The 72,089-nt window shown below is 42.8% G+C and overlaps 1 protein-coding gene and 1 pseudogene across 1 annotated transcript; both read left to right on the forward strand.

The window, feature by feature from the left end:
• The first annotated feature begins 32,048 nt into the window (after window positions 1–32,048).
• Window positions 32,049–36,027, forward strand: LOC147420022 (uncharacterized; annotated as a pseudogene).
• Window positions 36,028–43,793: 7,766 nt separating this feature from the next.
• Window positions 43,794–44,748, forward strand: LOC147420023 (uncharacterized). The gene has a single exon (XM_086505044.1). The coding sequence runs from the start codon at window positions 43,915–43,917 to the stop codon at window positions 44,653–44,655; it is 741 nt and encodes a 246-aa protein (XP_086361170.1). The 5' UTR covers window positions 43,794–43,914; the 3' UTR covers window positions 44,656–44,748.
• The last annotated feature ends 27,341 nt before the right edge of the window (window positions 44,749–72,089 follow it).

Consider the following 72,089-nt stretch of genomic DNA (forward strand, 5'->3'; position numbering starts at 1 on the left):
GAAAGCTTCAAGCTTCTCACGAGACAATTCCTTTGTGAAAAGATCTGCAAGGTTGTCCTGTGTTGGCACATAAGCCAAGCTGATCTCTCCTTCTGAGAGCCTCTCGATCCCTGACATAGTGGTAATGCACCTCAATGTGCTTTGTGCGAGCATGAAAAACTAGGTTTCTCGCAACTGCCAATGTGCTCTGACTGTCAGTGTAGATAGTGTTGGCAGTGTCCTATCCAACACACAAATCAGCCATAAGGCGTCTGAGCCATACACACTCAACCATAGCTGTGAAGACTGCCCTGTACTCAGCCTCACAACTCAAAGTGGCCACAGTAGGTTGCTTCTTGCTCAACCATGATATACATGAACTGCCAAGCATGAAACAAAAACCACTTGTGGACACTCGCGTGTCAAAACAACCAGCCCAATCTGCGTTCGAAAAAGCATGTAAGTCTGGCGGCAATGATCCCCCCTTGGGATAAAACAAGCCAAGATGTAAAGTGCCAGTAAGGTAGCGGAAAATCCTCTTGACAGCCTGCCAATGCTTAGACCCTGGGCTATGCATAAATCTGATGACCTGTGAGACTGCAAACTGAATATCCGGCCTCGTGTTGCATACATAAATGCGGCAGCCAACAACAGTTTGATAAAGAGTGACATCAGCAGGATCACCAGCATCATGTAGACTCAACTTCAAACCTGTTTCCATGGGAGTGGCAATAGGTTTGTAATCCTCAAGTCCAAACTTACATAGCAATGTCTCTATGTAACTTTTCTGACACAAAGCAATACCACCATCACACTGCTTAAACTGTAAACCCAAATAATGATGCAACAGCCCCAAATCTTTCATCTTGAAAGTAGCATTCAAATCAGCCTTAAATTCAGCAATATGTCTCTCATTTGGTCCAGTGATCAGCAGATCATCAACATAAAGAACCACAATGAGAAGTACATCACTCTCACGCTTTATATACAATGTGCTTTTTGTTGGACTGTTATGAAAGCCTTGTTTGACCAAATGAGTGTCAGCTTTCTCATACCAAGCACGAGGAGATTGCTTCAACCCATACAAAGCCTTGTTACCTTTGCACACTTTGTCCTCTTGTCCTTTTATGACACAACCGTGAGGCTGCGTTACATAAACTTCCTGAAATATGTCACCATTCAAGAAAGCAGTAACAATGTCTGATTGATGTACATCCCAACCAAAATGAGCTGCCAATGCACATAGAAAACGCACAGTAGTCATACGACAAGTGGGAGAAAAAGTCTCTTCATAATCTATGCTTTTTGTTGTGCATAACCCTTTGCAACAAGTCGAGCCTTATGGCGATCGATCTCACCATCCGGCTTGCGTTTCAACTTGTAAACCCACTTCGTACCAATGGCCTTTTTGCCAGGAGGCAAATCACATAAAGTCCATGTGTCATTATCTATAAGTGCATCATATTCTGATTGCATGGCAGCCATCCAATTTTCTGAATTCTGTGCTTCATCAAAAGATAGAGGCTCCTCAACATCATGTAAACTAGACACAGCCAAAGCATAACAATCTGATGCATAAGATGCATGGCGAGAGCCTGAACGAGTACGACTAGACAAAGGTGCATCCAATTTACTGCCATGCAAAGTGTGCACCAGCCATTTTGGCATACCTCTAGCCTGCTCATTTTCAGCGCTTTCCTCATGAAGTAGATCATGTACATCTGCATCAGTAATAGGCTGATCTAAAACATTTTCAGAAACCCCCATAGGCTGTACATTTGCCTCATTGGAACTTACATTTGTATTTCCACCACTGAAAAGAGGCAACAAAGTGTCATAGATGTCTTGTGAGTTTACATTACTGTCTCTAGTACATGACAGCAAGGGCTGAACAGAATCTTCCACAAACACTACATTCCGTGAAACTAGAATACGTTTTGTTTGCGGATGATACAACCTATATCCTTTGCTTTCAGCACTATAACCAACAAAAATACATTTGACAGCCTTATCATCCAATTTTCTGTGCTGCACTTGTGGCACCAAAGCATATGCCAAACAACCAAAAACACGCATGTGCTCAATAGAAGGTTTTCTATCATGCCATGCTTCATATGGAGTAATAGACTGCAAAGATTTTGTAGGATACCTCTTAAGTACATAAGTGGCACGCATAATGGCCTCAAGCCAAAAAGAATGCGGCAAAGCTTGACTTTTGACCATCCATCGTGCCATTTCCGTCAGTGACCTGTTTTTCCTCTCAGCAACACCATTTTGCTGAGGTGTATAAGGCACTGTACATTGGTGTTTTATCCCACAACTAGCCAGAAATGCATTAAATTCATGAGACATATACTCCCCCCCTCGATCGGAATGGAGGGTGCCCATAGTACATTTCGAGACATTTTCAGCCATAGCCAAAAATTGTTTGAAGCACATAAAAACTTCGGACTTCTCTTTAAGCGGAAATACCCATGCATGCCTGGAGTAATCATCAATGAAAGTCACGAAGTACGGGTAATTGCCCGAGGACGGAGTTTGCATGGGCCCACAAACATCACTATGCACAAGCTGCAACCTGCATGTGGCCTGAACTGAACCATCCTTTGGAAATTTAGAACACTACATCTTACCCAAAATACAGCCTTCACAAACATGTTTGACAGGTGCTTCAAGAGGTGGCAAAGAAGCAACCATATTAGATTTCTGCAAACGCAGCAAACTGGGAAAATTCAGATGACCAAAACGTGCATGCCAAAGTTTTTCATCTAAAATAGCCCTTGAATCTGCAACAGCATTTGCAAAATTTTGTCCACACTTGTCATACAAAGTGAGCTTATATAGCCCACGGCACAAAAGGCCAGATGCAACAATTTCATCACCAAAACTGAGATCATGAACTGTACATTTGTCATCCACAAATTTGACTACATGTCCAAGTCTAGCAAGTGCGGATACAGACAAGAGATTCTTCTTGATCCTAGGTACATAAAGTGCATCAACAAGTGTGAAGGAACTGCCATTAGCAGTAGTGAGCACAATCTTTCCAACTCCCTGAACTGGATAAGAGGCGTTGTTGGCACAAGTGACTGAATTCCCATGAGGGACAAACTCGAGAGAGGTAAACAATTAACGATGTGAGGTAATGTGCTTTGTAGCACCACTGTCAAAATACCACACATGTGAATCTGCAGCAACTGACAAGCATGCATCATGGACAACAAGATTGTAAGTGCACTCTGCGCTAAAAGCCCATTCTGCATCAACATCACCAACACAGTCTCCTTTCACAGAAGACTCAACAATGGTTGCATTTGTAGTGGAACTAGCATTTGCAGTGGAACCGCACTCTTTCTTCTTAGCCTCTTTGGCATTCAACTTAGGACACAACTTGATCAAGTGATCATTGGCTTTATAATAATGGCAACGCATCTTCTTTTTGCCATTATCACTAGAATTTCCAGACGAATTTCTGCCAGCAGAAGCATTAAGAATAGAATTTTGGCCACTCGCAGCAGAACCATAAGAAGTGGCTGCATTGTTGTTACCACCCTTTCTTTGAGAAGCAATAAAAGCCTGTTCAATTGCACGCTGCCTAGTCCTGTTTTTTCTAGAAAGTGACTCTTGCAACAGCAATGTGCATAATGCATCAAACTTGACAACTTCAGGATTTCCTTGGGTCATTAGTCTCCAAGTACTAGCAAAAGTCTGGTAGGAATCTGGTAAGGCATCAAGAACAGTCTGCACAAGGGAACTGTCTGAAATGACTTCACCTGTAGAAATAAGCTGCTCATTGATATCCTTGACACTAGCAAGGAAAGTGTCCATATCATCTTCCTCATGCATAATCTTCGACTCCAGATCTTTACAAAACAAAGCAATTTTAGCCTCATTGCAGCTTGCATAAAGACCTGCTAAAATATCCCAAGCCTGTTTTGCAGATTTTGCTTCAATGCATGAGCCTGCGCATCCTTAACATCCCAACGAGCTTGTTCTGCCATAGGAAAAACAACTCTAACAGCTGCAATCCTTGCAGCAAGACCTGCAACATCCTCAACATCGCCTAAATCCTCAGAATCAGGACGTACATCAATGCCCTGCACAATGTTCTAGACACCCTTTGACAGAAGAACATGTTGCATCATATAAGCCCACATAGGGTAGTTGTCCCCATCCAACCTTTCCTGAGCAGCAAACATCTTGAACACATCTGCATTGTTGTTGTCAGCCATGGTAAATGCTGCACCTGATGTGAAAACTGCCCAAAAATAGGAGAAACGGAGCGGGAACAACCTGTGCTATATAGCACAAACCGTACAAGACTAGAAGGCACCTGTTATGCAGAAAACGGCACTGACAGAGATTCTGCACAAAATGAAGAAATAGCCTGTGCAGTACTGCCTGTAGTGGAAACGGAGGCCGAAATGAGCCCAAATCAAAATTTTGAGACACCCTTTCTCTTTGAGCTTTCCCAAAATATTTGTCGACCTGCGAAAGCTCGCCAAAGCTCACTGAAATCAGAGAAAGTGAGCGGGCGTGTGTTGGAGCAGCTGGCAGCTAAGCCCGGGAGGACGTGACCTGCTCTGATACCAATTGTTGGAATTAGGGTTGCAAAGAAACACACACAGCTTGGAGAAGACGAAGGAAGCTCAAGGCACACAATAGAGAGTGTGTTACTTAGTGTGCAATGGAAAGATAGATAGCCCTAGAGTGATGGGCGTATATACAATGCACGGGGGAAAAAAGCTCCTAAAGAGGGAAAAAATTGCCCCGGCGGTCCTAGTGTGTTCACACACATCACTACCACATGTATATGGTAACACAACTTTTGTAAAGGCACATTGGATTTGCATACCAAACTGGTCAAAACTGGGTAAAAACTAAAGTTTGTACTGACTTTCGAAAACATGAGTGTAAATTGGGAAAAAAATAGTCCAAACTCAATGAAATTTGATTCATAGGCTTATATTGATGTGATAGACATGTGCACATGCTCACTTGACCAAAAAGATGCAAAAATTTACCAAAAGTAAATAATCACGATTATTTACATCTGCCCCATTTTTCAACTTTTTGACCAAGTTAGCATACCACTAGTTTTACCACGTTGTAATAAGCTCACAAACTAAATTTGTTGAGATTTGGATAATTGGATTGAAAATTGTGACCAAATTTACAAAGTTAGTCTGCGGACACAAAACTGATGACCATACAACCAAACTTGATGAAACTTGTCTAGAGACCTTAAGTTGAGGTGCTTAACAGATTTGTGTCAAGATTGGGACAAAAACTTGCAAAAAACTAGCTGGAGTAAATAATCGCGATTATTTACATCTGCTTCAAAAATTGACAATCTTGCATAGTTGAGCATACCACAAGGTCAAGCATATCAAGTAGACCACACAAATCAATTTTGGTGAAATTTGGATCACAAAAGTGAGACTTAAGCCAGATTCTTGAAATCAGAATTTGCGAATACGAAACAGTTGATAAACTTGAACAGATTTTGTCCAAACTTGTTGAAACTTGTTCAAGAATCTTAAGTGATTGTATACTTGGCAAACCAAGCCAAAAAGTGCAAAAATTTGACAAAAGTAAATAATCGTGATTATTTACTACTGCTACAGAGAGATACCATAATTTACTTTTGAACTTGTACAGTGTTAGACCATCATAATACAAAGCCACCGGGCAATTTTGGGTTCATTCTGATCCAAATTGGTACATTCACTGAGTTTCCAGGTTGCAGATTAATCCTTTCATTTTTGCCAAAGTCGAGTCTGAAATCTCAATTGCTGACTAAATTAGCTTGAATTGAAGTGATACACATAGATCAATCATAATAGTCAATCATAATAGTTAGCAAAAATTACACAGTCTTTGTGAAAGAATAGCTGACTTGATCAAAATTGATACAGGAATCATGTTGCAGACAAGGAATCGGCAGCTCGACAGAAGTTGCAATCAAGTCGAGTTTTCTGGAAGAAATTGACAACAAGTCAATCCGACGATAAGCACTCTATCCAGGGCTTCACAAGTCTTTATGAACCGTAGATCTGGTCGTGTACTAGGAAATCAAGGCATATTTAGAGAAACCTCCATTAGAGTATCCACCGAAGAAAGTGTGAACCAAGGCAATTCCTTGCACACTATCCATGAAGAAGTCTCAGACTCTTTTTTCAATTCAACATCTAAAAGGTCTTCCTACTTGACTCACTCAAAAACCGGAACGACAATGCGCTATAAGCATACACTCACTTTTTATAAGACTAATCGCCATGGAGCTCATGTTTACCTGGATCCTAATGAAGAGTATGATATTCGCATTGATCCATGGTATTGAGTTCAAAGAAGAGATCAGGGCAAACAAACAAGGAAAAATGTATATGGATAGTAATGAAACTCAATATTTACAATTCAAAAACCCTGACGTGATAGACAAATGGGGGCTAGAAGTAAACACCATAATTCGAGACATGGCCGCAAAAGAAGGACCACCAACTTTAGAATTCTAGGGATACGATCAAGTTGTTTGAAGCCTTTGAAACGGCTTAGTACAGATAATCCTAGGATCAGAGTCTATTGTTGGGAGGATAGAAATGTAAAAGATCTTCTGTGGACTTGGCATGCCAAATCAGGATAACTAAGGCCTATCAGGATCATCTATATCTTCAAGATTAAAGATAAGGGATCAATAGATCTACCAACCTATCTGTTTAGAGATTGTTATAACAACAACTTTGCTATGATGACTCTTGAGGAGGTGGAACAAACCAAATATCAAGGGTATTCAATAAGGGATTGTATATTGGGCCAAGGACCAGGAACTATTCCAAGAGATGAACACCGTGAGAGATCTTTTGAGAGTAATTTTAAGAAACCAGAAACCACCTCATCACGCAGAAAACCGGGTGACAGTAAGGCTAGTCCAAGGCTACATGAGTCACTATTTCCAACAGACTGGTTTGAAGGACTCGGAACAAGACCAATTGCCAGGAGACCGAGAGTTGAACCCAATAGATGGGTTAGACCAGTAGATTTTCAAAAGTGGGTCAAAAAATACAGTGGATGAGGGGATCCATACGACCCCTTAGCAAGCTTTAAGCAAGTGCTAAGAGCGGAATGCATATTTGATTTCCATACTGAATTCGAGGGGTTTGGAATGACATTAGAAGGAAAAGCATTGACATGGTTCCAAAACATTCCACCAAGGTCAATATGGACTTGAGCACATTAGCCCAAGGATTTGTAACTACTTGTTCCAAAACGGGGATCAAACACAATACGTTAGCTGAAATCTCTAGCTTTAAACAAAAACAAGGTGAGTCTGTTAGAGATTGTGCAACTTGAATGAAACAATATATTGTCAGATGCCCAAAGCTAGAGATACCTGCAGAGGAACGACTAGCATCATTGTTTCTAGAGGGATTGCTAAACAAAGAACTTCATGCTATACTATATAGCAAGAAGCATACAATCCTAGAAGAGTGTGTGCCAGATTCTACTGACTTAGGAGACAATTGTGATATTTTCAATGAAGAAGATGTCCCTAAGGATAACCAAAGTGAGAAAATAGCATCCATTAAACCAGCACAAGTGGGAACGGCTGCTGCAACACCAGTTTTAGCCATAGAAGACATGCTCAAAAGGATGAATGACATGATGAATCACATGCCAAAAGCACCTATGAGAGGACTAGGGCAAGGGATACCTCAACAGGGATAACCAATCAGACCGTATAAATGGTGTGCAATAAAGGGTAAATGGACCAACCATGAGACCAATGATGCTACTACCGACCAAAGTATGATGTGAATGTTCAATACGTGCCCATGAGGCTATAAGGACAACCCATGTACACATACCAGTATAACATGGTACATCTCCCAAGTAAGAGGGTAATGTTTTCAAGGTCAATGGTTTAGACATTCCTGAAGCTTCAGATCCGCAATCCCCATACAGGGATTGTATATCCATGTCCATATCAGGAGATAGGTTGTCTAACCAAACTTCCTCTATAGGAGCTGACTTTAGAGTTAGGCTTCCATCATTGATCTCTCTAACTATTTCCCATAAGTGTCCTGGCCAGTCTTCCTCTACAAATGGAATTCCGTCTAGGGCATCTTCGCTGTCCGGCACTATAAGTTCTCGCTCTTTTGTTTCAATGTGGGGTTCTACCACCACTTTGGATTTTTCTTGATTGTCTCTTACCACAAGCTCCTCAGATTTGCCATACTTTCGAGCTTGAGTTTTTGTTTTTCCAGCATTTCTTGTGTGATTCTTACCAAATAATGATACGCTTCAAGATTAGCTGCTTCCATGTCTCGAGAGGGATAGTTTTTCCATTTGTTTTCCATGTTTTGGCCTGATAATAGGCTTCCAAGGCTGCATTAATAGGCTCAAAAATTTTATCAATCAAAATTAATCCTCTAGAATTCACGGTTGTTTCTTTGATTTCATTTCCAGTTTCTTTCACCTTTTCGTGGAATAACTTTTTTACTTTCTCCTCGATTTCAGTCCGTTGTTTCTGTTTTCTCAATTCATACCTTTTGCATCTGCTTCTTTTGGTCTTCTAAGAGGAAATTTTTGTATTTTTTGAATCATCAGAGGAGTTATGTTTCTTTTTCTTAGCTTGAGCTCTAGTGATTACCTTGATTGGAACAATTGGTTCACTCTTAGATGAGCTACTAGGTATCACTTGGACTACGTTTACTACTGTTTTACCCTTGTTTAAAGGATTTTTTGGACAATCTTCCGGGAAATGTCCTCCCTTTTTGCAACATTGTATGCAATAAGCTTCAATTGGCTTGAGGTTTTTGTCAGGCTTCGGGCATTCATTTTTCCAATGATCATCTGCACCACAGTTATGATAGTTTCCCGTTCTTGGCTTAATCATGGGTCTTACCATAGGAGGTCTAACACCTTGATTAGCTACATAATACATTGGTGCAAGCTCTCGTGGAGTATAAGTCACAGGTTTTTCCATTCGTGGTGGATGTGAATTATACCAATCTCCTTCTACCATTACTGTAGATGGACTATGCTCAGCATAGGGTGTAACATGCACTAGTGCTTGTTTATCTATGACTTCTTTTGAAAACATGTACTTTACACACACTGCATTATGTCCCAGATATGGAGGTTGTTGACCCAACATGGGTTGAGGTCTTTCCATACCCATCGATGGTCTTTCAGCTGAACGAAAATGAATCCATAGTGTGTAAGACCACTCAAGTAAAAAGAGCGGAACAAACCCTAGAAGTAGACAATATTCATTCAATCATGTCTACACCCATCCAATGCACTCTTACTTGGGAGAACTGTTAAAAATCAGACCATATTTATGGAATAATCTACAGAAAACCCTAGAGAAGGTGGGGATAATGGGACTAATCACAAAAAATTTGGGAAAATTGAAATACAAAATGGATAACATAGAGATTCGATCTGTTCCAATGAACAAAGTTGGAGAATACTACAAAGGGGAAGAAGGAAACACCACCCTTCTAGTGAAATATAATGACATAGAAACCATGGCAATACTGGATAGTGGGATAGGTATATCCATATCCACAAACGCAATATGGGAATCTTGGGGACAACCATCCATTAGAGAAAATTGAATGAAATTGCAATTGACTGGTGGACACATTTAAAGACCCTTAGGACTGCTTGAAAAAGTGATAGTTAATTCCTGTGGGATTGAATATCAACATACTTTTGACATAGTAAACTTTGGGAAGAAACTCAATTACAAAATCATATTGGAAATAACTTTCATGCGACAGGTACAACTCATCCAAGATTGGGGAAACAAGGGTTAATCTAAAAGATCACACTTATAGAGATGTCATGAAAATGCCCATACAAGAGTTTGATTCAGTCTTTTTGGCTGAAACTAAGCTTCCATCTTGGTTGAACAAAGACACTCCTATTTGGATGTGTGGAGCTTCAGAAAACGGAAGCTTAAAAAGAGAAGAATGTATCTTAGAAAGGGATTTCACAGATGAAGCATACCCTTTCCAGAGCATTTGTTTGAGCCATTTGAGTGGACTCAAATTTTAGCGACAATGGATGTATGTGTGAATACGTGTATGCCTACTCAATTTTGCAATGAGGACGGCTATGATATAATTCCCATACAAATGATCTCAACCCTCCACATTGAAGATGAAATTTAGGAACCAAAGGAATTGATGAAAGCTCAACAAGTCTTTTCAGACCTCTACTATGATGCATTCATATGAGTTAGAAGAATATTCAGCTACCTCAGATAATTTTGGGTGGGAAAAAGAACATGAGAGAGCTAAGCTACTCATGAAAGGAGGCGAGGAAAAGTTTTTTGATTTTCCTAACCAGAAATTGAGAAGACAAAAATGGTATAGACAAAAAAGAGACACCAGAAAGCTAGACCTATGCCATCATTCTCCAGTACAACACAGTTCCTGATGCAGATAGATGTACATGATTGTTTCAAGGACAAAATCACTGGTAGATATCCTTCAAAAGAAAATCCAAAAATTTCGAAAACATCAAGAAAAATGAGGAAGGATACTCAAGAGAAAAAAGAACAAGACAATGAGTCAACAATGACACGAGTTGAGCGAAAAAAGAAGTATGAAGAGTTAAAAAAGGATCTAAAGGAGATATATACGACCAAAATGGAAACCACAGAAGAGGATGGTAAAGATGTAATGAGTGTTCCATCCCATTACAAGAAATATACTCTCCAAGATTAAAAAATCATAGTTGAATAACCTGTTAAACAGGGCGAATCCTAAGAAGGGCCTGAAAACACAAAAAAGATAGATATGGCTGAACCAGGAGAATGAACTAGGAGAAGAGCCTAGACCTGCCTACATTGCAAATGACCTTACAGAAGAAGAAGAAGAAGAAGATCTTTTTCTAAACTTAATGAAAGAATACCGAGATGTCTTTGCTTGGTCTTACAACGATCTCAAGGGTGTTGATCCAAAAATCTGTCAACATACCATACCCATGGGGGATATTTCTAGGCGAGCAATTTTTGGTGAGTGCTTTTTAGGAATCAGGTGAGCAGATTCCTAAAAATATTCCCTCTTTCTACTTGTCGACTCTTTCGTCTTTTTCATATCTCTATCTCTCTCTCTCAGAGAGAGAGAGAGAGAGAGAGAGAGAGAGGTATTAGGGAGGTTGAGACATAGACAAAGAGAGAGAGAGAGAGAGAGAGAGAGAGAGAGAGAGAGAGAGCGAGAGAGAGAGAGGTATTAGGGAGGTTGAGACATAGACAAAGATATGGAAGCTAAAAAAATTGTTTCAAAAACAATAGAGACAAGGGTACTTAAAACAAGAACACCCATTAATAATAGAAAGTTACATTTTATTGCACTTGCATTACATAGGCAAGAAGCATTCATCTTCTGGAAGGCCCGGTTTTAGGAGTAGATGTGCTGCCTTCGAGTGGCAAATGAAGATTCGCCACGTTCCCTAGCTGCTGCATCATTTCCTCCTCATCCTCCTCTGTGATGAGCCCAATCTTCTTCCAGCAAGAGAAAGCAAATTTTCCGTTCTCGTTCAAGCTGAGTAAGCTCCACATATTGAGTTCCTTGCGGCATTGATAGAGGCGATACACATTGATTGTTTCCTTTAGAGCCTCCCTAAACCAGTCGGCTCCATACAAGACCTCTCTGTTGGGAATGGCTTCCATGGCATCCCATGTAGACTTGATTTTATTCTCAAGATCGTCGAACATCGTGAAAAGTAAGAGAGGTGTGCTACGGAAGCTAGTGGATGCTTTCACAAAAATAATTCAAGCTATGGCAATTTATAGCCACTGTGGATATATTATATTACTTTATACACGATCTGACACATAAACAACCAGTTCTCAAATATGAAAAAAAAAACTGCAAATGAATGTACCAAGATGTGGCTATCATAAGATAAAATTAGAAACTAGTACAATTGTCCATTTTGTGAAGTATACTATGAAAAAGTGAGAATTGACAAATGCTATGCATCCATGCCTGGATAGGTCCGGCTTCGGCTCAGTTCCTTGAAGATATCAGCATCTGCCAAGATTGGTTGATGGATAAACATGTTCTCATTTTGGCTTAACCCTAGCACACACAGATAAATAAAATACAAATGTTTACATGCAAGATATGGTTTTTTCTTTGACACCCGTTCCATGAAGTCTGGACATGTGCATGATAGCTGGTTGCTAATACAAACTTTGTACATCCCGACATTAACATCTTCACTTTTGGTCTCTACTTTGAAGACCTCATTAACACCATCTGCTGAACATATCTCTTCTACGACCTTCGCTCTCAGGGCTAGTGCTAAATTGATCTTGTGAGAAGCATCCTCAGAAATGGAAGTTCGATATCGTACACGCACACCATCTCGCATTGTGGCTCTTGCACTGCCTTCAGGAGTGGATGTATCTTTTGACTTGAAAGGAGAGTTGGTCATATTTTGTGCAGGAGAAACCGGCGTTACATTAGATATTCCTTCTTTGCTAAGCTCCACTTGATACCCCCCTTCATGCAATATTTGGACCTCATCCTCTGATAGGTTGGTTCCCACATGCACGGGCCAAGTGTGTGGTGGATGCTGAGGCTGCGGCTCAATGTTCTGGTCTACTATATGGCAATGCAAGACATGATCCATACAAAACCAAAACCATTGACACACCACACCATTTGGATGTTTTCGATATCCTTCAAAAGATGGGACTGGTATACCAAGGCTAGAACATGCTATACCGCATCCACACCTGCGTCCTCCTCTTGGCGTGCCGCTACATGTGACCCTACTACCTTGTGAAGTTCAGCCTATGGGCCACATTGCCTGATTGAACTTGCACTCAACTACATACTACCCACCAGAACCTATACTTCGTTTTGGGGTTTGTGATATCCCTTCTTCTGCAAAGTTGACCTTACGTGGTCTTCCACACTTCTTGTGATCTTTGGTGACCGAGTTGTACTCAGGCCTATGCAATGCATCATCTTACACATTGATAACCTCATTTGTCTTGCATATTTGCCTTGATGTCTTCTTATCTCCTATCAATAAAGTTGGTTGTTTATACACTGGAGTGCCCTCAGTAGCCGCATTCACTGCTCTTATCACTTGGCTGCGACGTTTTTCATGGCGTTCCGTAAGATTTTGTATTGATGGACCCTTCCCAATGTGTTTTCCATGGCTGTATGAAATGGCCTTTGTGCTCTGTAAGATGGAATTCGCAAGGTCGGTTGTACATGCATCATACAATGAAATGCGAATATCGAAACCCTCCCCTGCTAGCCAGCTGCCATGCTTGCTCTCAGCAAGGTTAGTGCATGGAGTGTTTGGTCATCAGAGCTACTTTCTACGCATGTCATAATGCCACCCCAATGTGAAATACGAATTTCCCACCAACTAAGCCATGAATCCATGTATGGAATGTTACGGTCTATGCAATGACCATTATGCCACCATTGGCGTATCAGATGAGCCTCTACTTTTGTAGACTCTTTTGTTGGTGCTTGCCTCCACTTCTCACACATTTCTTTGTGTGCGTGTTGAGAAGCTTGCACCACATACTTCATTGTGTGTTGATTCAAGCTTTGCTTCCAATGGAAAAGACAAGAATGCTCTCGACTGCTCATTGTATTGGTCTTGTCACCATCATTGAAAACAATTCAATTTGCATTCCAATTTGCTTGAGCTTCATCCGCCATGAATCCAAAGAAATTATCTTTGTCACACCCACACGATATCATTACATCATTGAGGCACTCCCAAAACAAACATTGTGTTTCCATGTCTTCATGTTTCATTTCACAAGTTGCAATAGTCAAAAGGTCTTGCATGCTGCAAACAAATTGTTTTAGAGAGAGTCAAAGGCAATCCACAAAGCTCTTAAGGTGCACCATGTACCTTGAATCATAGACATGACATGCCATAGTCACCCATTCATTAACATGTCTGGTGTGATCAAACTAAATCCACGCACGTCGAAGATCGCCATCCCGATCTTGTCTCATTTGGTTCACTAGGTTCACACCGGATACTGGACCAATTGTGGACATTTTGAAGACATAACATTTCTCCCCCTCCGTACCTTGACCAAGAAATCGGCTGCCATGAGAAAACTCATATGTGCAGTCTCGCTTCAGCTTTAGGAGTGCATCAATGCCAAAAGATTCTTTGTCAACGCCTCTATGTAAAATAGATACTGACCTCCGAAACCTAACAATGTTAAAAGTGTTTAGATTAAAAAAAAAAATTAGCATAGAGTTTTGCATCGAAATAAGAATCTAGGAAATGCTCATACCAATTATCTTGCACCAATGGCCCCAACTCCTCAGCGATTGCAAATAGCTGTTTCTTGCCTAAAATTCCTTCGTTGGTGTTTTTGCAAAGAAGTGTTGTACTTATAATTTCTTTTGTCAAACACATTCGAACCTTCCTGGCTCCTGCATGTGGGTCAATAGTCAAAATCCTTTGCACCATCACCTTGGTGTTGTTCGTTAGGTTTTAGATGTGCCGCCGCGCACATCGTTCCGATGTGTGCCACGATGAATCATGACTCTAGTGGCAGTCTCATCGGATGGCATGACATAGTATACTACACAATCACATGTTGCAATACAGAAAGCAATTGCCTTACAAAAGTGGCATGTAAGGCTCTTATCTCCAATCTTACAATATTGTCCAGGTGCAGTTGCCTTTTGTATGTACCCATTGAAATGACTTGTATTGGAAATATGATAATTAACCAAACGGACACATTGTTCATTCATGCGCTTGATAGATCCTATGCAATGACTAAGGCGCACTACACCTGGAAAAACAATATTGGACGTTTGTGGCTTCGACCACAAATGAGGATCATACTTATGCTCCATTCAATCCATATGGTGCAACTTTCCCATGGTAGGTGGAAATTCTAGAATGAGATCACCATTGTAAGACCTTGGAATCTCTATAACTTGTTCCACTTGTTGTATTTGCATTAAAATCTTTGTCAATGTGCCCTTCTTTTCGGCCTGTAAGAGTTTTTGTCTTGTACTCCTTTTGAAGCTATTTGAGAGAAAAAATCGAGGGAGGGTACATAGATCTATTAACTCCTTTTGATCGAATTGCACCTTTGATGGACTATCCACAATGGCAATGGGAGTCATGCTAGGTGGGCCTGCATATTGTGTTTGATGGGATACGTTGACTTTGTATTTATGTGAAAGCTGTTCATCCAGTACATAGATGAATTCACCCAATTTGTTGAGCGTCCTCTCAAGAGGCAAATTCATTTCAATATCACCAACTTCAATGACTGCTTCTAAAGTTGTAAATTGCATTGGAGAAATTAATTCTAAAAGAAATGATTCAGATATTATAACTTTACCATTGTAAAAAGGATAAGAAAACTCTTTACCCTGGAAAAATAAAGAGCAAGCCATAATAATATGCTAAGCAAATAATTCAACACAAGATCACATTGTATAAACTAACAAATTGTTTATATACTCACGTCTAATAATATAGCCGTTATAAATTTAAAATTAAAATTATTTATTATTTTGAAAAATTATGTAAAAAAATAAAAAATATTTAATAAAAAATATTTTTTTGTGACTGTGTGATCACGTGAATTTAGTTATTATTATTTTTTTCAATGTTTATGTGTAACGGAGATGTGTGAGTAGTCGGATGTACTAACGATAGGGGGGCAAGAAGCTGTAAGTCGAAGTCGAAGGGTTGGGGAGTCAGGTAATGGGGACATTTAGGAGATAGTACACCCCGCCCCCTCCCCCGCCATTCGGGCGGCGAGGAAGGGGGGGGGGGGGGGGGGGTGTGCGTTACCGCTACTATCGGGGGCGGAGGCGGGGTAAGGGGGGGGCAGGGCGAGGTGGGGTTTGTATGCAGGGCCGCTACTTGGGGCGGGGGCAGGGGTGCTACCGGCAGGGCGGACACGGGCGCAGGCGGGGTAGGGGGGCGGAGGCGGGCGGCCGGGGCGTTGGCCATGGGAGAGAAGGGGCACTAACGCAAGGGGGGGCGGAGGCGGGGGGGCGGGGCATTGGCCATGGGCAGATTACACAAACACAATCGCACACGTGGCATTCCATGTGGACACGCAGGGCCACACAGGCCCCCGCGTGTCCACGTGGACATGCCATGTGTACCATTGTTAGCCGATTGTACACGTGGCATGCCACATGGCCACGCACACTACCATGCAGAGAGCGTGCAGGCCACATGACCTACCACGTGTACTTTCGGTGCTCGACAGTACACGTGGCACGCCATGTGTACTATCGCCCAACGGCAGTACACGTGGCAGGCCCCACGTGGCCTGCGTGCTGCCTGCATGGTAGTGCGCATGGCCACGTGGCCTGCCACATGTATCGTCGGCCACCGAAGGTACACTTGAGAAGTCCACGTGGACCCGCGACGGCCTCCGTGGCCACTGCGTGGCCACGTGGGCTGCCACGTGTGTGTGTCCACACACATACACGTTGCAAAAAAGCGTGTGTGTGTGTGAACACACACACACAAACGCACACACATGCGCCCACGTATCGCGTTTGTGTGCACACACACACAAACACACACACACGCAGGCATGGCGTGTGTGTGTCAGCGTGTGTATGTGTACACCACACACACACAAACGCCAGCGCGTGTGTGTGTGCACACACACGCGCACATCCACAGATATGCACAAACACACACACACATGCCAACACACACACACACCTTCACCCTCCTCTCTCTCACACACACACAAGGACAAAATAATTAAATTAAAATATTGAAATTAGTAAATAAAAATGAAAGCTTTATAAAGAGCATTGACTTCCTCTTTTCACTTTCTTCATCTCTATTTTCTTCTATTGCATAGATCTCTCTCTCTCTCTCTCTCTCTCTCTCTCTCTCTCTCTCTCTCTCTCTATCAAGTTTTCTTCTGCTCACTTATCTTTCTCAAACTCTTACCTACAATTTCTCATAAATCATACCTATATGTATCTTCTTTAATTCTTTAGCGCAAGCATGAGAACAAGAAATCAATGCAAAAATACTGGTGCCATGGATGAGGTTGATGTTACTACGTCGCAAGAAGTACCTCCGCGATGCACACAGGATATCGAACAATCTCAAGCCTTGAGTTCTTTAGATCGCATAGTGTCCATCGTAATTGGAGTGTATGGAACAACACAATCAAGTGCCGGACCTAGCCATCGTGTGGAAACATGTACCACAATTGAAGATGTAAGAGATGAAGCGTTTGGAAATGTGGTCAACAAGCACATTTCATTGGGCTGGGTGGATTCTCATAGAGCACCATATGATGGCAAACTTCCACGCTTGCCTCTATGTCGACTTCTTTCAAACCCCGCCATCCACACGCATGATCACCATGTGGCCAATTTGCAACTCTCCATTGCAAACAAAAGCTACCAACCAACCATGGCAAGATTTATTGTTAGTGAACGGATTCCTGGGGAGGATCACAAACAACATTCTCGTCGTGGTCACACTTCGAGGGATCTTGCAATGTCATATGATTTGGATGAAGAGCTTAGTCACATGGTCGAGAGGTACTTTGTGGTTTGAAAATGTAATCTCCAATTGGAGGCATGGATGCAGTGGATGAACGAGAGCGACATCCCAATTGAGAAGGCACCAAAGGTGGAGTGCGTTCTAGTTGATTTTCAGCCCTATGAGACAACGGAGTTTCTATTGGTTTTGGGAATGATCAATAGGTAAGCCCAACTTTTTTTTTGTGAATTTGCGTGTTCCTAAGTGGAGTAACTATCTAGTTACTTACTTATCGAGACGAACATTTCTTGAGGATATGAGTAAACGCCGTCAAAGAGCAATTGAAACTAAAGCAAGAGACTATGCTCTTCTTGGAAACCAATTGTATCGGAGAGGTAAGGATCAACTTTTGTGTCTTTGTGCAAATGAAGATGAATATATTCCAATTATAAAACAAGTACATGCTGGATTAGCTGGAGGTCACTTTTCTAGTGAGATCACCGCAAGAGCAATCTTAATGGCAGGCATATGGTGGCCAACAATTTTTGCAGATGCCAAAGAATATGTTCGGAGATGTGATGCTTGTCAACGAGCAAAACTGCCAACAAGAGTAGATAGCATGTCCTTAGCACCAATGATGGGAGTTAGAGCTTTCGCAAAATGGGGTATAGACTTTGTTAGGCCAATACAGCCACCTACTTATAGAACCCAAGCTCATATATCATTGTAGCTACGGACTATTTGACTAAGTGGGCCGAGGCTAAAGCAACTCAAACGAATGATACCAGAACCACTGTCACATTCTTATATGAGTATGTATTCACAAGATATGGACTGCCAATAGAAATTGTCAGTGATAGGGGAATTCATTTCCTCAATGAGGTAATTGAGTATATGCTTGATGAATTTATGGTCATCCATATCAAATTAGCTCCCTATCACCGACAAGAAAACAAACAAGCTGAGCATACAAATAAAATTCTTAGCTCAGTATTGACTAAAGTGGCTAGTCCAAGAAGGGCATACTGAGAAATGAATCTCCATGCTGCTCTATGGGCTTATCGAGTTTCATTCAAAATAGCTTTAAATGCTACACCCTTTAACCTTGTTTATAATCTTAATGCCATATTGCCAATATAATTTTTATTGCCGACATTAAGGGTAGCTAAGGATCTTGAGTGGACTGGACATGAATTGTCAGAGAGACTTGAAGATTTAGAGAAGCTAGATGAGCAAAGGCTAATTGATGTAGATCACATCTATGCACAAAAGCGGAAACAAAAACAGTTTTGTGATTTCCATCTAATTGCAAAAATCTTCAAAAAAGGGACTTACTTTTAGTCTATTCCCTTAAGCAACACATTCCCAAGTTTAAGAAAAAGAGAAACGGATTGTTTATCATTAAAGATGTATCTCCAAGTGGAGCAGTTAAGTTGTCCACCCTAGATGGTGAACCAATGGATAATTGGATTATTGGATGTCATTTAAAGAAGTACAATTTTCTACTAACAAATAAATTACTAGAAAGAATGTATGCAGCTAAGCAAAGGAAGATAAAACGACAGCAGATTATTGATGAACCCCAAGAAGAAGCTCGGCGTCGGGTACTCAAAAGGAAAGCTGCTCTCAAGAATCAACAAATACCTATTCCCATCAACACACTGGAAATAGATGACCGACAATGGGAATTGCAAAAAGACGCAGTGTCAACAAATGATGAATGGTTAGATGGAATGGACCCCGGGGGATTCACCATGGAAAACTTACTAAATCACGTAAGTGCAGGGGAGGGTTTTCTTTTTACAAGTTACATAAGCGTATAATTTAAGGGTAGGCTCCCAATAATTTATGTCCCAAGCTTAAAAATAAGGGAGGGGGGTATCCTACGTGTGTGTAGGGGGTGGGGAAGGGGAGGGGGGGGGGAGAAGTGAGAAAAGGGGAAATATGAGAGGAAATTTGTGTGTTTCAAAATCATGGCTTCCCAAAAGAGTCTGCCGTTGACCTTGTCAGTCAATAGCTACAAAGATACATGCAAGAACTAACATTGCTTTGTATCAATTTCTTGTTTTGTGATTATAGTTCATTTGATGGGGGATGAAAGCTATAAAGAGTTTGTCTAGATGCAAATTTACATGGAGAACCTAACACAACTTTATAACCATGTTTTTTGAGTAATTTAGATAGGTCAAAATTGGACCAGTAGCCAGAGTGTAGGTTGATCGGCCACATAGTTTGAAAGTCAAACTAAAATACATTGAGGGTACATCTAGTTATCAATAGAAGTGGTTCCTTAATATGTTGCTAGTCATTATGCTACACACTCTTTGACTAATTTTACTCAACTAGATCATGTGACACCTAAATTTCATATGTAAGATAGGGGTATGATAGTTTTCTTCATTGATTTGCGTATAAGCGTAAAAAGGGGGGTCATATTCCCTAATAGGAGTCGTATATAGGGGTTTTATCAAAGTTGTCCGCTCGCAAGTGGCGTCCCATTTTGTATATAGAGTGAATCCCCCAGGGAATGGACCTTCGCATCAAAGTACAACTCAATAACCATAGAACAAATTCATTGGTTGATATAGGAGCTAGAGTAAATGCAGTCAGTTATTCCACGTACAAGAAGGCAACAAGTCAGTCTCTAACAACAGGAATAACAACTATCAAAGGATGCAACAAGAACCCAACACCAACATTGGGAGTAGTCAACTTGAATGTGATAGTACATGGATGCTCATGTCCTCATCAGTTTGTATGCTTACCAGATGAACACATGAATGAGACAATGATTCTTGGAGTTCCATGGATGCGGACATACAAGGCAGTACCAGATTGGGATACCAATCATCTCAAGCTATCACCTAAAGGTGGACAACTCATTGTTCCAATTGCACCAAGCAAGGAGGAATGGAAAGGATCTTACCAGCAAAGCAAACCACAAAGCAATCAATCTTCTCCATCCTATCGATAAGTAAATTCTACAAGTAGCATGCAAGGAGTCACGCAAATTTGGGTACCAAAAACATAAACTTAAGGACAAGCCGATTCAAATATGGGTGCCCAAAACACCATAGACAATACCAAAGATGGTTCCAAGGTTCAAAACACAGAGACAAGCATCTCCGAGAAAGGATCCTAACACGAAATGGATTTGGAAGAAAAAAGAGCACTTATCTTCTCCGAAAACTAGGAAACCAATCAAGCAATGGAGAGTTAAGTCTCAGAAACCTCAACCACACCATTTTGACCAAGACAAACCAAGATATCAATGGCAGGTAAAAGCTCGACAACAGTCATTATTGATACCAAAATCAGCATGCTAAAGCATCTTGATGGCATAACCAAGCAAAGAGCACACAAGCTACAAGATTTTCTCTTTGGAAGACAACATCAGAAAGCCTCGACATCAGAAACCCTTGAGTTAATTATTCGAGACCCAACTCTTGCACATCATAATGGTTTGAATTGCATTGATCTTCAAAGCATGGTAGATCCAACCACGGCTATGCATAGACACAATTGTTCAACCCATGCACACAGTTGTCTCGGAGTACGCCATCTAAGAGGGGTGAAAGAGTACTAAGTAATTAAGGGCAATGTTTGAAGAGGGAGGAAAAAGTGTGATGCTAACGTGTGGATTTTTTTGAAAAACCTAATAATTCCCTTATAAATCATCAACAGGGGAAATTTAACTAATGATATCTCCTTGATGAATGTAAATAGTGTATATACTATCAAAAAATCATAAAAAATAGTCATTTTTTGTTATTTTTTATCATTTTTCTTGATATTGAGACTTAAAAATAGAGAACTCCAACAAAAAATAATAAAGTTGTGTTTTTCAATGGATTTTCTTTGATTTTTTCAATAAATAGGTCAAAAATTAATAATGAATAGCAAAGAAGCTCAGATGGAAAAACTGAAGACATGGTGGTGATCAGAAAGACAAGGTGGACAAGCACAAAAAATTTCAATCAAATCGATAGAGGGAAGCGGAAAGCCTAAATTAGGCGGTCAAACCTACTCTTACAGAATTCTTGTAGAATGAGCTACAAGAATCCGATTAGGGAAATTTTTGAGTCTAACATAGATTTCACGGCCTACTACAACTAACAAGGGAATTTGGGGAAAAATGGTTCGGGAAGTCCGAGTATAGATACCCAAGGTAGGCTAAAATCACCTCATTTCCACTTGTTGCCTTTGGAGTCGACAAAGCACGAAGTGATGCTGGCAAGACCAAACTTTATGAAATGCAATTTTTGGCTTGAAAATTGCATCATCACCTCACCTAACACTTGTAAACACCTATTACATGCTCAATTTCAAGTATGAGCCAAAATGATCAATTATAACTTGGCAAATTGCCAAAAAACGCAAAGAAGTCCTTGCAAGCCAAATTCTGAGTTATGAGCCACATTTTTTGATCCAAATTACCTCAAATCACATACATAGGGCCTACATCATGCCTAGAACCAAGTTGCAACAAAAAATGCTCATTTTGATAAAAAAAAGTTAATAATTGGTAATTATCTACTTTTTGGCCAAGATGGGAAAAATTTGTAACTTTGCCATCATAGGACCAAAGTACACCTAAGCCACTAACCAAGTTTGAACAAATTTGGAGCTCAAAATCTCAAAATTTCTTTACATCTATTGTTTGAGAGATCTAAAGCCTAAATCTGGCACCATTTTCATCCTGTGCATCCAAATGAGCCCATATTTCACTCAGAGTATCTAATTGATGTATACTTCAAGCCTATAATGTCAAATTTGCAAAAAGTTAAAAAAATTACTCAGCTTTAAATAATCGCGATTATTTACTTTTGTTGGAATTTTTTGTTTGGACTTCATAATTTTGATATGTACATGTTTTTATGCATCTATGTATGTTTGATTTGAAGAAAAATTGGACTCAATTTGTCAACATTTCAGAGTGAAAGGACATTTCAGAGAAGAATCTACCAAATTTGCTAACTTTGACACTCTATTCACTCAACAAGAGCCATGCAAGCTGCAGAGAAGGCCAAGAAGAAGCTCTCACAAAAGGAGAAGCTGCAAGAGCTACCACCATAGCAACTAGACCCTAGTTCAGTCAAAACTGCCAAAGCGACCTACCTGTCGAAAGAACAGCTTGAAGAGCATAACACAACAGTGTTCACAGGTTGATTCAAGAGCGAAGAAGGACATCAGGTAGAACTGCAACTTCTGCCAAAAGAAGTCTATGATGTCGCCGCAAAGCCTGAGACCAAAGAAGCCAACAGAAGGTTTAGCCTCAGAGAGTTTTACAAACAAGAGCCATGTGGAGTGGATTTCCAAAAAGCTTATGAGATCTTGTCCACAATCAAAGAAGATGTAACCGCCCAAATCTCTGACTAGCAAGGGAACAAAGTCGAAGTGGTGATTACAAAAGAGATAGTGGTAGAAGCTCTCAAACTGCCAACAAAAGGAATGACAATGAGGGCAAGAGATAGAAAGACAGCGGGAACCTTCACCAAGGAAACTGCCGCTGCGACATTTGTCGATCTCATCCAGAAATAGGTGGAAGAACCTGCAAGATTATACCACCAACACTTCCACTTCCTCACCAAGAGACCGCCAAGGTACACGATACCCAATCACGTCGTTGCCACCACATTTACACAAGTTCTCAAGTCGACAACCAGGCAACCAATCGACCACTCACAGTATGTGTTGTCCACATTGAAGGGGACAAAGAAAGAGGGTAAAATAACATATCTGGGAGCACCAGAGGTTCTCATAAGAATTGCCTACCATGCTATCGGCATGGCAGACAACTTTTCGCCTGCCCCAAATCAGAACACTTGGATTGTGTGTGCCCAACCTTCCCCTCGAGCCACAAGATCTACCAAGAGAACATACAAGTCTGATGAAGAATCTGCTGAGAGCTCGCCAGAACGGCATAGTAGTGAAAGCTCCGATAATGAGGAAAGAAGAGCACGTATCGAGGAAATGGAAAGAAAATCCGTGGTGGCAGCACATCAGGAGGAGCCGTAACAGAAACATGCTAGGTTTGAAAGAGAAAAACACTCCTACAAATGCAGCCACCAAGCTCAAGGCAAGGACCCGGCAGAGTGGGTACCCATCGAATTGAAAGGAACAAGAACAAAGCACCATGCCAAAAAACGGACCGAAGATCCCACAGAGTTATTGGGAAAAATGTATCAGGAGGCAAAAGCTTTGAAGCTGAAAGAAGCCCAAGACGCAAAATGGAAAGCTAAAGAGGTCGTGGAGCAGCAAAAACAAGCAGAGGAAGCAACTGCACAAGAGAAGCACAACGTGAACAAGGTGACATGTCTCCTCGACCTTCTTCACCTGCTCCAGAATAGCATGATCACCCCATGCCAAGGCCACCACCATCACCAGCAGATAAGGCCAGAGAAACTGAGCCCACAAAAGAAACATAGCCTAAACAAAGAGAAGCAGCCGAATCTGCACAACAGGCAGCCACTACACAAGAGCAACACAAGAACAAGAACCAGAGCCGGAAAGGGCAGCGAGTCCTGCACCAGAGGAGACCACAAAGTTTGAGAAAACACAGGAACATGGAACAGAGGAAACACCTTCCACCTCCACACAACACGAAACGGCCGAGGCATCCACAAAGCCTCAGGATGACAAAGCAAAAGAAGGCCAGCCACAACCTCAAGGGCAAGAACAACCAGTCACCACGACGCAGTTGAGAGAGACACAAGAGACTGCCGAGACATCTAGGCAGCTAACATGAAATGAACATTGGCAATCAAATGATGAGGTAATTCTACAAGTCAACGAATATGCAAAGCAAATGCAGGTTATGACGGAAAGACTCCGATCAGCAGCACTTAGCCACAACACAAGTGTTAAAGAACTAGATATGGTGATTGATGCTCTCTAAGGAGAGTTAGAAGACAGATTAAATGTCATCATCGATCTGCAAAAGCAGGAAATGAAAGCTGAAGCTGAACAACATCAACTAGCAAGAGATAAACAACAGAAGGAGATGGAGGAGTTAGGTGACCTACTTACGAAGTTGTCAGATGCTTGCAAAGCCAAAGATGAACAATTGACAGAAGTTACCAACAAACTTCTAACTACAACCCTGTTAGTTCAGAAGATTCAAGCGCAGTTTGATGTAGCGAACGCCTCCCTGTAATACTCAGAGTAGAGAATAAATCATCACGCAACGTTTTTGCGGCAAATACGAGAAAATCCCGCAGTAGCCTCGATCAAAGGGACATATGAAGTGTACAAAGCATTAGAGAAAAAGAACAAAGACCTCGAGCTGGAGCTAAAGCTGGAGCAGTCTCAACGCAGAGACCTGGCTTTGATGCGGGTGCAATGAGAAGAAGAGCTGCTAAAATAAATAGCCGAGCTTAAAAGAGTTAACTAGCTACTGAGAGATGGACGGCCAGAAACGCAAGAAGAAGCAAGAACATCAGAACAACCACAGATAGATATTCCCTCATTTTCTTTCGCTGAGATGGAGACACATCCAGTAGAAGGGCTAATTGGCGAGGAGGAATTCTAGGTACAATTAACGAAAACTGATACAATGCCAATGGTCCAGCTATCAAAAACTGAGGAAGATGCACTAAAAGAGAAAATTACTCAGGAGGTGGATGAGCATTGGATTGAGAGTTGAGAGTTCTTCACTCTATCAATGTTACTCAACTCACTCCCAATCAAATCAATGTGCGATGGCATCAGCAATCCCTGCCATATCCTTTGATAAAGGTGGAGTTGCTCCAAGTCAAAGAGAGGCTTTACAAAGATATGCAAGTAGAAGGCGTAGATAAAAGTGGAGGCTGAGCTAGTTGAACAAGAATCCAAGGTTCTGATTCTGTTCACAAGAGCATCTGTGGCACTTCAAAAGGATCCCACTTTTTGTCCAAGAGTAAGGACCTGACAAGCACATGAGGTAATAACAAAGAAGCGGCCAACCTCGTTGAACTACCCAAGATTGCTAGCTCCAGAAAAGGGACTGCCGACAGAAGAATACATGTATGGTGAAAACCCTAATGGGCGCCATGTCATTATTCAAAAGTCTTCCGGATCTATTATGTGTGATGCTATATAAAATCTACCGAATGCTGCTCAGCTGCATCGAAGTTTTCCATGAGCCTGAGCATGCAGGAACCCCGTGGATCGTCATTCCTCGAGGGTAAAAAAGGTTTATGCTACAATCTCAGTGGCCAAACTTCCGAAGAAGTCCTCTATGGATTCTATGCCCAATGTATGTTCTTACCTTCACACAATATGTTGGCGTTTGAGGAAGCATTCTACACAGGGTTCTTCACTTGGCGAACGAAGATTTTTGGGCCAGTGATCAGAAACCTAACTTCGAGATTTGTAGGCTACTCCATAGTGGAGCTTAAAAACAGAGTCACTATGTAGTTTTTGCAGGTGCCAAATAAAGAGAGAAAGATCAGATACAAAAAGTCTCTAAATGCGCTTAAAGACCGCCTCACCAACCGTCAACCTGAAGACTATTTCAATCCATAAAGCTATGTCAAGGGATGACACAGGTGAAGAGGGGTAAAATGTTAGCAGCAAGCTAACTCGGATACCATTTTTTGGAGCTTTGATTTAAAAAACACTTATTATTTTGATAAATCGAGAATATTGTAACTCCTATTTTTTGGATAAACCTTGTAATTGATGAGCCAGGTCTACAAGCTTCTAGATTGTATCAGCCTGTCATTAGTCATTTTTAGTTAGAGCTCCCGGATTATTAGTTTTGACCACCAAAAACCTTGGCTAATGTATAAAAGACAATTTTTGTAAGTTATTAAAATTTTTTTTGGAAAATGAAATACACAGCATGAGCTAAGAGTGCTCACTTCTCTCCTTCTTGCACTTCCTACTCCCTCCCCGGTTGTCCCATTGGAGTCGCGTTTGTTGCATTGCAACCGGAGGTAAGAGCTCTACGCATTGACATAAACACTTCAAGGTATTTTGTAGCTTTTGGTGTCACCGACCCGTGGTCTAATTTCAACATAAGTAGGAATTTACACTTCAAAATTAAAAAACTAAGCATAGGCCGGGTATTGGGGTATCATTGCTAAGCATTTAGGTGCATTCTGGTTTGAAAACGACTAGGTCAAAAACCCAATGCTGTTAATAATCGTGATTTTTTCACTTGACCTAAATTGGGATTTGAGACCATAAGCATGTGTGCTTAGGTATTATAAACTTGTCCTAGAAGTTTCGTTACGTTTGGATGTCATTTGATGCTGTAACGGATGTGATTTGTTTGCCGATGAGCGATTGGCTTTTGGTGATTTCAGTCACTTGACTGTAACTTCAGTTAGATACGAGTTGTTTGTTGTTTTGTGAGACATCAACAACCTCTTGCAACCTGTATGCACTAGTCGAGTTGGCTTCGTTCCATGGATTGACAATTCAATCGTGGTTCTCCCTAAATCTACAATAAGATAGGAGTGAGGTTAGACACCCATCCCACAGTGTAATAGAAACCACTGGTTCATGATGAACCCCTGGCATGTGACCTTGCGAAGAATCCATAGGTTGAAACTCAGACCTCATGGGCAAAGACTCTACTCCTTCTTCTCAGCTTCCACTCTTTGTTCCTTGCTACCTCTAGTGCATCTTCATATGTCCTAGGCTTCTTAAGCTCCACTCTCCAACGTATATTCTCCCAAATACCAACCAAGAACCTGTCCTTCTTTATCATGTCAAGAGGAGGTACCTGTGGTGCTAAGACCTTGCACATCTGTTCCCATGCCATTGAAAACTTACGTATGTACGCATCTACTGGCTCACCTTCCCTTTGCACCAAACCATGTACTTCTTGCCACACTTTGTCAGGATCTTCTGTCTTCACAAACTCCACTTCCAATCCATGCCTTAGATTATCCCAACTTAATCTCACTGGTGGATCAGCCACATGTAACTCCTCTTCAAATGCTTTGGACCAAACTCCTGCTTCACTCTTCAAAAAAATTTGGAGAAGACGTAACATTTGTGCCGGATCATGAATCTGATTGCTAATGCAGGCAACCTCCATCTTTTCCAAAAAGTCTTCCACATGTTCATCACTTTTTCCATGAAATTCCGGATAAGAGAAAGCCATGGATACCCAAGTTTTGATGCTTTGTGAACCCCTTCTAACACAGGTGCAAGAACCCAAGACTTTTTACTGACTCATTCCCCAGAAACATCAATGGAGCTCATCTTTAGATAAGGACAAGCACATGCACATCAAATGAGTTTTCATAGTTAATCATCGGAATTACAATAGGCAAAGGGGATTTCCGTCTCTCTTGATCTTCTTGGCCCAAACATAAAGACTAAAGCTCATGTACCACTTTTCTACAAGCCCTTTGAATAGATCAATGTGCCTTATGATGGTCTCAATACTTTGTTGATTGATGACACACCACATAAGGGTTTACTTAATTCACTCGGCACTACTGTTTTCCCACCTTCATTTGAAGGACATCTTCACGATTTTTACCTAGAGGACATTTTGGTCCCATACTTGCAAGGAATGTACTTAAGCCCATTGAGCACATCGGAATTTGTACTTACAAATGTACTTAGTAATTCATTGTTTATACATTAAATTGATACTGTCTACATGTCTATGTGTTTCGAATATTTAGAGAGAGAGAGAGAGAGAGAGATGTGAGAAAACACTTGATATTACGATTAAACTAGTCAAAAAAATTACATTTTGTTGAATCCATTCAGGCTAGATTATATGGGCACGTTTTGAATACGGTGAGAAAGATCTCCACACAGAAAATACTTCTCCCTTTGTTGCATTACTCTTCGTCCGCCTGGCAAGAAATAAAAGTTTACGGAGTCAATGTCAGCAGTCTCCCCCATTATGTCATGCCGAAGTTGCAAAATTTTGCATTGCTGCCTTATTGTAATTACTGTCATAAGATTTAGGTCTTTGTCCACCACTTCCACGTCTATGACAACATTGTTTGCCAAACTTGCTGCCTCTTGATCCATAGACACATAGCAACCTTCAACAATGTGAGAATGCTTGTACCAAAAGGAGATTATTAATATCTGTGTCGCAAGCATATACTTGACAATGAAAGTGTCAAGAGCAATCTTGCAACATATGCCATTTGTTTCTTTCACATACCACCCTCGATCAAGAAGCTTATCACACAAGAGGGAATCAAATGATTTGCAGAGCAGCATAGTTTTAGCATAGGTAGCTAGAGTAGAGTGATATGCAGGTATAGGTACATGTGATTCACCGATCATTGTTAAAGTTATTATATGGTCGTCGACAAAACTGTCTTTTGCATCTAAAACTCTTGGAGTTGAAATAGATAGTGGATGTTGAATAATTGATGTGCAGTACCTTTGTAAATATTTTGAGGTATAATTTTCCACAACATTCTACAAAATTAGGTTAACTTGTGGTCAATACTTCAATTAATAATAGCACCAAGTTGGTTCAAACCATAGCACGGAAATACCTTAGACATAAATGGATTCAAAGCAAAAAAACTGTGTAGTATGTACTTTGCGTGGAGAAGACATCTCAAGCCACAGGAATTAGATCTGTTTGATTAGTCACTTCGATAGGTTGCCCTGTAGAGTTTATGATTTCCACAAAGCCTTCCATAGACGTGAAGTAATCTTTTTACACATCTATGAATAGTGAAAGTTATTTGTTATTAACAATATTAAGGTCATCATCCATAGCCCAAATAAACACTCAAGGTTATATCAACACTCACACTCTTATCTCTAAGTGAGTTCTTCGTATGGAGTTGATAGTCCATACCACTTGTTTGTCCAGTTCAATGCATACAGAGCTCTAAGGATTATTTGAATCGTATGGAAATGCCAGAGTTGTGACCTGAAGCATTTGACAGTGGACAAACCATCTCTCCAATGTGCCATGAGGGGTGTTTTTAATTCGGAGTGTCACAAACAACTGTGGATCTACAACATGTATTTCAGTATGGGTTTGTTGAGGGAGTTGGCTCGTTATTAAGCTACAACCAATAACAAGGATTTAATTAGAGACCAAATACAAAAGTAAAGGATCTTAAAGGTAGAGAAGGGCACTTACTTTAGGCATAAATAAACAATAGAGTCTGTAATTTGTGCATTGGGATCTTTCAAAATCCCAATATCAACAGAATCCACAGCTAATTGCCGAGTACCATCAGAAGGGGAATGGTTGCTAACAGTCCTTCTTTCATGGAATATAAAATATCGTTGTTTCTTTCATTTAAGTCTGTGGTAACTAGCCCATAATTTCTCCTCTATGCCTCTTCATCAGCAGCAACAATCTGTATCCTCTTTAATTTCTTTGCTTCCAAGTAACGTCTTTCTTCTAAAGTTCCTATACATATGTTTTTCATCTTAATTCCTTGATTAATCTTGAGCTTATCTTTTATTTAATTAATCTAAAAGCTACAAAAAGTTTGAGCTCTCGATAATGGTGGACAATAAGAAGCAGATTGATTTGTGAAGACTGCAAAGAAAAGTGCTTAGTATGATCACCTCAGGTTTTCATGTGATTCTGACAAAGTGGACACGAAAAGGTTTGGATGAGCTTAGTTGCAAAGGCATGAATTCCAATACTTGGATCAAGGCAAGTCTATGATCATTGCGGGCTCGCGTGCATACCACCAATGGTGGGTTGAGCATGCGACAAGCAAGAAGAAAATTTATGATTGGTTGGAGGCCAAGCATCGGATATTCAATGTGTTTGGCTTCCATAGCTTAATTGGATATAGAAGCTTTAGGATTTAGAGATATGGAGTTTAGGCTTTAGGCTTGAGAGAGATATATCAAGAGCTTAGGATAGTAGAGAGTTTGGAAGCTATGGAAGTTTAAGAAATATGGTTAGAAACAGATAGAGGTTAGAGCTATGGAAGCTTATGCATATGAAGACAGAAAGAGAGAGCACACCCCTGCTTTCTTTGTTTCTCCTTCTCCCTGCCTCCTCTCTTGCTTCTTCCTGCAGCTTCCTGAAAAACAGCAGATTATGAAAACTTCAATATGTACCAATAGATGCAGAACTGGCCTGCGGCGCATGAGATGCAAACATATATAGAATACGACTTTTTGACCCTCATCATGCAGTACGTGTAAGCTCTCACCCAATTTCCTTCTTACCACTGACCACATGGCCTCTTACTAACCAACTTGCCTTGCATGTTTTAAGAGGAATTTCCCATATAACCCTCCTTTGGTAGCATCAAATCCCTGCACTTGAGCTTGCACAAATTGATATTTTGGCATATGACATTGTGTCCCATCACTACACAATCAACATGTACACTTCAATGAAGTTTAATCACCATCTTTTAACCCTATTTCTCATCTTTAAAGCAGAGCGACATGACAATGCTATAGCAATAGGTGTTTTTGGATTGCCAAAAGAGTGTAGATAGGCATCCCAAGAATCACGACTGCTATTCGTCTACTCTAGAATGAAGCTTTGCTTGTGTAAATCATACCTCTTGAGATATGTTTGCAAGAAAACACAATGACATGCATGGTCAAGATTCAATTCCACGTGGCCTCCTCATTGAGCATAATTAGGTGAGCAAGCTAACGAGTCGACCCACAGCTTTCTTTTTGCATAGGGCTTTAGCTCCCCCGGGGCGGTCACTTTTTAGAATGTGTATGCTATCACGTGAGTTAACCGGAGAGGATTATTAAAAGATCAAAATGTATCAAATTGTATACATACAGAGGGGGGTGGGGGTTTTTAAAATAGGCACATAGTGTAAATATAGTATGTATATTGAGGTATTATTAATAACCTCTTGAACGCACGTGATATAGGAAGCTTTTGATAAGTGACCGCCCCGGGTAGCTCCTAAGCGTAGTGCTCTAGCTCGCAGGCTAATTGGTATTTTCTTGTCACTGATGCATAGTGTAGCGTTCACCAAAATGGATTAAAAGTACCCCTTATAGGCGTGATATACACATGTTTCTGTAAGTTCACAAGAATATAAAATCCCCTTTGTTGAATGCACATGCTATGCTACATATACTTTATTGAACTCCCTGGGATAGAGGGAGGAGGAAAAGCTACAGTAGAAAGGTGATGTGGCTTTCATTGGCACGACGCTGATTGGCAAGGGAAAATGCTGTTGAGAAACCAAATCTTCTCTGTTCCCTACCTTCCTAATCCCGGTTGAGAAAACAAGAAGAAGACAAAGAAATTCAAGACATACCTCCTAACTGTCCCCGCTGGCTCCATCAATGTGGTGTGCCAAGGTGAGAGATGAGAGTGGACTCAAGTCAGAGTCTCCTCTAGGATCCTTGGCATATTAATTAAGATTTGGTTACAATTGATGGGCTCATCCCAAGAAAATCATGCACGCACACCACAATATAAGGGTCAGCTCTCAAAAATAATTGATTGATTTCTAACTCAAATTGAGCAATTGACTATCCTCAAGACTATATACACATGCACATTTAAGAAGCTCGTTCATGGGATCGACGGTGCGGAACTGAGGCGCGATCGGCGAGACGATCTCGATCGTCCGCATGGCGGGGCGGGTCTCGGGGTAGGAGGTAAACCCAGGCGCCGAATGGCGGGACGACGTGGCGCCAAGCGGGTGACATGGCCTCTGGATGTGGGTAAGATGGCGACGGACGATCCACGTCAGCACGAATTACGACAGGGGGAAAATCCGACGGGATCACCCGCCATGATTTTGAAGTGGGGTGTGTCACCTCACCTCACCTCATGCAGTGAGGGGAGCCTGTAGGTCGTCTCGCCATTCTTGACCGGGTTGCTTTAACTTTGCACCTCGTAGTACAGCCTACGGGTCGTCCCGCCATTCTCAACCGGGTTGCGTTCAACATTGCCACCTCTGTTTTGGGCTTTGAGGGGGTGTTTCAAGGCGGCGTGCAGGTCTGTCCAGGGGGTTTGAAGGGCATCGCGGGAAAGGGGGATCTCTGTCCAGGATTGCGCAGAGATGGCGGGCAAGGCAAAGAAGGGAGGGAGGACAGGAATGAGGGGCGCCTACTCTACACCTCCGCCAAAGAAGCCTACTGGAAGGGCTGGGGGGGAGCCAAAAAGCCGCTTGCGATGAGAGCCACGCAGTCGAGGGCGGGGCCAACGCCGGTTGAGGAGGTCAAAGAGGTGGGGGGGGAGCTCCTTCTTGCAGTGTCTCAGCCCGATGTTGTTCCGGAGCCTTCGCCGGTCAAGACTACTACTGTGACCGGGGAAAGGAAGAAGAAAGCGGGGAAAGGACCAAACAATGACGATGTTCCTCCATTGGCGGTTGTAGAACCGGAGCCATGCAAGCCTGCTGCTGTTGTGACCAAGGAAGGGAAGAAGGGGGCTTTAAAGGCCCAATAGCCATAACAAGTAAGACAGTTCCCGGGTTTACATGTGAATGTCCGGGTTTATCTATGGACGTTTGGGTTTATTTGTTCCAACGTGTGCAGGGTTTGAAGATTGCAACGCCTAACGGACAAGATGCTCCTCTGTCGGTGGATGTACCTTGAGAGGCGTGCCAAGGTGCTGCTTCAAAGAAAGCTCCAAAGGTCCCAAAGGCCCCAAAGGAGATCCAACGCACAAAACAGGTAGGACTCTTCCTGTAGATGCCCGGGTTTATCTGTCATTGCCCGAAGATTTTTGTGGTTCAAGGGAAATTTGTGCCTGCCGTTAAGTGTTCACATGTGCAAGGTTTGAAGAGGGCAACACCTTTGAAGATTGATGCTCCTCTGTCGGCGGATGTACCTCGAGAGCCGTGCCAAGGTGTTGCTTCAAAGAAGGCTCCAAAGGCCCCAAAGATTGCAATGCCTTTGAAGATTGCAATGCCACTGGGCCAAGATGCTCCTTTGTCGGCGGATGTACCTCGAGAGCAAGGCCAAGGCTCTGTTTTGAAGAAGGCCTCAAAGGCCCCAAAGGTCCCAAAGGAGGCCCAACCAACAAAACATGTAAGATTTGTGCAGGGTCAAGATGCTCCTTTGTCATCGGATGTACCTCAGGAGCCATGCCAAGATCCTAGCATGAAGAAGGCCCTGGCCCCAAAGGCCCCAAAGGAGATCCAACCAACAAAACAGGTACGAGAAATGCCTGGGTTTATCTGTCAGTGCCCGAGTTTCGCTAGCTGTTAAGTGCTTAGGTGTTTAAGATGTGCAGGGTTTGAATCTGGTTAAATGATCAGGTGCGTTGAAGGCTCAAAAAAGCGGCCAGTCAAAGGAGGTGAGCAGCACAGTGCGCACCCGACCAGGGGCTCTAAAGGCTGCAAAGGAGGACCAACAAACTAAAATGGTAGGACTGTGCCCGGGTTTATCTGTCAGTGCCCGGGTTTACCTGTCAGTGCTCGGGTATTGTGCAATTTTTTTGAAAATTGTGTCGGCTGTAATGTGTGCAGGATATAATTGTTCTTGAAGGATCAAGTCCCTTGAAGGTTCAAAAGAGTGGTCAAGTAAAGAAGCTGAGTGGCACAACAGGCTCCAAGCCACCCAAGACACAGGTATGCAACAAACAGCCCTAGGCAGACTATTGCAATGAAAGTGTGCCTTGCAAGTGTTTTTGGTCCTTGCACCCGGGTTTATGTCTGAGTGCATTGTCATAGGTGAACAAGAGAAAGGCGAAGGCCGATGTGAAAGAGAAATAAGGTACAGTGGTCCCCGAGCAACAAAATGTGAAGAGGTTGAAGAGGATGAAAGAGGTGGAAGTCCGTGATCCCGTCAACCGGAAACTTGCTGTTGACGAGGTAAGCCCCTGAAGTGTTGTGCAAGAAGCCAATGAATTTTCTTTTTTTATCTTATGGTTTTCCTCTTCTTTGATAAAATGTTTAGGTCAAGGTGAAAGGGCACACGGGCAAGGGGCAGTTGGAGAAGGTGTTGGAGGTTAAGATTGTTGTAAAGAGGGATGGTGTGAAGAATAAGGCTAAAAAGCATGTGGAGACGGGGCAAGAGGATGAAGGGACGGCGGATAAGGCTCTTGCCCTTGTCGGCTCTTCAAAGCGGCCCAAGCTTCAAGTAAAGAGAGCAAAACAATCAGGGGCAAGCTGTACTACCTCCACAACTGTGGTAAGAAGTCCCTAGGTTTATCTGTCACGGCATGGTGTGCAACTTTCTCTCTCTCTCTCTAGTATTCTTGTTGCCCGGGTTTATCTGTCACGGCATGTTGTGCAACTCTCTCTTTATCTCTCTCTCTCTAGTATTCTTATTGCCCGGGTTTATCTATCACGGCATGGTGTGCAACTCTCTCTCTCTCTCTCTCTCTCTCTCTCTCTCTCTGTCTAGTATTGCCCGGGTTTACCTGTCACGGCATGGTGTGCAGCTCTCTCTTTCTCTCTCTCTCTCTCTCTCTCTCTCTCTCTCTCTCTCTCTCTCTCTCTCTCTCTCTCTCTCTCTCTCTCTCTCTCTCTCTCTCTCTCTCTCTCTCTCTCTAGTATTCTTATTGCCCGGGTTTACCTGTCACGGCATGGTGTGCAACTCTCTCTTTGTCTAGTATTCTTTATTGCCCGGGTTTATCTGTCACTGACTTGCTTTGCCTTTTGTATTGTATTGGATGTAGACGCCTTATGTTGAGGTTATCAATGGGGGTAAGTTGGTGAGGATTTGTCGGGCTGAACCACCATGTGCGAGTCAGAACACTCTCATGGAGAAGCGATCACGGATGATTCAACACTTAAAGAAAGTACATGGGCTGGATGTCTTCATCCCTCAAAGGCTCGGAGGGCGGCCTCGAGGGAGTGTCAACAACGACGTGCCCAAGTCAAGTATACGAGATCAGGTACGGGCCCAACAACGCTTTAAGGATGTGAGTCGAAAGTTTGCAGTAAATCGCAAGAGGATTGAGGAGAGAGCAAAGAATAGGGCAGTCCTCACTTGGGACGTTCTTCCGCGCAAGGCTCAAAAGGCCATGAAGAAAGATACTTTTATCATGCAGTTTGTGGCCACCACATGAAAACGATCGATCAAAGGGAAGAGGCAATGAAAAAGGAGATCAAGAGTCACGTGGAGGAAGGCTACGAATCTAGGGTAAGTTCTATGGTCATAGAAACCAACTTTACTATTTTAATCGGGTTTGTGTTTTTGTAAGTGCCCAAGTTTATTGTATGTCTGAGTTTACATTAATCTGTTTTAATGCAACGCCGGATCAAAGTGGGGACCTTGATTGTTCGTAGTGACGAGGATAAAAGCAGCGGGGGGAGTAGCGGAGGGAGTGATGACGATTCTAACCAGGATGGCAGTGGGGATGATGATCCCGATTATGGTAGCGAGGGGGATGCCGATGATGACGATGCTAGGAGTGACACAAGTGGTGGCGGTGATGACATAAGTGGTGTCGATGATGACGATGGTGGGGGTGACACAAGTGGTGGCGGTGATGACATAAGTGGTGGGAGTAACATCAGTGGTGGCGGTGATGACGATGGTGGGGGTGACATAAGTGGTGCCGGTGATGAAGGTGAGGATGATGGGACTGATGACGAGGATGACGGCGGTGGAAGTGGCAAAGGGGACAGTGAGGATGGCACCCAAGATGTTAGTAGTGATGAGGATGAGGCACAAGATATTTTATCTTCACCTGCTTGAGATTGTTTTGAGTGACTATGTCGTTTGTATGATTTTTTTTCACATACTTATCAGCTCTAACATGGAATGTGAACTTTTCATTCTCTCCTCGGCTTATGCTAGGTGGTTAAAACAATTTTGTGTTACAATTTTTTTGGGTTGACATGTTATCCACGTTTACATGTTCGGATGTTAAATTAAGTATGGGTTTATGGATTGCCTGGGTTGATATGTGTAACGGGTTTACTTTATCGGTTATCAAAATGCTGTTTGTATGAGCTTGCATCACATACTCATCAGCTTTAGCATGCAATGTTTTGGCTTTCCCTTCTCTCTCTTGGCTTAAGCTATGAAATTAAGTTGCTTCATAGTTTGAATAGTGTGCCTTGGGTAGACATCCATGGTATGTGTGAAAGATTGTGAAGTGCGTAGATTTTGTGGTTGTATTTGCAAGCTGTCATTCAAGTTGTATTTGCAAGTTGTCATTCAAGTTGTATTTGCAAGCTGTGTTGTTTGGTATCATGGAAAATTTCACCATATGGTTTGAAAGCCTCTCTCTCTCTCTCTCTCTCTCTCTCTCTCACACACACACACACACACACACACACACACACACAAAAACTCATCCAATGTTTTATGAGGCCTCATCGTGTTTTATGTTTTGGTGCGTTAGTCATGCATTTGGTTTTCCTTGGACAAGTTTCTACAAAACATTGACATTGCCATTGTGCCTAAGCTATTAGTAGTGGTAGTAGTATTAGTGCTCGTAGTGAAAATCCACAATGATGATGGTAGAAAGAGGAAAGGAAGATGCTGCCAAGAGTATAAGACAATCATACTAGAAGGACAAATCTCTTCTCCACTTGCATCACATACATTTCTACAACTAAACTATGTTGATAGTCTCTCTCTCTCTCTCTCTCTCTCTCTCTCTCTCTCTCTCTCTCTCTGTTTGAACCTAATTAGTCTAATATTAACATAAAAATTTATTATTGTATAACTTAAATCTAACTATATAGACACTGCAATCTCTATCAAAGTTGAGAAAAACTATACACCTAATGGTTGCACAAGAAATACAATCCTAAGAGGGCATCGAGAATGAACTGCCACATAAAGAGGTAGCCCATGGTCAATTAAAATAGGTATGGAATTAAGTGTATAAAGCAGAGGTATCGAAGATTATTTTAGGGAAGGTAATGAGTCAAAATTCTCCATCACAAGACAAGAAGTAGTGCCGATAGGTTGAGAAAAACCCAAAACAGGTATAAGGTTGATTGAAAGAAAAACAAAAAGCCTATCAAGTTGTACAAAGTAAGAATAGTCCACTCCTTTAACACCATAATAATAAGTTTAAAACTTGCCTTATTCAGGTGAAAAGAGATGGTAGGTGATTGAGAGGTCCAAGAATAGTACAAATAACCAAACATGGGATACAGATAAACCCGGGAAAAACAGCAAGACAAGAGGCAGATGTTACTGCTCAGTTTCAGGTGAAAAGATATGGTAGGTGATTGAGAGGTCCAAAAATAGTACAAATAACCAAACATGGGATACAGATAAACCCGGGCAAAACAGCAAGGCAAGAGGAAGATGTTTACTGCAGGGTTTTACAAAAGTACAATTTGATGAGCTGATGCCAATACTCCATGCATGGTTTCCCCATCATTGAACTTCAGATCAAACAAACGCTCATCGTCATTGTTTGGTCCGCATACCACGAATGTAACAAGGCATTCATAAGCATCAGACCCATGAAACAACAAGGCTTTTTGGCCTATCAATGCTCCTAGCTTTTCTTGAGCTCTTAGCAGTGGAGTCATAGGCAACAATGCATTGCAAGTGTGGCATGTATCGACCCCCTCGTCCACCAAGAAAGTCTTTGTGCAACAATGATGACAGTAAACCCGCCTTTGCGAAGCAAACCGAACTCTCTTACGGCCCCTTTGATGATTATGTCGCAAGGCACCCGTTTGTCTAGCAGGCCGTGTGGGCACCGTGATTTGCATATTTACTCCTTCTGGCCTAGGTTGTCCATGCCCAAGTCGAGTGGCAGTTACATGTGCCTGTACTTGTGTTACACTTCCCTTCTTTGGAAAATCGATCTCCATGGGTGCTCTTTGAGCAAAGAGGCCAACATATGCTGCTCGCACTTGCCCCACCAATGACAAGATATTTGAGTCACTATATGATGGAATGTCCTCTTCAATGTTGTGCAAGAGTGTTTTTAGCTCGTCAATGCATTGGGTCAAAACTTGTGTTGGAGGAGGCTCTACATCGATGGTAGTACCCTCAAACTGTTCAGGATCGTGCTCCATGACTAGTTCTTGGGCTGTGTCAATGATGGGTAGAATATGGCTAATATGAGAAAAGAAGTCCCTTAAGATGAGTCACATTCCATACAGATTCTTGCAGTTGCTAAACCAATCTGGGCAGTCATAATATGCCGACTGTATACTAACTTGATACCATGTCCCTGTGGATGACATGCTCAAGACCTTAAATAAGAGTGCAGCTTCATCGATAACTTGAATCGTCGATGGGTCATTTGCATATCTCCTTAAGATTTCTTCACCTCGTGCAAGTCTTGTGGTCTGCAGCCGATCATTTCCATAAATTTTGTGCTTTCCAGAGTCAACTACACAAAATATACAGTGATCAGCTTCAGAAGCAATCTAGACACAGATAAACCCAGGCAACCATATAAACCTATACCATACTATAAACCCAGGCACAAATGCAAGTCTTCATGCAAACGAATAATCCTACTAGGCAGTCATAGAAAAACCCATTGCCTTTGCTTTGATTAATATGAAAATAAAATATTATACCAATCTCTTGCTTCTGACGAAAGAACTCGATAGCATTTCCACCCATTCGTGTCCCGATGTTGGAGTCACCCACCAGGGCATGCAATAAATCCAAGGCTGATCGATTGATCCTTGCATCTAGAAGCGTGTATTTCACATACTACCATAGTCGCTCGACCAAATTGGTAGTGTCCACATGCCCAGGTGGAAATAAACGACCGTATTTTGGCCACATTCGTCGCCAGATGCATGTCTTTGAGGCCCAACCATTGCAGATATACCTTACAATATTAGGGTGGCCTTCACATTCTATCAACAACTGGGCATATCGAGCCTCGAAGTTGTCCTCTGTACCACATTGCATTAGATTTTCCATTGATGCATATAGGGTTTCACGCATCTCCTTAGGAGCCTGCAAAAAAAGTGGGCAGGCATATCAAGGAACATATACGAGATAATCTATAGTTCACCCATATCAGCCCAGGTCCACACAGATAAGCTCTCACACACAGAAAAAACAAGGCACTGACAGATAAACCCAGACAGTGACAGATAAACCCAAGCACTAACAGATAAACCTCTAACATGAAGATAAACCCACGTACACATATACAAAACCATATTACAAACCTGTGGAAGCAAGTGCTCCACCCATGCTTTCTTGGTATGGAACCAACATAGCAAGACAGTACATGCAACTTGTTGAGTTTTCCCATCTTTGTCCACCTCCCAACAAGATTGATCAACATGAACAACTTTATTGATGGCCAATAATGAAGTCATACACTTGTCAATCACCAATGCTCGAGGGCGAATGTTGTTCATTCTGTGGAACACAAGCCTTAGTGTCACTTGCAAAGCAATGCTTTCTTGAGATGTTCCTACATCATGTGTGCATAACATAAACCACAAGGGTAAACCAATTCCATTTTGATTTGGCAATACTGCTACATAGAGTGGTATCCCAAAAACATTTGTTTTGAATGTGGAGTCTATTGCCCAAGCATTGTTTGTTGAGAAACTCAAGCACATGCCGAGCATCCAATCATCCTGAATAATGAGTATGAATGGCCTTTCCATCTCATCGACGGCATCCGGGTTGTAGGGTTGATGATAGAGAACTTTGTTTTGCTCTTTTAATTTTAGATCCTCCTGGTACATTGAAGACCAGTCATCGCTTCCTAGCCTCCCTAAACAAAAGTAGTCAATTAAACTCAAGTCTTAAATGAATCTAACAGATAAATCCAAGCAAAATAATAAATAAACCCAGGCACTACCCCAAAATAAACCCAGGCACCATGATAGATAAGCCCATACAAACCTATGATTATCCCAGCAAGGAGAGATTCAGGGCTTTATTTACCTTTGGATCAAAGCTGATATGCCATCATTTGAATTTCCTTTGGTATCATGAAGAATCTATGTGACACTTGCTCTATCGGCAATGCCATATTGAAGTGAAATAGCTCCTTGGAGACACTCATCTTTGCGACATGGCGACATGTTCCAACGTCAAACAAATCTTCCATGCATCGTTTCGTCACAATAGGATGCACCGGCAAGTGATAAAGATCCTCATGTGATCCCTGCACATGACCTTTGTGCCCAACATGAGCCCTTATCCTTACGCTTTCCTTTATATCATAGACGCGTTGGATGAGGATAGTAAACGGGCATCCACACTTCTTTGATGTTCGCAGTCTTCGATGATCGTGGCCCTTTCTTCGTGCCTCCCCATTGTGATGACACACAAGTTGAATGAAGCCCCTCGACGACGATGATTGCCGCTCTACCAATCTAGCCTTGTGCTTGATGGCAATAGCGTTGATCACATTTTGAATATCATCCATCAGCGCTGTATGTTTCTCAACACTACCTTCATCCTTGCCGGGACTCTTTTGTCTGTCTTGTAAACCCGGGCACTTTTCTGTGGAAGTGGTGTCATGGCTCTCCAATTCCCCCAACCTGGGCAACGATGCACAAACACACAAGTCCAAAAACTCCTTCACATAAGCAAGTGGGATTCCATGCTGTCTAATACTTGTGCACCATGTACATGCAATGGATGCCATCCCCGGGGGATTCACTCTATATACAAAACAGGACGCCACCTGCGAGCGGACAACTTTGATAAAACCCCTATATACAAATCATATTAGGGAATATGACCCCCCTTTCTACACTTATACGACAATCATGAAGAAAACTATCATACCCCTATCTTACATATAAAATCAAGGTCTCACATGATCTAACTGAGTAAAACTAGTCAAAGACTGTGTAGCATAGTAACTGGCAACGTACTAAGAAACCACTTCTATTGATAACTAGATATACCCTCAATGTGTCTTAGTTTGACTTTCAAATTATGTATGTGATCAGCCTGTACTCTAGCTACTCATCCAATTCTGACCCATCTAATTACGTAAAAAACATGGTTATAAATTTGTTTAAGGTTCTTTGTGTAAATTTGCACCTATACAAACTCTTTATAGCTTTCATCCCTCAACAAATGAACTATAATCACAAAACAAGGAATTGATACAAAGCAATGTTATTTCTTGCATGTATCTTTGTAGCTAGCTATTAACTCACAAGTTTGAGTGCAGACTCTTTTGGGAAGCTATGATTTTGAAACACAAAAACTTCCTCTTATTTTTCCCTTTTCTCACTTATCCCCCCCTCCCCCCCCCCCCCCAAAAAAAAAAATAAAAAATGATACCCCCTCCCTTATTTTTAATCTTGGGAGATTAATTATTGGAGGCCTATCCGTAACTTATATGCTTATATAACTTGTAAAAAAAAACCCCTCCCTTGCACTTAGGTGGTGCGGTAAGTTTTCCATGGTGAATCCCACGGGATGCCATCGTTGCCCGCAAGCATAAATGGTCGTTTGAGTGGCATGCGGAAACAATGCTTTCCCAATCTTCTATACATGCAATCAACTTTCCATTCCCAATAACAAGACGCGAAGATACACCTTGGTCAACCATTACGTGGAGTGAATCCCTCATTCTTGCCCATTTTTTCAAGTCTAGCACACCTCGCTTGTCATGGGCTTTGAGAGCACTTATGGTAATCGTTTGGCCACTTTCGATAGAAGCTATCATAAGCCCGTATGTTTGTCTATCAAAAGCAAAGTACCTAGTTGATGCAAAAGCAAATGCATCCAAACACCCACTTTGATGCTCTTCAAAGAACTCTTCCACCTCATCCATATCACTTGAGTTTCCATCCGAAGCGCCAACCGCCCCCCCCTCGGACTCGTTCCAAGCACCATCAAGCTCCCTGAAGCTCTCATTGCCTTGTAGCTACAAGAGCAACCCATTCAGATCCCACCCCCAAGGCCCCCCAACCGTTGCCTTTCCACTGGCAGAGACGTGCATCTTCGTCAATACAAAACACCCGTCTGTGCCCCCTGTTCAGAAGCCCGGGTTTACCCCTACACCTGCTCTGTTGCATGACCTTCCCCAATTCAAATATGAAACTGACCCCCCACCCCACCTTGCATGAAGCAATCCCTTTCGGCGTCCTAACTGACCATCATTGTCCGCCCACGGAAAGCCGCTCCGGCCACCCACCTACCCCTTTATCCACGTGGCACCTTGTCACCCGAGGCCACGTCACCCGCCCGAGGCCACATCGTCCCGCCATTCGGCACCCGGGTTTACCTCCTACCCCCAGCCCGGCCCATGAACGAGCTTCTTAAATGTACATGTGTATATAGTCCAGAGGATTGACTATTGGTGTTTCTTGTTTAGAGTTCCTCCCTTGTGGTCCAACCTCCAACCTCACCCACGACACGTGTGTTCATGAGATGTATTTTAAATCTCTCTGCACATCCATTTCAACATGAATGAAATGACCCCTTTTCATTCATAAACTTCTAACATTTTTTAATGATTCCATTTTTAACTTCTCTTGTAAGTGTAATTATGTAACTCTTTGAAATTACAAAAAACCCTCTCAATGAACTCTAGTGCTAGACTTGCACAACTTTGAGGTGGACCTCTCAGATTTCTTCCCGGTCATTGATGATAATTAGCCACATTCTTGAAGGGATCAATTCAAGTGACAACATCTTCAATCGACAGATTTAAGAAAGATTTTGGATGGCCTTCTTGTCTATGAGAGTGGATTGTGATTGGTTTGTGTGCAAGCCTAAGTCATTCGTGATTGGTGCATGTGATTAACTTACAATCGTATATATGAAACAAGGCGTCCACAGGACGGGGTCCACAGGACGAGTGGCACTGTTGATCTGTGTGTGTGTGTGTGCGCGCGCGCGCGTCGAGGAGTCTTGCTACTGTGCCTGCTAGAAATGCTCCGCTGCCATATCCCGCGCTCTAGGAGCAACAAGACGAGAGAGAGAGAGAGAGAGAGAGAGAGAGAGAGAGAGAGAGAGAGAGAGAGAGAGAGACTCATCAACTCTTAAAAAGGAGATTACTATTATTGATCCAAAATCCAGGGCCACACTTTTTGTAGTAAAAATCAAATCGTTGCATTGGCAACTGCCTCTGGCAGTGCCAACAACACATAGCGTGTGAGCTAGTGGCACTTGTAGGTTTTCAAGTGTACATTCTATACAGGAAAGCATTCTCGTATTGTGGGGACGTAGGGTTAGTGGCATGAGATTAAACGATAAAACGTCTCTTTTAATTGAGAACAAGAACAAAAGTTAAAATGGCCTTCATAAGTAGCCACATAGTCAATACCCATGCTACAAAATAGGGAAAAATATGTCAATTATCTCTCACATGTGGTCTACATGAACATAAGACGATCGGCAAGCTGGTCCACAATTCTAATGTCGTGTGAAATTGGCACTGCCGACAATGCTTTTGGATCAAATGATGGTTGCCGACGCCACTACATAACATCAAATCCGATCTCCGTCCACGCTTTTCTTTCAATGCCAAGTTCCCAAAAAAGTGAGGTCAGACACGGCATCGCCCAACTTCCAAGCATACAAGAAGTAGCTGCTGCGCCACGCGCAGCACTCCCCCGCCCCCCCTCTCCTCTCTGATCTCTCTTTCTCTCTCTCTCTCTCTCTCTTCGCAGCGCTGATCTGCCGCAGCGCGGAATCGCGCCGTCAACAATGGCTGTTGCGTTGAGAAGCACAGAAAATGGGGGGACGGAGCCACCCATCCGGCTTGTGTGGGCAGATGGCAACGCGCGCGACATCGCAGAGGCCATCACAGCTTCGGAGGCGCTAATGATCAGCGAGAATGGTATAGCAGGCAAGCAGCTGCAGGAGGGCAGCGCGAATTGGCTGATTTGCGACTCTGCGGCGCTGCGAGTGGGCAAGAGGGCGTGTCCAATGCATCCGGAGGAGCAGCTGGAGCGAGGACGTCTCTACTTCGTGCTGCCGATGGCGGCCTTTCAGCAGCGATTGACGTGGTCGTACATCGCCTGCCTTGCGGCCATCGCTGCTACGGCTGCTGCGGACGGGGGCGCTGCCGCAGTTGCCAACGCCACCTTAGCGCAACGCAGCTTCGCCCGTGTCCCTCTTCTCAAATCCTACCTTGCCTTCCTCCTCAGCCGGCCCCGCCGCCGCTACAGAGCTTTCCTCGCGAGGCTGAGGCGGAAGCATATAGTCGATGATGCCCACCTTACAGCTGATGAGCGGCATGATGTGGTCACCTCCCGCTCTCAGCAGCTTTATTCACATGGTAGCTTCATCAGCCGCTGCAGCGCAATACGGGCATCCCGCAATGTTTGCCACAGTGGAGAGACCCATTGCAAATATGTCGAGCAGCTCATCCTCCGCAGCACCTCTTGGAGACCTCCTCTCCTTACCATCCATGAGAGTTTTTCCAACTTGTGTCGATCTTTGTAAAGTGTAGTGACATAATAGAATTAAGGGAAAATTACCAAAATACCCCTCTAATTTCAGTAAATTCTCAAAATACCCTCGATATTTTGTCATAAATTTCCAAAGTGCCCTTCAAAATTCCCAAAATACCCTTGGTTGTGAGAGTAAATTTCTCAAAAAATAATTTTTTTTGTGGGTCTTCACAAGAAGAATGATTGTCTATCGTACAAGATGCTAAAACTACAGTTTGAGTTGGTTACGTAGGCTTTGGAGATGGATTGCTTCCTTATTTTTAGACATAATTTCCTTTTTTGCGATGGTAATTGGTGACAAATTACATGCTGAGCACTCAAAAACGGATCTCAATTGTCAAAAATGAATGAAGATTAGAAAATCTTGAACAATCAAACCAAAATAGATACAAGGGTATTTTGGGAATTTCCTCAAATTAGAGGGGTATTTTGGTAATTTTCCCTAGAATTAATAAAGAGGGACTATATTAGCCCAACCTATGGAACAAGTGTCTAAGGCTCCTGTCACACATGACCGTCGGTCATGTCTGGTGCGGCACATGCTGTCCACAACGCCCGAGAGACCTGCAAAATGCATATCCTTTGAAGTTGTCACATGAGGCGGTACAGAAGCAGATTGCGCTCCAATCAGCGTGCAAAAAAAATCGCTAGAGCAGGAGAGGGTGGAGGTGACCCCTCGGACGAAAGTATAGAAGCACTGGCCATGAGCTGGACCTCCACGCCCGCTATTTCTCTTCGTGACCGCCGCGTTGTGTGACAGCAGCAAGCTCGAAGAGTGTTGCATGATTGGACCAGCTCAGAATGCAACTCATCCATCCGGCCTAGTGTGACACAAGCCTAAAACGATGGCCTATTTTTGCCTTCTCAAGCAAAGGGAAAAGACCGTGCATCTAAAAAAACATGACATTTGTCAAAGTGCGATGATGGTTGCCTTGAAAGTGTTCACACTAGATGAGTGACACTATCGTTGAGGCACCTACAACAACATAGAGAGAAAACTTATTAAAAGTCATCTAAATATGTGCATCCACATCTTGAATCGCCCATGTGTTTAACTCTGTTTTCTTTTCCTGCAATGCTTTATTGTACTTGTTCATGTTCTCGCCATGCATCTTATGCATCAGATTGTTATGTTTTGGTTGTTTCTAGTTTATGTGATGTGGAGGAACCTTTGTCTTTTGGTGAAGCACATAATTTAAAAAAATTGGATGACTATCGTGCAATCAAAATATGATGCACTTATAAAAAATGACACAAGAACTTTATGTGATTGCCTCCTAGCAAAAAGGCCATTGATATGAAGTGGGTTTATAAGTTGAAACGTAAGCCACATGGTGAGATTGATCACCGTAAGGCTTTACTTGTTGCAAAAGGCTATGCTCAACAAAAAGGAACAAAAAGGCATAGATTATGAAGAAGCCACTTGTCATATGACTAGTGTTCGTTTTCTATGTGCCCTTAAGTACTGCAATTTAAAGGTTATTGAATAGATCTGACAATCTTCAAAACTCTGTTCGCTTCTTTGATTCTTTATTTCGTCAATATGCTGCTATATAACACCTTGTAATCTCAATCTTCAATAGTTTACCCTCACTTTACAACCTTTAGCTACATATTTTTGACATTTCGATGTTGCACATTGAGGCCATTTTTAAAATTCAATAAGCCATTTAAAAGAAAACTAGGGCATGTGTACTTTTCAAAGTGAGCCTGTTATTTTAATGGAACTTCTCAAATGTCACATTGCTCATGTCATTATTCATGTTACTATGAAGTTGATATTCTCAACATTATATGTAAATAGACCCGAAATAGCTAACATTGATTCCAAATGTGGATGTACAAATTAGCAAATGTAGCATACTCAGGAATGCTTTATGAGGTCAAAAACATCAAGATTCCTTTGAAATTGTGCTCTTTCAAAAGGAAACTAGTATTTGATTCGCACATTGCAACGAGCAACAAAACATGACTTCTATTCTTGTAATGCAATCTTCTGTTCCACGTTCAAAATAATCAATGTTTTATTTATACATGTTAACCCTCACGGCACACGGACACCCTATGATCTATAAATGTTGTATTATTTAGAGTCAGGTACCGGGTTTGTCGGACCAATAGGAACAGGGTAAGGGTGATCGTCGATGACAGACGCACTCTAACTGGAATATTCAAGGAGTTAGTTGGCTAAGTATGAGCGTCCAAGTGTGAATGGGATGAGCTCATATAAAAGCCACATAAACCTAATTTTTACTCATTCTCTCATTGTGCAATAGAAGCTGCTCTTGCTCCAAAAAAAAATCAAAAATATTTAAGTGTGAGTGACTGGGGGGATCACTAAAATTTTGATCTGGGTTGGGATCATTTCCCCAAGCCCACCCAAGCCCCAGCCTCAGTCCTCACTTTTATGATATATACTAAACTCACTCTTATATATATACCCTACCCCCTCAAGAGGGAATGAGAGCATGTGGGGCAAGTCCTCCACTCTCCTCCCTTCTCTTCCCACTTGCACCCTTAGACTTGCTATTTGGAGCCTAGTTCCCCAGCTAGGAAAAGACTGTTTCGGGCTTTTCTGGAGCAAAATAGAACCAAACGGTGGGCTGTAAAGCACAGCGCGTCCCTCCTAGCGATACGCTCGTTTCGAGCTATCACACGGCCCATTCCACGATACGATCTAAAAAATCTAGCAAAAAAACAAGCAAAAAACACGCAAAAAACTAGTCACAAGGCCTCCTAGAGCAGCTTTTTGACACCTTAGGGTATCAAAAGCACATGCACTTATGCTCTGGGCGGGTGCTAGAACACGAGCATATTGAGGGTGCCTCTGTTCATACGGACACCCATTACCCATCTACGATAGGCTCTAGACCCTCAGCGGGGACACAAGGTAGCACCACCCAAGATCCTAAAATAGCCGCTAGTGATTCCTCCTCCGACTCAGAAATCATGGAAGCATTGTTAACCCTCACGGCTCACGGACACCCCATCACCTACGATGGACGCGTATTATGTATTTGGTAGAGTCAGGTACCGGGCTTGTCGGACCAATAGGGAAAGGTAGAGTGATCGCCGATGAGAGGCGCACTTTAACTTGGACATTCAAGGGATTAGTTGGTTAAGCATGGGCGCCCAAGTGTGAATGGGGTGAGCTCCTATAAAAGCCAACTAAACCTAATTTTTACTCATTCTCTCATTTGTGCAATTGAAGAGTGCTCTTGCTCCATCTCCATCTTCTTCTTCTTCACCTCCTTGTGTGTGTATGTGTGAGAGAGAGAGAGAGGGAGAGTGTGTGTGCGATCGAGCATTACGAAGGCACGACGGCGGCAAAGCGGTTGAGCGCGGCACGACTGCAGCTTCTTCTTCATCGCGGCGAGGAATCCACCACGAAGGCGAGCGTAGAGCGGTGAGTGACACACCCTTTGTTTTCTTGAGCTTGCTAGTTTAGGCTTGTTGTGTGCTTGGAGCCGTTTGTGGCTCGCATACGGTGTATTGGCAAGTCCCTTGCTTCGACAGTGCGGCAAGGAGCGCACATTTTTGGCGCCGCTGCCGGGGATATGCCCTACACTAAGCTCGGTTAGCACTTTACGCTTCCTTGTGGTGCAATTTCTATCATAGGAAAGGCAGGGAAGGAGTGTGTGGAGATTTCTGTTTTTTGCGTTTTCTGCAATTGCTGTCAAGTTTCAATTTCTGCTATTGCCTGCGTTTTTTCAATTTCTGCAATTTCTGCATTTTCAAGTTCGGCGTTTTCAATTTCTGCAATTTTCTGCATTTCTGTCAATTTGCTGCAATTTCTGCGTTTTTTCTGCATTTGCTGCGTTAAAAACAATAATTTTTTTAAAAAAAATTGAAAAAAAAAAAGTTTTTTGAGAAAAAAAAATAATAATAATTTTGAAAAAAAAAAAAATTCCGCGAGTGGGCGGCGATATTTTTCGAAAATAAAAAACGTGACTCTTAAAACGGACGGGTTGGTTTGTATAAAAGATAGATCGGGATCGGGATCATTTTCCCAAGCCCAATCGGGATCATTTTCCCAGGCCCAGGCCCAAGCCTAGGCCCAGGCCTCAGTCCTCAGTCTTATGATATATACTAGACTCACTCTTATATATATACCCTACTCCCTCAAGAGAGAATGAGAGCATGTGGGACAAGTCCTCCACTCTCCTCCTTTCTCTTCCCACTTGCACCCTTAGACTTTCTAGTTTGGGCCTAGTTCCCTACTGAAAATTGACAGTTTTAGGGATTCCGAGGGCATAGAGTGACCAAACGGAGGGCTGTAAAGCACGGCACGACCCTCTGACCGATACGCTCGTTTTGAGCTATCACACGGCCCATTCCATGACACGCTCTAAAAAATCTAGCAAAAAAACAAACAAAAAACACGCTAAAAACTAGTCATAAGGCCTCCTAGAGCAGCTTTTTGACACCTAAGGGTATCAAAAGCACATGCACTTACGCTCTGGGCGGGTGCTAGAACACGAGCATATTGAGGGTGCCTCTGTTCATACGGACACCCATTACCCATCCACGATAAGCTCTAGACCCTCAGCGGGGACACAAGGTAGCACCACCCAAGACCCTAAAATAGCCGCTAGTGATTCCTCCTCCGACTCAGAAATCATGGAAGCATACCCTACCCAAAACACTGAGAGAGAAGGCCATGCACCTCCCGAAGCTCCACAGCCTAGTACTAGTATGTTTAGCCGTTTCATGGAAACATTAGGTAGAGCTACTCGCTCGGAACCTGATGCAAATGAAGCACACGAAGGGGGTGGGGAAGTGGAATCTCCTTTCACATCGCACGTGGACCCCACACCCCCAAAGAGTGTCCATGTGGATATCCTGCCAACTCCTTACCAAGAAGGCCCTGTTGAGCTACCTCCTTCAGAAGTTCCCTCTAGAGTACCGTTGGTGACAAGTAAAACCACGGGGAGCAACATTGCTTCTACCTCACAAGAAACCGTTAACACGTCGACTCTAGAAGGATTGTTCATTAATGATCATTGGACATATGACCTCCACACTGAGGTGTTGACGGATCTACACTCTGGCCACGCCTACCATGTAGGATGGATAGAGATTGTACAATCCACCTCTAGTGCCACGAGCATCGAAGATCAACAGAAAATGATCTGTAATGTTATCCATGGCATTATTCAATCAGAAAGGCAAAACCAAGGGGTAAATATACTCTCAACTGGCCCCATGAGATTTCTGGATACGAGCAAGGCTCAACAGCCTACTCTATCACAAATGGAGACTCCTCTAATGAGTCCCATGGACCCATCTTACGTCATTTCACCTGGGGTCTCTATGTAATCTGAGCCTCCGAGCGAAAACTTTAGCTTCCCTAACTTGGCTCAACCCTCTATTAAGGAAAACACAGTGCTCACTCCAGGGATAAGCCTGACAGAGAATGTACCGATGACATCTACGGTTAGCGCAGTGCCACTACCTAGTGTTGTAGTACCTAATATGGGGCCTCGACCGTATGTGCCTCTAGCCCCTTATGCACACATGGCCCCCACACCTCCAATTGTACCACTTGCTTATGCTCCTCGAGTGCCGCTCCCTAGCTCTTATCCGAGTGGACCTATGCCCGGTTATGTTCCATATCCTGCATCATCTACACATATGCCAAGACCGGTACCCGTTCCTCTCCCACATATGATTCCAAGAGTACCTCCACCGGCCCTGCCTCCTCACATAGGTGACTTGGCAGCGTTTGCTCAAACCATAGGTCGATCTATCGCGGAAAATATGCATCATGCATCTGATAGAGAGCCTAGAAGTAAGGCAGTACAAATTGCCAAACTCACGCAAAAATTCAATGGGGACGAAGATGCTAGAAAACACATTGAAGTGTTTGAACAAGTATGTGATTCCTTAGGGGAACGCAACGAACTACATAAGTGCAATGCCTTAAGCTTGACATTAAGTGGGAAGGCTGGAGATTGGTATAGGACCCTAAGGGTGGACGAGAAAACAATCTACCCTACCCTTCGAAGGTTGTTTCTAAAGGAGTACATACGAGAAGGTGTGCTTTGGGGTGTAGCATCTCAGCTACAGAAGGCCGAACGTAAGGAAGGAGAGTCAGTAAGGGACTTCATTAGTCGTCTAAAGCACTTAAACTCTCGCTGCCCTGTAAATGAGCGCTTCAACAATAACCAACTACTTGATCGATTCATTCGAGGGTTGAGGAATGAAGGAATCTATAATGGACTAGTGATTAGAGGTATCACAACCTGGGAAGATGTCACTGCCAATGCAATCCAATTAGAGGACAACTTGATGATAGCAGGCATGAGGGTGTCTACTGACACGAGATCCACTAGCTCACAAGCCATTGAGTATGAACCCATGACTGCAAAGCCCATTGCCAATGAGCCAAAGGTATTTGAGACATTCTTGACAGACCTCACCAAGGCAATCCAAGAGTCTCTTAAGGATAATCGACCCCCTCAAAATAGTCAAATGTATCCAAGAAGGGAGCAACAATGGTGTTCCATTTGCTTAGGTCCACATAGCACTAGTGAGTGCCCTACGTTTAGAGTAAAATTTAATGGAACTTGCAACGCATGTGGTAGGTATGGTCACCAAGCTAAGGATTGTTTAATGATCAAACGTATGATGGCAAATAGACCACCTGTAGCCTGGACGGATGCGCCTCGAGCTCCTGTATTGATGCCTACTCCACCTGTTGAGCAACTACCGCAACACATGGTCCCTAGACCTCAAAATGTTGTACAAGCTACACCGTTACCACCTCCTGTGCTAGGACCGCAGCCCCTGCATCCAAGAGTCGCCTCTATGAACCAAGTGGGTTGCGAGCCATCAAATGCTTATGCAGATGTTTGTGAGGAGGAAATAGACACTAGTATTGCCTACGGACTTGATACATTTGAAGAGTGTCCTATATACTACATGGAAGATTGTTGGGGACAAGTCAAGCCGGTTTATCAAGCTGCTGCTCTCGCATCCAGAGGTCAAAATATCAACACCCAGGCTAGGAGGCCACCTCTTCAATGCTACGAGTGTGGTGGACCACATCGAGTAGCGGAGTGCCCTATTAGGCTGCAAAAGAATGCTGCACAGATGCAAATGAATCAAGGGAGCACGTCTGCAATGCCAATACTCACATGTATTCATTGTGGCATAGATCACTTGATTGCCCAATGCCCCTATAACCCAAATGCGCCTAAAATCACACCCCTGAATTTGGTCGAAATTGCTAGTGTGACATCGCCAATACCACCCGTCGCACCTGCTTATGCGATTACACGGTCCATGCTGCAAGGGCCAGGACATATCCTCGAAGAGAGAGATACCGCGTCAGTTATCCAAGCAAAGAAAAAGAAGACACGAAGGAAGAAGTCGCAGAATATGGAAAATTCAAAGCCAAGTTCCAAAACAAACATAGGAACAGGAGATGACCCCGTGTATATGAATGACCTCGAGGATGATTCAGATTCAGTCGAGACAATGGAGACTAGAACCAATACCTCAAAGGGAAAGACCGACAAAGAAAACCGTAACATGGAACCAAATGAAAACCGAATAAGAGAAAACCATAAAGAGCCTCTGAAAACACCACAAGTGTTTCCAAATCCAATCCACGACCCCCAAGATAAATCGCAGGGGCAAAAAGGGAAAAATCGTAAAAAGAAGATTGGGACGTACCCAAACCCAGTAGATGAGATTGAGCAGGTGAAACATCTAAGAGGTTTAGTGGAGGAGACTCAAAGGAAACTAGAACCAGAACCCATGCAGGTCAAAATTCATGACACAGTGTTTCCCACGCAAGTTCATCCACCCCACATGAACCATAGACCGTTAGCCATATCTAGTATCATCCAAGAAGGGAGTGAGGACGGGACATCAGAAAGTGAGCATCCACCCTTCTTGTTGGAAAGGATGTTTAACGAAGGAATACCTGATCCCATTGAGGAATATGAGATTCCATCCTCACCAGTTCCTAGTCAAGGACCTACACCCTGCAAAACGCCAATGAATGTTGCCAAACTAGTGGACTTCATGTCTTCTGAGGTCCGAACCACGATCATAGCAAAGCTGTATGGAGATCCTGAGTTATTCCTTGCACTTCGAGCATTCCTTAACGGAGAGCTACGAACGAGATTACCGCAGTTTGCGCAACCAAATATGCCTGACTCCATTATGATTGATGAGGAAAATCATGTGCAATCACTTGACTTAGATGGACACGAGTCTGTGATCGAGGTACCCATTAACGAATTAGGCCAGTATTTTGAAGGAGACGAGTCTAATGCGACCCTACCCATCACTACCAAGGGATTAACTATAAAGGGAATTCTTGATGGTGGTGCGGGAGTTAGCATCGTTACAAAAGATTGTTGGGAATCCATGGGAAAACCCCGCCTCAGTGTTACTAACATTGTGGTAAAGATGGCAAATGGTACCATAGCTAAACCTATGGGGATGCTCAAGGATCTTAAGATCAAAGTTCTAGGACACAAGGTACGACATACGTTCATTGTAATGGATTTCTCTAAACACCTTATGTCATATGAAATGATTTTAGGACGACCATTCATGAGGGAAGCACAAATGGTTCACGATTGGTCTAAAAATCATGTCTATTTGCAATTCCAAGACTCTGTCCTTAGAGTGGATTTGGTGACTGGTAAGGTACACCCCTTAGGGAGTAAAACCATTATTGATCATCGCTCTGACACCACAGTTCACTCGGCCCCACTACAATATTGTTACACTTGTAAGAAGGATACAGACATTGGCCAAGATTCTCCTTATATGGATGTGTTACCGGGTATGACGGAATCAGACAATGTGGATTGGGTCCACCTAGCATCAACCATAGACACTTGGGGAAATAGGGGGACGACCTGGGTAACACCTGACGGGGATGAAATGCCTATACCCTTAAATATGCTACAAGCAATGCATATCGCTTCCGACAAGACTCATCCTAATATAACAGAGAAAACATACAAGTGGGTCCCTAAAGCTTCTTTAGTGACCATAGCTAGTGCTAAAAAACAGAAGCCTTGTAAGAAACGTACCACTCGCTCCAAGAAAAGTAAGAAAATGTTGCGATGGATCCCTAAACGACTATTGGAAGCCCAAGGCTACTATCAAGGAAATGATCAAATCTGGGTGCCAAAACGTAGATTGTGCTCTTACCTATCACCTGACCCAAGTGAGCCCAATCCCGTAGCTCCAAAATGAATCAATGATCGTGGAAAGAAAAAAATCACAGAATGCTACATACCCGCTCCCGAGCTAGTTTGGGTACCAAAGAAAGAACGATTTGTTCCACCTAGCTCAGGAAGGGGGGAGTCCCATGAAGCTTCTAGCTCCTCATGTAATACATCCATAGAGGTAAAAGCTTCTACACAACCTCCATCTATAGTAGTGGACCTCCATGAAGCTACAAAAGAATCCACACCTCCAAGTGTTCAAGAATCACCTGATGAACCACTTCAAGTTCGATCCTGGGAGAGTACCTTACCACCGTTGCAACTTGACAAGGCACCTAGGGTAATAGAAAACTACTGGCAAAAATCCTCACCTATTACCAACTGGAACAATTGGTTTCAAAGGGTGACAAGCTCATTTCAAACGGTATGATCTACCCAAGGAAGGGGGGAGTGTTTGCTGACAATCATCATTCATTTGTTTCCCTCTCATCCTTTTTCCCTGACCTCTCAATCACCAATCTTAGGGAATGTACATATAAAGCTTTATACTCACCAAAAAAAAAAAAAAAAAGAGCAAGAGCAATTAGCAAACGAGTATGCACAATAAAAGTCAAAACATTGACTCAGACCTACACATGTCACATTTGGTACAGTGAAACAGAAACCTATGCCATAAAACACCTTTGATCCTCATCACTTGAGTGATGGAGGGTAGGTAAGATTAGTACGATAGGAGTGTTTCTGTTTTAGAGTTGAGTGATTAGCAAAATTCTCTTTTCCCACTGATGTGCCTCCTGGAGGTATTGTTTGTGTTTCATAGTGTGTACAGGAGCGTGTTGCTATTGATAGGGTTTGGATCTTCATGGAACCTTCAAATCAAGCGCGACCATCAACACAAACAGGTGTTTCTTGTCCATTAGCATTGCCCTTATCTTTTTGCATCTATGATTGTCTGCTTTGATTGTGATTGGTAGCATACTATTCAGCGCATTGGCTTAGTATCAAACATTTAATTCAATGTAATGTTTTGTCATAATCACTTGTTTAGGGGTAAAAATCAAGCAGTCCGACTAAGCTAGTTTGACCAAGCTAGGTATTAGAGATCTTCTCTTAATACCATGGGGAATGCCTTCCTAATAATCAATGGTTACTTAGGTTCTTAATCCGATTTAGGCAGCATTGTATGAAATGTACTAGGGCTTTTTAGTGGGCTTAACACTAGTGACCTTTAGCTTAAGTATTATAAAGGGAGTTTACTAATGTGATGAGCCTGGGGAGGGTAACAGTGTTATATGATCCCCCAAAGTTACAAAATTAAAATGCTGAAAATGAACAAGCAAAAAATCAAAGTGCCACAATGTAAAATTTTAAGCTGGAAGAGAAATCTCAGCTTGATTTGGTACTTCACTCACATGTATCGCCTATGGTACTAGAGCCCTAGAGGTTCCCAGCGTGGGCGCTTTTCCTTGAAAAGCAAAAAACCCAAGGCATACAAAATAAGCACCCACTTCAAAATTGAATCAGTGTGAAAAGACCTTGGGGGGTCAAAGAAAAAGTAATCAGTCAGGCGATGATTTCATGAGAAATTCCTTTTATGGTAGCTTAACTACAAGGTTTTCTAGATATAGCCTCTAGTCAGCCCTTGAACATGAATACTTGGCTCTCGCGATTAAACAACTTAATTGACCACAGAAAATTAAGAAGCTTACCCATGGTATTAATACTTGATCTCTAGTGCTTTTCGACCGTCAAATTAGCGACCCCAGACTTGTTTAATTTTCTACCTTTACATCTGTTTATGCATTTGATTACATTGCAATTTAATGTTCATTGCTAACAAATTGTTTGAAATTCTTTGACCAATCAATGTGTCTACCTAAAACTGCATATGCTTTTTAAGAGAATGCAATTACTGTGCCAATATTGTTTGATTTTGCAGTGACTGAAGAAGGCTAAGGACATTCATCTCAAATGCTCTTCCACCTCGACGAACCAGCTTCAACTCAATAGCTTCCGAGGACAGGATCTACATCAAGAAGGGGGGCATGTTAACCCTCACGGCTCACGGACACCCCATCACCTACGATGGACGCGTATTATGTATTTGGCTTGTCGGACCAATAGGGAAAGGTAGAGTGATCGCCGATGAGAGGCGCACTTTAACTTGGACATTCAAGGGATTAGTTGGTTAAGCATGGGCGCCCAAGTGTGAATGGGGTGAGCTCCTATAAAAGCCAACTAAACCTAATTTTTACTCATTCTCTCATTTGTGCAATTGAAGAGTGCTCTTGCTCCATCTCCATCTTCTTCTTCTTCACCTCCTTGTGTGTGTGTGTGTGTGAGAGAGAGAGAGGGAGAGTGTGTGTGCGATCGAGCATTACGAAGGCACGACGGCGGCGAAGCGGTTGAGCGCGGCACGACTGCAGCTTCTTCTTCATCGCGGCGAGGAATCCACCACGAAGGCGAGCGTAGAGCGGTGAGTGACACACCCTTTGTTTTCTTGAGCTTGCTAGTTTAGGCTTGTTGTGTGCTTGGAGCCGTTTGTGGCTCGCATACGGTGTATTGGCAAGTCCCTTGCTTCGACAGTGCGGCAAGGAGCGCACAAGCATACCCTACCCAAAACACTGAGAGAGAAGGCCATGCACCTCCCGAAGCTCCACAGCCTAGTACTAGTATGTTTATCCGTTTCATGGAAACATTAGGTAGAGCTACTCGCTCAGAACCTGATGCAAATGAAGCACACGAAGGGGGTGGGGAAGTGGACTCTCCTTTCACATCGCACGTGGACCCCACACCCCCAAAGAGTGTCCATGTGGATATCCTGCCAACTTCTTACCAAGAAGGCCCTGTTGAGCTGCCTCCTTCAGAAGTTCCCTCTAGAGTACTGTTGGTGACAAGTAAAACCACGGGGAGCAACATTGCTTCTACCTCACAAGAAACCGTTAACACGTCGACTCTAGAAGGATTGTTCATTAATGATCATTGGACATACGACCTCCACATTGAGGTGTTGACGGATCTACACTCTGGCCACTCCTACCATGTAGGATGGATAGAGATTGTACAATCCACCTCTAGTGCCACGAGCATCGAAGATCAACAGAAAATGATTTGTAATGTTATCCATAGCATTATTCAATCAGAAAGGCAAAACCGAGGGGTAAATATACTCTCAACTGGCCCCATGAGATTTCTGGATACGAGCAAGGCTCAACAGCTACTCTATCACAAATGGAGACTCCTCTAATGAGCCCCATGGACCCATCTTACGTCATTTCACCTGGGGTCTCTATGCAATCTGAGCCTCCGAGCGACAACTTTAGCTTCCCTAACTTGGCTCAACCCTCTATTAAGGAAAACACAATGCTCACTCTAGGGATAGGCCTGACAGAGAATGTACTGATGACATCTACGGTTAGCGCAGTGCCACTACCTAGTGTCGTAGTACCTAATATGGGGCCTCGACCGTATGTGCCTCTAGCCCCTTATGCACACATGGCCCCCACACCTCCAATTGTACCACTTGTTTATGCTCCTCGTGTGCCGCTCCCTAGCCCTTATCCGAGTGGACCTATGCCCGGTTATGTTCCATATCCTGCATCATCCACACATATGCCAAGACCGGTACTCGTCCCTCTCCCACATATGATTCCAAGAGTACCTCCACCGGCCCTGCCTCCTCACATAGGTGACTTGGCAGCGTTTGCTCAAACCATAGGTCGATCTATCGCGGAAAATATGCGTCATGCATCTGATAGAGAGCCTAGAAGTAAGGCAGTACAAATTGCCAAACTCACGCAAAAATTCAATCGGGACGAAGATGCTAGAAAACACATTGAAGTGTTTGAACAAGTATGTGATTCCTTAGGGGAACGCAATGAACTACATAAGTGCAATTCCTTAAGCTTGACATTAAGTGGGAAGGCTGGAGATTGGTATAGAACCCTAAGGGTGGACGAGAAAACAATCTACCCTACCCTTCGAAGGTTGTTTCTAAAGGAGTACATACGAAAAGGTGTGCTTTGGGGTGTAGCATCTCAGCTACAGAAGGCCGAACGTAAGGAAGGAGAGTCAGTAAGGGACTTCATTAGTCATCTAAAGCACTTAAACTCTCGCTGCCCTGTAAATGAGCGTTGGACTAGTAATTACAGGTATCATAACCTAGGAAGATGTCACTGCTAATGCAATCCAATTAGAGGACAACTTGATGATAGCAGGCATGAGGGTGTCTACTGACACGAGATCCACTAGCTCACAAGCCATTGAGTATGAACCTATGACTGCAAAGCCCATTGCCAATGAGCCAAAGGTATTTGAGACATTCTTGACAGACCTCACCAAGGCAATCCAAGAGTCTCTTAAGGATAATCGACCCCCTCAAAATAGTCACATGTATCCAAGAAGGGAGCAACAATGGTGTTCCATTTGCTTGGGTCCACATAGCACTAGTGACTGCCCTACGTTTAGAGTAAAATTTAATGGAACTTGCAACGCATGTGGTAGGTATGGTCACCAAGCTAAGGATTGTTTAATGATCAAACGTATGATGGCAAATAGACCACCTGTAGCCTGGACGGATGCGCCTCGAGCTCCTGTATTGATGCCTGCTCCACCTGTTGAGCAACTACCGCAACACATGGTCCCTAGATCTCAAAATGTTGTACAAGTTACACCGCTACCACCTCCTGTGCTAGGACCGCAGCCCCCGCATCCAAGAGTCGCCCCTATGAACCAAGTGGGTTGCGAGCCATCTAATGCTTATGCAGATGGCTGTGAGGAGGAAATAGGCACTAGTATTGCCTACGGACCTGATATATTGGAAGAGTGTCCTATATACTACATGGAAGATTGTTGGGGGCAAGTCAAGCCGGTTTATCAAGCTGCTTCTCTCGCATCCAGAGGTCAAAATATCAACACCCAAGCTAGGAGGACACCTCTTCAATGCTACGAGTGTGGTGGACCACATCGGGCAGCAGAGTGCCCTATTAGGCTACAAAAGAATGCTGCACAGATGCAAATGAATCATGGGAGCACGTTTGCAATGCCAATACTCACATGTAATCGTTGTGGCATAGATCACTTGACTGCCCAATGCCCCTATAACCCAAATGCGCCTAAAATCACACCCCTAAATTTGGTCGAAATTGCTAGTGTGACATCGCCAATACGACCCGTCGCACCCGCTTATGCGATAACACGGTCCATGCTTCAAGGGCCAGGCCATATCCTCGAAGAGAGAGATACCGCGTCAGTTATCCAAGCAAAGAAAAAGAAGACACGAAGGAAGAGGTCGCAGAATACGGGAAATTCAAAGCCAAGTTCCAAAATAAACATAGGAACAGGAGATGACCCCGTGTATATGAATGACCTCGAGGATGATTCAGATTCAATCGAGACAATGGAGACTACAACCAATACCCCAAAGGGAAAGACCGACAAAGAAAACCGTAACATGGAACCAAATGAAAACCGAATAAGAGAAAACCATAAAGAGCCTTTGAAAACACCACAAGTGTTTCCAAATCCAATCCAAGACCCCCAAGATAAACCGCAGGGGCAAAAAGGGAAGAATCGTAAAAAGAAGATTGGGACGTACCCAAACCCAGTAGACAAGATTGAGCAGGTGAAACATCTAAAAGGTTTAGTGGAGGAGACTCAAAGGAAACTAGAACCAGAACCCATGCATGTCAAAATTCATGACACAGTTTTTTCCACGCAAGTTCATCCACCCCACATGAACCATAGACCGTTAGCCATATCTAGTATAATCCAAGAAGGGAGTGAGGACGGGACATTAGAAAGTGAGCATACACCTTTCTTGTTGGAAAGGATGTTTAACGAAGGAATACCTGATCCCATTGAGGAATATGAGATTCCATCCTCACCAGTTCCTAGTCAAGGACCTACACCCTGCAAAATGCCAATGAATGTTGCCAAACTAGTGGACTTCATGTCTTTTGAGGTCCGAACCACGATCATAGCAAAGCTGTATGGAGATCCTGAGTTATTCCTTGCACTTCGAGCATTCCTTAACGGAGATCTACGAACGGGATTACCGCAGTTTGCGCAACCAAATAGGCCTGACTCAATTATGATTGATGAGGAAAATCATGTGCAATCACTTGACTTAGATGGACACGAGTCTGTGATCGAGGTACCCATTAACGAATTAGGGCAGTATTTTGACGGCGACGAGTCTAATGCGACCCTACCCATCACTACCAAGGGATTAACTATAAAGGGAATTCTTGATGGTGGTGCGGGAGTTAGCATCGTTACAAAAGATTGTTGGGAATCCATGGGAAAACGCCGCCTCAGTGTTACTAACATTGTGGTTAAGATGGCAAATGGCACCATAGCCAAACCTATGGGGATGCTCAAGGATCTTAAGATCAAAGTTCTAGGACACAAGATACGACATACGTTCATTGTAATGGATTTCTCTAAACACCTTATGTCATATGAAATGATTTTAGGATGACCATTCATGAGGGAAGCACAAATGGTTCATGATTGGTCTAAAAATTATGTCTATTTGCAATTCCAAGACTTTGTCCTTAGAGTGGATTTGGTGACTAGTAAGGTACACCCCTTAGGGAGTAAAACCATTATTGATCATCGCTCTGACACCACAGTTCACTCGGCCCCACTACAATATTGTTACACTTGTAAGAAGGATACAGACATTGGCCAAGATTCTCCTTACATGGATGTGTTACCGGGTATGACGGAATCAGACAACGTAGACTGGGTACACCTAGCTGCAACCATAGATACCTGGGGTGTAACATTTAATGGCCTATAATCTTATGTGTAGCGGAAATTAGCATGAACATAGTGGGCATTTCATTAGAATAGATTCCTAATGAGAATTACAAGAGTGCTTGGGTGGAGAGAGCAACAAAAAGCATAACACCTAGTTAGATAGCATCGACAATACTTTCAAAAGAGAGAGAAATTAAGCTATTGACAACAGTTGAGGACCGGATTTGTATGGAGCCGGTCCCCCCTCCAAAAGGCTTTGTATTATGGTTTCTCCCATCAAGAGAGACATTGTACAATACAATTCTTTGTGTTCCTTCAAGACTAGCTAGTGCAATGAAGATGGAAGCTTCATACACCAAGCAAAACACTTAATCAAACACAACTTGAATTATCCCCGTTCTCAGACCCAAGACCTCACACACCTTCGAAGATGGTGAGAGCTAGCAGGGTATGAGAGTAGATTCGAGAAGAAAAAGAAGTATCTTACGAGAAAGATGTACATCTCCTCACATAATCACTCATATTAGCATAGCTTAGCTTAGTAATTAGCTTGGTAGAGAAGATGAGCATGCATTGAAGCTTGGCTCTTGGTTGGATTTGCATCCATATGCCAAGAGAGTGTTGATGTAGGCTTCTATCTCACAAGCTTGGAGTAGGTGATGAGCTCTCCATTAAAGCTTGGGAGGAGATAGAGTATTTTCCCTTCACACATGGTCAAGTGTGAGAGTGTGTGTGTCAATGCCAAGCAAAAATCAGCCCCCCCTCTCTCTTGGGCGAGCCCTAGCTGCTAATTAGGTCTGGCTTTTGCCTCATTGGACCTCCCCAGGTCAAGCCAATAGGAATTAAGCAGCATAAGTGATAGCCTTCTGACATGTGTCCCCCTTTCCCCTTTTGTGAGAGCTTTAGGTAATTAAATAATTAAACTAAACTCTCATTGGACCCCTTTGCCTCCTGGCCAATAGGAATCAGGCAAGCCATGGGGCTCCTGAATGCTCATTGGACCCCTTGGGAGACTGCCCAATAGTCTTCTAGGAGACTTAATTCTCATTGGTTTCTTTTATTAAATGTTTTTAAATTAATTAAACTAGATTTACTCTAGCTTAATTCTCATTGGTCCACTTCAAGGGTCTTCCAATAGGAACTGGGCACACCTTGTGGGCATCTGGCCTAGGGAGCTGACATGTGTCCCTCATTCCCTTTGTGTAAAGGGAGCCTGTGTGTGTGTGTGTGTGGCTTTCTCTCTCATCCCCTAGCTTTGGGGCTCGCCCCCTCCCATGTAGGGATGTGCAAAGACTTTTAGGGCACACACAAAGCATCCAATTTTTCCTAGGGTTGACCTTTGGACACAACCTTTGAATTTTGGAACCTTAGCATTTTGGAACCTTAGCATTTTGGAAGTCTTAATGGGCTGAACCTTAGGGTCTTTTTGGCCCATTGTTTCACATGGCTCTTTTGCAGATGGCCCCCCCTTTGGATCCCTATTTTTCCTCCTTTGGATCCCTACTGTGGCCGGTCTGCTAGCTTAACCAATATTCTAGCTTTTTCTCCCTTGGCACTTCCCCACATTAAATGATCAGTTTAATATGAGAAAATCATTTAGGAGAATTAGATATTGATTATTATGACATTACCTCTCTCTTGAAATCATAGTCGTCCTCGACTATGGTGTAGAGAAGATAAAGCATATGCATGAGTCCTTTTCTTAGCGGGTAGAGGATCCCTATGTTACCCTACGACATCATTCCATAATGGATGACTAGTCCATTTGGCGCTTGAGAGCCTGAGGCTGCCGCAAGCATGTCTGCACATTAGTCCTATCAGTCTTCCATAGTAGAGTGACAAGCTCTACTTGGTGTTTGGGAGACGTCGTCTCCGCAAACTTGATCTAAGCATGCATACTACTTCATTTTTGTGCACAAATAAAGAAAAAGAGAGTCTTATAAGACAAAAATTTTGTTCATTTTTAACATTTTGTACATTTGCTTACTCTTGGGAAGCATTGTAAGCATTGACAAGGTTTAGGTTATCCTTTAATTGTATGCCTTGCATCCATCTAGCATCTTCAAAAGGATAATTCTTAAACTTAATAAGATATCGTCAGATAGTCTTACCGCCTCTTAATACCTTGTCTTCATGTCGGAGAATGGACTCGGGCTGCAGCACCTCCTCGTGGTCCTCGATCTCCGGTGGGTCTTCAATAGTTGGTTCTTGAGGTGGCTCTCCTTTGTAAGGCTTTAATAGGCTCACATGAAAAGCATTGTGTATGAGCCAATGATTGGGAAACTTAAGTTGATAGGCCATCTCATTGATTGGCCTAAGAATCTGGAAGGGACCATAGTACCTTTTTACTAGTTTAGCATAGTACTTTTGGTGGCCCGTAGGATTCTTGCCCGTCGTGTGCCTTAATCGAGCCTTGGGAAACTTTAACAAGACCCAATTGTTTTCTTTAAAGGTTTGGGCTCTTCTGTGCTTGTCAGCAGCAGCCTTTTGCCTTTGCTGTGAGATAGAGATAGCATCCTTAATCTTTTGGAAAGATTCTTGTAGGTCTCGGCTATACTCATCTGCAGCGAAGATCTTCCCATGTACCTTAAGTAGCAAGGGACTTTTTGATCTTCCCTCAATTACCTCGAAAGGTGCTTTTCCTGTGGAAGTATGTACAGTGTTATTGTAAGCATACTCTACTAAAGGTAAGTACTTCTCCCATTGGGATCTTTGATCTACTTCCGTTACATAGGCTTTTAGTAGATCGAGAATGGTTAGGTTAGCTATTTCACTTTGGCCATCAGTTTGTGGATGATAGGCCGAAGAGAAGTTTAGCCTTGTTCCTAAATTCTCAAAGAGACCCTTCCAAAAATTACTGGTCATTCTAGGATCTCTATCCGACACTATAGACATTGGCAAGCCATGGTACTTGAAAATTTGTGAAATGAAGAGGGTTTCCATTTGATGGGCTTTGATAGTCTTTTTAACAGGTATAAAATGAGCTTGTTTAGTGAACCTGTCTACTATCGTCCATATTCCCGTATTCCCATGGATAGACTTAGGCAATCCAAAGATAAAATCCATGGATATGCTCTCCCAAGGTGAATTAGGGATTGGCAAGGGTTGAAGCAATCCAAGTTGCTTCCCTCTATCAAATTTTGTCTTTTGACATACCACACATTTGGAAACATACTCGTGTATGTTCACTTTCATGGTAGGCCAATAGAAATATGTTTCAATTCCCTTTAGGGTAGACTGAATCCCTCTATGCCCCGCATATGGGGGAGCATGAGATTCATACATTACTTTCTCACGTAGTGAGTTAGTAACGCATAGTCTATTGCCATAGAGAAGATAACCATCTTGTAAAGTAAATGGTTCTTCTTTCTTCCCTAATGCAAGGGCTGAAATCACATCTCTAAAATCGGGATCAATAGCATACTCATCTATCATTGAAGATAGATCATTGTGAGTTGCTATGGAAACCGCATTCACTCTCGGTCGTCTTGAGAGTGCATCGGCTACTTGATTATGCTTGCCAGCAATGTGAGCAATATGAAAATGAAATTGCGAAAGGAAATTTGCCCACCTCATTTGTTTGTCGGAAAGCTTGGTCTGCGTCATGAAGTACTTAAGACTTTGGTGATCCGTTCGCAGAATGAAAGGAGTCCCCAATAAATAGTGCTTCCATGAGTCTAAGGCATGTAGAACTGCAAGGAGTTCTTTTTCGTATATGCCTAGAGCTTTCTCAACAGGGTCGAGCCTTCGACTCTCATAGCCTATGGCGTGCCCTTCTTGGAGCAGAACAGCCCCAAGGCAATCACCACAAGCATCACATTGGACCTCAAATGGTTTTGAGAGATCCGGTAGTGTAAGCACAGGTTGAGAGATAAGCTTTTCTTTAAGCTTTTCGAAAGCATTGTTCTCCTTAGCAGACCACGTATACCTAATATTTTTCTTTGTTAGGTCATGTAATGGTCCTGCAATTCGTGAGAACTTTTCTATGAAGCGTCTATAGTATGCACACATACCTATAAAGCTTCTTAGTTCATGAAGATTCCTTGGTTTAGGCCATCCTTTTATTACCTCTAACTTGGATGGATCCATTTGGATTCCATCTTGAGAGATAATGTGACCTAAATATTGAATCTCTTGCAAGAAAAATTCACTTTTCTTTCGATTAACATAAAGTTTATTCTCTCTTAAAACTTGAAATATTACCTGGAGGTGTTGCTTGTGTTCCTCCAATGAATTAGAGTAGATGATAATATCATCAAAGAACACTCCAGTGAAGGTTCGATGAGGCCTGAACAGCTTCTCCATCAAGCGGTTGAATGTGGCTGGTGCATTGGTCAAGCCAAAAGGCATGACAATGTATTCGTAAAGACCAAATCTAGTACGAAATGCGGTCTTTACAATGTCTTGATCAACTATCCTTATTTGATGATAGCCACTTTTTAGGTCAATCCTGCTGAAGTAGGTCGATCCTTGTAGCTTATCAAATAGGTCTTCTACCCTTGGAACGGGAAACCTATTCTTGATAGTGATCCTATTTAGTGCTCTATAGTCGACACACATACGATATGTGCCGTCTTTCTTTTGCACTAATAGCACAGGTGAGCAAAATGGAGATGAGCTAGGCCTAACCATGCCCTTCTCAACTAACTCATGCACTTGCCGCATAATCTCCTCTTGTTGAGCTTGAGAAACTCTATAAGGAGGTTTGTTAGGCGGTGAACTTCCTGGAAGAAGTTCAATTGCATGGTCGTCATTACCTCGTTTAGGAGGTAGCTCACAAGGGATGTCGTCAATAAAAACATCTTGAAACCCCTTGAGAAAATTGAATAACTCTAATTCCTTTTGGTTGCTTTTATTTTCTTTTGTTAAGGCATTAGGTTCATTTTGAGAATCTTTAACAAAAATCATGTACACGGAAATAGAGCTCTTTATTGACTTGTTGAAAGCTGGTGTATGTACAATGGGGATGGTGTTACCCATCTCCTTAGCATCTATATACATGTCCTTTTCCCTGAACTTAAAGGAGATTCTCCTTTCAGGAAATTTAACATCGGCAGCCAGGCGGTCAAACCATGGTGCCCCTAGGATTACATCCTCATGCTTGAGAGGAGAGATAAAGAAGTCCTCTTTGTCCACATAGCCTTGAACATGAAGCCTCAATTTCCCGATTAAGGGAGTGACTGAAGCTTCTTGCCCCTTGAAGGCACTGTCTGCGGGTAGGATATCTCCCATCTCATAGGATTGTATGCCTAGCTTGGTGGCTAACTCCATAGATATGAAATTGTGAGTAGAACCAGGGTGAAAGAGAATAAAAGCATCATGTTCTCTTACCTTTCCCCAAGCATGGCATAGAGGAGATCCTTTGTGGTGAGTTTGATGAATCTCCTCCTCTTGGATTTCAACCAAAGAAGCTCTAGGAGGATCTTGGCGGTTGTTCTTTGGGGACAAGCGCGGTATGCATGCCCTTGTTCGCCGCACTTGAAACACCGGTTATCTTTACGATAACGCTCAAGCTCTTCAGGAGAGAGTTTATTCTTTCCTTTGTAAACTCCCTTCTCTTTAGCTTTGTTGGAATTGCCCTTAGGAGACTTTTGGACATTGTCCTTCCCCTTAGGCTCATTGGAACCCTTGTTTTCCGGGGGCTTATTATTTCTTTTACCCCCCGTTTGGAAATTGATTCGCGAGGCCACCATAGTATGGTGTATTACCGCCGATATGGTACGTGGCCTTTGGGAGTTGACATACTCCGCCATTTCTTCGGTTAAGCCCGCACAAAATTGTTGCTTTTGCTCTCCAAAATCCAACTTTTTGAAGACAGTGGCTTTGAGTTGTAGGTCCCAAAACTTGTCTACATATTTGTGGATGGATTCATTGGGAGAGAGCTTTAAACTTTGCCATTCGGTGAGTACTTTGTCTTTGGCATCGGTGGCCAAAAACTGCTTCATAATGGAAGCTCTTAAAGCCTTCCATGTTCGTGGAGCTTCACCGTTGGCTCGTAGGCTAGACCACCATTGTCTGGCGGACTTTTGAAAGTGCATAGCTACATGGCGTAGCTTAGAGGACTCCGTGAAGCCCTCATCTCCAAACGCCGCATCGAATTGCTGGATAAAGGCCAAAACTTTGTCTGTAGCACCGAAGGTGCCATCATAGGTAAGGAAAGAGATGCTCTTCCCTCCCTCTTTGAATTTCTTCAGCTTGGACGACCTCTTCCATGCGGCATAGGATTTCCTATGGCCTCTTCTTTTTGATGGTTCAAAAGTTGCACCATCACTTTCTTCAGAAGGTGAAGAATTTGAAGAAGGTGGAGAAGAGGGTGACCTCTTTCTCGCCTTTTTCTTGTCTTGATCTTTGTCGTCTTCACCATAGCTTTCATAAGAGGAAGAGGATGAAGAAGATGGAGAAGAGGGTGTCCTCTTTCTCGCCTTTTTCTTCTCTTGCTTTTTATCATCCCTCTTTGAATTGTGGTGAGGAGAAGAATATGATGGTCTTCTCCGCTTTGGTGGTGATGGAGAGCGTTTAGCCCGCCGTCTTCGTGGAGCCATCTCCGCCGAGGTGGCGGGAGACTCGCTTCTTTCTCGTTCCTTCGGTGGAGGCTCTTGAGTTCTCCTTTGGGAAGGAGATGCATCATCAAGAAGTAAGTTCTTGAGCCCTTCATATGGATTCTCTTCTTCTTCCCGAATCGGAGAGAGACCTCTTTTGGTAGTCTCACAAGGAGGCTTCCTAGGTGTTCTCTCGTCATGGTGATGAGCTTGGAGAATCCCGTGAGCACGGAGCTGCCGTTGCACTTCACTTTGGAGAGATGGATTGCCCATGGCTTGTTGAAGCCTAGAAACAAGATAGTTAACAAGCATTGAAGCATCATTAGTAGCTTGCTCATGAGCAAAATCAAAGTTATCAACATTAATTTCACTCTCTTTACTATTGTCAGCCATTCTAACAACTTTTAGGTGTAAACTTTTTAGGTGTACTTTGGCACTTCAAGCCCTAGTTGCTACTCCTCTTTACCCCTTTAGAAAAAGCACTCAAGCTACTGTACCCGCGGCTCGAATACCATTAATTGCAAGGAATAGAAGAGAGGGTCTTTCGACACCAAAACAACACCGGCTCCTGTCAAGATTCTAATAGCTCAATAGTGGTTAAGCCGTAGGCAAGCCCCGTAGGACTCCACTATTAAGACCATAGCTCTCGACGGTGATGCCCCGTTAACTGCACAAAGGCAGGCGCACTGCAAGGCTGAAAAATCCCTATTCTACTTACTCACAGGCAATTAATAATACCAACCATTTGTAGCTAACTTGAGGACCTCCCTTCTTGAGCAAGAAAAGAGAAACCTTGAGCTCTGATACCAATGTAACATTTAATGGCCTATAATCTTATGTGTAGCGGAAATTAGCATGAACATAGTGGGCATTTCATTAGAATAGATTCCTAATGAGAATTACAAGAGTGCTTGGGTGGAGAGAGCAACAAAAAGCATAACACCTAGTTAGATAGCATCGACAATACTTTCAAAAGAGAGAGAAATTAAGCTATTGACAACAGTTGAGGACCGGATTTGTATGGAGCCGGTCCCCCCTCCAAAAGGCTTTGTATTATGGTTTCTCCCATCAAGAGAGACATTGTACAATACAATTCTTTGTGTTCCTTCAAGACTAGCTAGTGCAATGAAGATGGAAGCTTCATACACCAAGCAAAACACTTAATCAAACACAACTTGAATTATCCCCGTTCTCAGACCCAAGACCTCACACACCTTCGAAGATGGTGAGAGCTAGCAGGGTATGAGAGTAGATTCGAGAAGAAAAAGAAGTATCTTACGAGAAAGATGTACATCTCCTCACATAATCACTCATATTAGCATAGCTTAGCTTAGTAATTAGCTTGGTAGAGAAGATGAGCATGCATTGAAGCTTGGCTCTTGGTTGGATTTGCATCCATATGCCAAGAGAGTGTTGATGTAGGCTTCTATCTCACAAGCTTGGAGTAGGTGATGAGCTCTCCATTAAAGCTTGGGAGGAGATAGAGTATTTTCCCTTCACACATGGTCAAGTGTGAGAGTGTGTGTGTCAATGCCAAGCAAAAATCAGCCCCCCCTCTCTCTTGGGCGAGCCCTAGCTGCTAATTAGGTCTGGCTTTTGCCTCATTGGACCTCCCCAGGTCAAGCCAATAGGAATTAAGCAGCATAAGTGATAGCCTTCTGACATGTGTCCCCCTTTCCCCTTTTGTGAGAGCTTTAGGTAATTAAATAATTAAACTAAACTCTCATTGGACCCCTTTGCCTCCTGGCCAATAGGAATCAGGCAAGCCATGGGGCTCCTGAATGCTCATTGGACCCCTTGGGAGACTGCCCAATAGTCTTCTAGGAGACTTAATTCTCATTGGTTTCTTTTATTAAATGTTTTTAAATTAATTAAACTAGATTTACTCTAGCTTAATTCTCATTGGTCCACTTCAAGGGTCTTCCAATAGGAACTTGGCACACCTTGTGGGCATCTGGCCTAGGGAGCTGACATGTGTCCCTCATTCCCTTTGTGTAAAGGGAGCCTGTGTGTGTGTGTGTGGCTTTCTCTCTCATCCCCTAGCTTTGGGGCTCGCCCCCTCCCATGTAGGGATGTGCAAAGACTTTTAGGGCACACACAAAGCATCCAATTTTTCCTAGGGTTGACCTTTGGACACAACCTTTGAATTTTGGAACCTTAGCATTTTGGAAGTCTTAATGGGATGAACCTTAGGGTCTTTTTGGCCCATTGTTTCACATGGCTCTTTTGCAGATGGCCCCCCCTTTGGATCCCTATTTTCCCTCCTTTGGATCCCTAATGTGGCCGGTTTGCTAGCTTAACCAATATTCTAGCTTTTTCTCCCTTGGCACTTCCCCACATTAAATGATCAGTTTAATATGAGAAAATCATTTAGGAGAATTAGATATTGATTATTATGACATGGGGAAATAGAGGAACCACTTGGGTCACACCAGAGGGGGAAGAGGTACCACAAATTGCACCTCTGAACATGATAAGTGCCATACATGCATCTTCTAAGGGCAAGGCAATTGTAGACCAATCTGACAGTGACACCGATAGCTCAATAGAAGACTTTGACCAACACGACTCAGACATTGACTCCCAGAGTGAAATGGATTCTGAATCTCATGAATTAGAAAGTGGAGCAAGTTCAGAGTCAAAACATTCGGAAGGACCGAGCACATCAACCGATGATAGCTCCTCCGAGAGTGAAGAGGACACCAACGAGGACTCCTTTAGTGAGCCAGATCTAAATGCAAATCAAAATCAGGTCTCAAATAAGAAAAATAAAAACTTTAAGAGGCGTCGATATCGAGCCAATGTACGTGCTAGGATAAAAAAGAAGAGATCCTTAGCAGAATGGCTCAGTTATATAGGAGCATGTGATGCTCATCATAAATTGGTAGACGATTGGGGTGAATATCTCCAAAATGTTATGTGGTGTAGACCACGACCCCACGACATAGCCCAATTAGAGATCATAGACAAGCCAAAGTTGAGCCGCACTACAAGGAGGCGTCAAAACCAAGAGTTAGCTCGACAACACAAGAAAGCAGAAATGGAAGCACAGACCAAAGCACAACCAGAATCCACAAACTTGCATCCTGCACCAGAACATTTCAAATCTTACACCACAGGGGAAGCAAAGGTTGTGTATACAAAAGCCCAAAGAATACCTATCGATGGGAATAATGGAATCTATGATGGTCCGGCAATAGTTAAAGAAATAGAATTAGCCGACCCCGGTGAAGAATCAAAACCTGTTTTTATTTCCCAAGACCTCACACAAGTTGAAGAGGCGGTCCTCAAAGAGCTTCTCAAGGAATTCAAGGACATATTCGCTTGGACATACCATGATATGAAAGGTGTTCCACCTTCTGTGGTCCAACATACAATCCCTATGATTAGCACTGCGAAGCCCGTACAACAAAGACCCTACCCGATGAATCCTAAGTACGCAAGGATCATTCAAGAAGAACTAGAAAAGCTTATCAAATGTGGGTTCATATATCCTATTGAACACTCTGAATGGGTGTCTCCAATAGTTATCGTGCCAAAAAAGAATGGGAAACTCAGGGTGTGCGTGGACCTCAAAAAAGTTAATGCAGCTACTAGAAGAGACCATTACCCCCTACCATATTCCGAACATGTACTCGAAAGAGTTGCAGGCAAGGAAGCTTATATATTTCTAGATGGGTACTCAGGCTACAACCAAATCACGATAGCGCTAGAGGACCAAGCTAAAACTGCCTTCATCACAGAATTTGGCGTGTTTGCATTTCGTGTGATGGCTTTTGGCTTAACAAATGCCCCTGCTACATTCCAACGATTAATAAACACTGCTTTTAAAGAATATTTGAGAGAGTTTTGTGAAGCTTTCTTAGACGACCTTTGTGTTTACTCTTCTTGGAAAGAACATCTATCATGTTTGCGGAAGGTGTTTGAAAAGTGTAGGTTATATCGTATCTCATTGAACCTGTTCAAATGCCAATTTTGGGTCAAGCATGGAGTTATTTTAGGGCATATAGTATCTAAGAATGGTATCTCAACCGATGAGAGCAAAATTAAAGTGATTCTAGAGATACCACAACCAACCAATTACAAGGGAGTTCAAAGGTTTATGGGACACGTGGGTTATTATCGATGGTTTATTTTATTTTTCGCTGAGATAGCACGTCCTTTGTTCAAGATTCTCATTGAATTTAAATGGACTGAAGAGTGTGACCAGGCCTATGAACAATTGAAGAAAACACTAGCAAGTGCTCTGATTTTAAGGACACCTAACTGGGATGTCATTTTCCATGTGCATATTGATGCATCAAACTTTGCTATTGGGTGTGTTCTCACTCAACCAGGAGAACATAAATTGGACTATCCCATTAGCTTTGCAAGCCGTCGATTGAATGATGCTGAAAGGAACTACACCACTACAGAGCGAGAAGGTTTAGCAATGGTTTATGCAGTAAAGAAATTTCGCTACTACCTTCTGGGAAACAAGTTTGTATTTTATGTGGATCATCAAGCGTTGCTGTATCTGGTAAACAAGCCATGCTCCACAGGAAGAATCACACGATGGTTGTTAATTCTTCTGGATTTTGATTTCACGATTGTAGTGAGACCCGGTAAAAGGCACGTCATGGCTGATCATTTGTCTCGCATACCCAATGGTGAAGCCCCTACAGGAGTTGATGATGAATTACCTGATACTTCCCTATTCATAGTTGAGACTATGCCTGAATGGAGTGAGAACATTGTTAACTTTTTAGTTAATGGTTTTCCACCCAAGGAACTTCGTAAGGATATCGCTCGAAGGCTAGTAAAAGAATGTGAACCCTATTGTTTGATTGCCGGAACTCTGTATAGACTAGGCAAGGACGATATTCTTAGGCGTTGTGCCCGCGAGGATGAATATTTGTATATCTTGCAAGAAGCACATATGGGCA

The sequence above is a fragment of the Adiantum capillus-veneris genome, chromosome 28 (assembly GCF_014529385.1).
Source record: "Adiantum capillus-veneris isolate H3 chromosome 28, ASM1452938v2, whole genome shotgun sequence".
NCBI lineage: Eukaryota > Viridiplantae > Streptophyta > Polypodiopsida > Polypodiales > Pteridaceae > Adiantum > Adiantum capillus-veneris.

What these genes read in the sequence shown, in the direction of transcription:
- LOC147420023 (XM_086505044.1), top strand. Translation starts at nt 43,915, where the DNA reads ATGGCTGTTGCGTTGAGAAGCACAGAAAATGGGGGGACGGAGCCACCC.